This window comes from Chenopodium album, chromosome 10, assembly GCF_948465745.1.
Source record: "Chenopodium album chromosome 10, dcCheAlbu1.1, whole genome shotgun sequence".
In the NCBI taxonomy this organism is placed as follows: domain Eukaryota; kingdom Viridiplantae; phylum Streptophyta; class Magnoliopsida; order Caryophyllales; family Amaranthaceae; genus Chenopodium; species Chenopodium album.
In genome coordinates this window covers 42,493,292-42,565,380 of record NC_137843.1, presented here as the reverse complement: position 1 = coordinate 42,565,380, position 72,089 = coordinate 42,493,292, and the positions used below count along the sequence as shown (strand labels likewise).

At 36.0% G+C, this 72,089-nt stretch overlaps 1 protein-coding gene across 2 annotated transcripts; it reads right to left on the bottom strand.

The window, feature by feature from the left end:
- Positions 1-36,409: 36,409 nt before the first annotated feature.
- On the bottom strand, positions 36,410-65,930 carry LOC145562446 (nuclear pore complex protein NUP160-like). Of its 2 annotated transcripts, none has more exons than XM_081622730.1 (28): positions 65,761-65,930; positions 65,306-65,508; positions 64,308-64,440; positions 63,907-64,171; positions 63,736-63,796; positions 63,372-63,520; positions 61,054-61,139; positions 60,818-60,922; positions 60,457-60,554; positions 59,266-59,386; positions 55,096-55,278; positions 54,754-54,946; positions 54,032-54,600; positions 50,657-50,819; positions 48,775-49,052; positions 48,470-48,657; positions 46,764-46,840; positions 46,332-46,678; positions 45,758-45,826; positions 45,355-45,670; positions 44,886-45,014; positions 43,428-43,536; positions 43,258-43,329; positions 42,963-43,083; positions 40,701-40,808; positions 39,924-40,061; positions 37,595-37,768; positions 36,410-37,493 (listed from the first exon to the last, which is right to left on the bottom strand). In XM_081622730.1, the coding sequence occupies exons 2-28, from the start codon at positions 65,494-65,496 to the stop codon at positions 37,452-37,454; spliced, it is 4,485 nt and encodes a 1,494-aa protein (XP_081478856.1). In that variant the 5' UTR covers positions 65,497-65,508; positions 65,761-65,930; the 3' UTR covers positions 36,410-37,451. The 2 variants fall into 2 exon arrangements, with proteins under 2 accessions (XP_081478856.1, XP_081478857.1); XM_081622731.1 differs by having other exon boundaries at positions 44,886-45,011.
- Positions 65,931-72,089: the final 6,159 nt, after the last annotated feature.

Genomic DNA, 72,089 nt, shown 5'->3' with positions numbered 1-72,089 from the left:
CCAATATCAACCAAATCACAATTTCCAATCATAATCTAGCGTGATACTATTTGGAATTAATTAATCAAGCCTAGCATGTTACTACATCATCAAAAATATGCTAAGTATGCGAACATACCTTGAATACGATCTTAAAATCGCCATGACTAAAAGAAATCACTCACTTCAAAGTCTCCTATAAACCAAAATCATAATAGGGCATTAAAATCCACTCTACATAAATTTCCAGCAATATATACTCTTATTAAACCACTCATAATTTAATTAAAACAAGCTGAAATTTTATTTAAAACCTCATACTTTAATCCTAATTAATGGGTAATTAAAATTCTTTCAAGAAACTTGATTTTTAGCATACTACCAAAAATTACAGAGATATATATTAATAAAAACTTGCTGTAATTATGCTTTAAAACCCTTAAATTAAAGGTTTAAACTACCCTAAATCATATTCCTTTAATAATCAATTATTTATGAATCTAAGGGTTCAAAATTGGGGCTTTTTAATTAGAATTAAAATCTAAAAATTAATTTGCACCATACTTAATATCAATCATCATAAAATTAACACAAAACTCATAATTTATAATTAGATCTAGGATTTAAATAAAAGAAAAATAAAAAGATTAATTTTTTTTTCGAAAAGAAGGTGGCCGGACAGCAGGCCGGCACCACAGCCGGCTGCAGCCAGGCTGGTGGTGGCGCTATTGCTACCGGCTGGTGCTGGTGGTGGTTGGCGGCCCATCGGTCGTGGTGGTGGCCAACGGTGGTGAACCGAAAAGGGGAAGGGGAAAAAGAAAGAAAAAGAAAGAAAAATAAAGGAGAAGGGTGAGAAAGTTTACCTTGGGTATTCTCCACTCTGGGTAAAGTTTAATTTGCTCAAGTGTTTGAATATTTATACCCCTTTCTCTAGAAACCCTTCTTACCTAAACTTTCCCTTTTTACTCTTTCCTAATCCCTTTCCTAATTAAACTTTACTAAAATAAAACTTTCCTAAATTAAATTCCAACTTAATAAAATAATTAATTAAATAAAACTTTCCTTTTATAAAATATTTCCAAACTTATTTAAAATAAATAATTAAAATATCATAAATAATTCATTTTAAATTATTTAAATACCCCACAAAATACTTATTTAAAATAAAATATATACAAAAATGCGAGGTGTTACAAGCCTAAACATCATTCTCATCTCTCGAATCTCGAATCAATATTGCATAACTCATACAATTAAACTATGCCTAATCTAATTGCATAGCATTAAATCAATCAATAGGAAATTAATCAAGCATTGATAATCAACAATGATAAATTACCCCTTCATATTATTTATGGATCCCCACAATCCTAGAAAATAAACTACTCACACATAATTAAAATTTAGCTAATCAAAGTACTTAAACTAAGCATATTTAAAAGCAAGAATAAGAATTTATAGAAAACAAGTAAATAAAGAAGAAATCCAAATTATGCCGTAAAAAAACTAAATTAGAGACAAAAGCTAATAATTAATGGAAGTCAAAGGAGTAACATCAAAGTAACGAAAGGCTTAAACAAGAATAATAATAAACCTCTTCAACTTATAATCATAAAACAAATAGTCAACTACTCTAATGAACAAAAACAAATTTGACAAAGGAAACAAACAAGTTAAATCGGCGAAAAGCGAAAATCTTATAAAGCTGCTACTAACACCCAGCTAAAACTAATTATCAAAGCTAAAAAACTAAAACTACTGCCAATCCCCTTTTTATAACTGAACCCCTAAGCTGAACAAAGTCCACCAACTTAATGAACAACTTGCATCACACTCGCCCGATCGGGCTATTAGTTCGCCCAATCAGGCCCGGCCAAATATCACGCCCAGCAGTACTTGTGGGCTGCTTGGTTCTTTGTTTGGGCCAACAAACTTGGGCCAATAATTTAAGTGTTATTTTATAATTCGTGGCCTCATTACTTGGTCCGTAATTCCTTCTTAATATATCTTAGACTTGTAATAATACGAAGTATTATAACTCCAAATGAAGTGAGCCCTTAATCACCGAACCAAATATAATAAGCTTGACCTTGGGCTTCAAATATACGGTCATGAAATAAGATCAAACTCCAATGTCTTTATAGTGGTTTAAATAGCTCAGGAATTGTCATAATCTGTAAATTCCTACAAAATAATACCAACTCTACAAAAACACTAAAAAAACGTATATTAGTAATAAAAAATAGCTCCATAGAGCTCAAATAAGTACAAATATGAACATGGGATGGCAAATAAAAATATATACAAAATAGACTCACCAAACTTCCCCAAGCCAAACCTTTGCTTATCCCTAAGCAAAGCAATGAATAAATAAATCAATACTTCACCCCAAATACGATTTAAATCAATAAATATAATTCATGGTAAATCTGACAAATATGTATCAAAGTCAACCAATCAAATCCATCCAATTACCAATCTTCCCTAACAATTGTCAAATAGAGCAAACCACAAGAGCATATAGAATTCAAGACTAGTGCTCACACACTCAACTCACATTTATGTGGAGAGTAAAAGATGTACTCGATCGCTCTCAAACCACCCCTTTATATGTGAACAATACCCTCCCAAACTCACAACACTCGTGTGTTTAAAAAGACAAACACTCAACCTACTAGTAGACTCGCAATATGTCAAATCATTCTTTGCATTGATAACCAACTAACTTCACATTCACACAACTCTATGCACAAAGGTTGGAAGGTCTTCAAAGCTTATAATGTAAGGCTACGGTAAAAGGGTAGGAAATATTTAGGAAAATGTGAGAGTAAAGCCATACTTAAAGGAGCCAAATCCTAATAAAACCAAGGTAAAAAATAATAATGACCAAATAAATCATCTCCAACTCTACAAAAATTCGCCAATCAACCAATTCAATATCTTCACAAATTCTCCAACGCTTATAATTAATTACTCATAAATATAATCGTTAAAGAACTTGAGTAATGTAACCAAACTTTGAATTCTTTTTTTTTTCTTTCCTGAAACTCTTTTTTGAAACTTTTTTTTTCTTTCTTGAAACATTTTTTTCTTGAGCAACCTTCAATTAGAACACTTGAACATTGAAATAATTTTTTCTTTAGTTCTTTTTTTTTTCTTTTATCTCACATTGGAATTTTTTTCAACTTTTGAACAACAGTTCAATTTATTTTCTCAATCCACAAAAATAAGAACAAATAAATAACTTCTCAAATTCATCTAAATTGTGCAAATGAATAAGCACACTACAAACTCCCTCAACTCACTAACTATTAGCTCCCCCAAGCCAAGCTTGGGACTAGTAACCAATGGGGCTTAAAAAGGCTTGTAATGTGGTTAATAAACAATAAAGAGGGCGCAAGCAACAACTTGGGTAGCAAGAAGGGAATAAATGAATCTAAATTTGAAGGCCACCTAAAAGAACAAATGCCTTCGTCCTCCTCAATGTGCATAATAATGAGTCATACAAACATTACTCAAAGTTAAAAATCAATACTCAACTTCATTGACATACCAGGAACTAACGCACATTCCTTACCAAATCAACTAGTCAAGCACTATATTCACAAGTAGTTGGGCAAAATTAACGCATGCTAAGGTTTCAAGGCAATCAAACATCAAACCATGACCAACTAATCCACAATATTTATCATCATATACCAAGAATCAAAACAATTTCGAAAAATTTTCATCTAGGGGCACAGGGAAGCATGATTCATAATCATTGGAACGTATTTTTGGTTTTACTTTTTATTTTTTTGAAAGCAATAAATCTAACCTAATAAAGCAATAAAATCTATACTATGAAAGCAATAAAACTAAATTAAGCACACCAAATAAAATAAAAAGAAAAGGGAAAGAAAGAGTACCTATATATACAAGAAATCCCCCCAAGCTAAATCAGACAATGTCCTCATTGGCTTAAAGGGAAGTAAGTAACCCAAGTGACTACCCCTCATCATCAAACTTGTATCAACCACCATCCCAAACATTACAATGAATCACCTTGGTACAATTTTGGACAAAAAAGAAACAAAGTGTTAGTAAGAGAAGAGGCAAAAACGAGTCAAGTTCACTCTTTTGCTCATTACTTCTTTTATACAAATGATAATGCAGTGATTCTAATTTCATTAGAAAGTAGACTTGAAAATCTTTCCAATGATAGGTCACACGTAAAATTTCGTTAAGAAATGCAAAAGTTATGGCATTTTGAAGTTGGCCACTTTTGCTGTCGCGGTCTTGTGCCCGACCTGGCGAGCGTGGCCCGACCGGGCCCGTCTCCCAAGTCCGACCAGGTAGTTTCTCGTGACTTGCTGTATGATACTTCTTCTTGGCCTTAATTTTCTTTGTATTTTTCCTTGTTTGAGCAAATGTCACACGATCGGGTGGCACTTTCTCTACGGGCTTAATTTCTGCAATTTGCTTCTCTTTTTCCACTTGTTCATCATCAAACCCGAGCCCTACACAATTTAGAGCTCTCTCTATAGCATTCACATCATTTTTCCGAGTATTAGATTTTCCTGCGGAAGATGCAACACAAAATACTGCCTCCAAGGGATCTCTAACGAGAGCTTGGGGCTTATTAGAAAAATTATTTACATCAACCACACCAACACTATAACACTTTTCCTCTAATATGGGACTTTTAAGGACATTATTTAGATTAAAAGTAATATTATCATCCCCTACACATAGACCTGGCAATCCTGACCCAAACCCGATGACCCGACCCGAATGACCTGACCCATGACCCGAAAATGACCCAAAAACATTGACCCGAAAATGACCCGAAACCTGAAATTGACCCGACCCGACCCATACCCCACTCGAAAATGGAGTTGACCCGATCCTGACCCGACACCCGAACTGACCAGACCCGAAGTTGACCCGACCCGAAATTGACCCGAATTGTTTGACCCGAACAGACGTGATACCTAGAAATTGACCGGAACAAACCTGATACCCGAAATGTCCTGAACTAAAATTACTTTATAATTGAAATTAAAATGTCTTGTACCAAAAATAAATCAAATTGTTCATCTTTAATCGTAGATAAGCTCATAAACTAAATTGGTAGTGTTTGTTGTAACAATAACAAAATAAATACTGCGCATTAAATTATTGATTTGAGCTTGATTTACAAATGAAACAACCCGAAAATGACACAACCATATTTTGACCTGACCCGAATATGACCCGAACATACCCGACACGAAATTGACTCGATTCTTGACCCGAAGTTGACCCGAAACCCGAAACGACCCGACCCGACCCATACCCGACCCGAATGTTAGTTGACCCGAAAGTGACCGACCCGAATGACCCATTTGCCAGGTCTACCTACACATAATGTAAGTTTACCGCTTTTTACATCTATTATCGCTCTTGTAGTATGAAGGAATGGTCTACCCAAAATAATCGGAATTTGCAAATCTTCCTCAATATCAAGAACAACAAAGTCAACAGGTATATAAAATTTACCTACTCTAACAGGAACATCCTCTAAAACAACCTAAAGGGTATTTAACAGAACGATCGGGCCTTTGCAGAGTAATATTGGTAGCTTTTAATTTACCCATATTTAATTTAGAGCTCACAGATAATGGCATAACACTTACACTAGCACCCAAATCACATAAAGCTTTATCGATCGACAGATTACTAATATGACATGGAATAGAAAAACTATCCGCATCTTTTAGTTTAGGCGGAGATTTATTCTGTAATATAGCACTACAATCTGCAGTAAAAGCAACCGTCTCTACCTCACTAATAGATCTTTTTCTAGTCAAAATTTCTTTCATAAATTTAGAATATGGAGGAACTTGAGTAATTAATTCTGTGAAAGGAATGGTTACCTGCAAATTCTTCACAACCTCCAGAAACTTACCAAATTGCTTATCCAACTTACTCTTTAAATGTCTATTAGGGAATGGAAGTTTGATAGCAGGACCCTGCACATCTCCACTCTTATCTTGGGGTTTACCTAGGAAACAATTATCAAAAGAGTTAAATTTACCCTAGAGCCCTGCAAGGCTAGTAACAACATTGTTTGGTTTAACAGAATCAAGATTAGCAATTTTTGTTGTAATTGGTTCATCATTTTGGGCATAGGAGGCCCATCATAGTATGAACCACTCCTTAGGGTAATTGCATTCGCGTATTCTGTTGGTTGTACTAGCTGTGATGGTAGGGCTCCCTGCTGGAGGGTTTGCAGAGTAGAGGAAAATTGTGCAATTTGATTATCTATGATTTTATTATGTGCTAGGATCGAGTCAATTTGCGCATCTCTACTCCGCATCTGCTTCTGCATATTGGCTAACATCGTTTTGATTTCTGATAGGCCAGAATCAGATGGAGGAGTAACAACCTATTGTGGTCTCTGATGTGGAGGTTGGTAGTACCTCTACTGTGGTTGTTGTACCCGTGGTGGGGGGTTAAGCACATTCGTACTATTGTACGACATATATTTGGTTATTTTTCAACCCTGCATTCTAGGTGTTAGAGTATGGACTAATTTGCTTATAAGTCTGAAAAGCATTAATCTTCTCAAGTGAACTCCTACAGTCCTGCGCCCAATGACCTACAAGACCACAATTTTCACAAAATATTGCCGAGTTAGTACCAATAGCAGAAATATTAGCAACGGAAGATGAATTAGAATTATTAATATTGTCTAGTTTCTAGCTAATAGAAGTCAATTGTGCTTGCAAAGAGGATATAGAATCGACTTGGTGTTTTCCCTTGTTTGTAATTCCTCTTGGATTCCCATATTGGGAATTCTGAATAGCGATCTCTTCGACAACATTGCTCAATATATTCTCATCTAAATTCATAAATCTCCCGTTAGCTGCAGAGTCCTTTTCCTCCTCCTGGATTTGGATTTTCTTAATTTGAGGGCCTGAACCTTTCACTAAGGTACTACACTACCTTATCTAGAATTTCCGAGTCTACTGTGACAAATCTGGGAAAAATACCTACATTTTCCAACTTGTCCTTTTCCATGTGTAGAGGTTTTAAGTTGTTTCCCCCCTTATGCTTTAGAATCTTAAGCATTGTTTTTTGTAAAGTCAACCAACTGATTCTGTTCACAAAAGATTCAAACTCATTGTATATATCCTAAACTTCCTTAATCAACTCAAACAAATTAGTTAGAGATTTCTTATATTGAAGTGATTGAATTGACCTAAGTAGACCAAAATTTAACACATTGATCAGGGGATTAGGCTGGTTGATATACCATTTAAATTTTAGGCCATTTTGGGTTGTTACTGCTAACATCTGTGGTACTTTGTATGGAATGACATTGTCCCATTGAATGTACACATTCCTCCCTAATTGTCTTGGGCATTTCTCAGGAATAGCTGGAATAAACATGCTCAAAAGCATGTCCCTGATAATCTCTTTTGTGACACTTTGATGTGCTTTTGTTTCCAATGTTCCTGCTTGCTTGTTCTTGCTAATTTTTTTAGCTACTTGCTGGTACACAAATGGGAAAATCCAATACTTCCCATCATGAATTATTCTGCCTTGTTGATCTTGAAGTACTCTTCTAATGAGTCCCATGAACATTCCTTTCACTTTGAACCTTTTACTTTGTTGACATTTGTATGGATCTTCAATTTTTTGGACAAAAGTAAAACTTCCTTGTCTTTAGGTTTAAATAAAACCATTTTTCATCAATATGAATCACATTATTTCATAGCAACAAATCTGGGATCTATTGTGGGTGTTCCAGGGATGATATAGTATAAAACCCAATTCATCCTTGCAATCTTGTGATTAATCTGCAGTGAAAGCTGGATGATTGTTGATTGTATGTAGCCTTAATTTTCCCTATTCAATCAACATATGCAGTGTGACATGAGAAATTCCCAAAGTAGCCGCGTATTTTCTTTTAGTGTCCTCAACCTTAGTGAGACTGACTGTAGGTGCCACGACGTAAGTTGTCATCATCCTTTAGCATTGCTAAAAGATGATCAACAATTTTTCTCCTTTGCTCAAGAGTTAATTGTTTCCTGTTTATCATATGTTGCCCGTGTTGTATTTCTTCTTTATTTGTTTCCATATCATCATATGTAATACCCTGGAAATTTCCTTCTTTTAAAATACACTTTCACTCTAATTAAAACCCTTTTTAGGAAATATCCACAATATTACCACCATTGTGATAATGGCTAAGGCTATTTTTCAAAGTCACACAGCGGAAGACTAAAATAAAAACCAACTTTCAAAATAAAAATTGAGTTCACAACCTCAAAGCAAAGGTAGAATTGAATTGTTCACAAGTTCGAACCAATTCAAACATGGCCCTTTTTAAAACCAACTTAAAAATAAACATAGTAATGTTAATCCATACTCAATAAATCAATAATTCAGAATATAAACTAAGAGAACATAGCAGTAACTCTCTGCAATCATTCCTATTTAGGGTAAAAATACCTCAAAAACGTGGTCCAATCCTATAGAGACATGTGGCCCAAATTTAAAGGCAACACGTGTCTCTATAGGAAGATGACACGTGTAAATCCTAAAAAGAGCCCTTGAATAAAGAGAGTAGAAGGCCTCCTTACATCAGGAGGCTCAATTACCTAGACAGCCAAAAAACGGCGCCCTCATATGACATGTGCCGTCACTTGATTGCTCATCCAATCAGAGCACGAAAATATAGGGTACTAACTGATAGGAATGGTGTCCTTCCAACAAGTTTATTATTCTGATAGAGGGTTCGAAAATATTAGAAAGCTAATTATTCAGTGAGATCAAGTGATCGGAATGCCTAGCTGGAGGCCGCTTTCGATCAGTAATATTAATGTATACTTAATATTACAGCTTAATCTTGATTGAACCTTATGGGTCACACCCAATTAAGTAACCGATCTGTGACGACGAATTAATCTGAAAGGAATTAATGACTCATTAGAGTATTATGAGCATAGACGTCGGATATCAAGCTAGGAGCATCGAAACCGAGCGTCACAAGTCGAGTCAGATTTATGAATCGACGAGACTGTAAAATCAAGCAATCAACAAAGTAATAAATACCCCTAGCATCGGAATGCCCCGAGCAAATCGAATGCTAGGGGCATGGAAGCTAGCACAGCAGCTAGCATGGCAGCCGTACCAAGCCGAGGCTGCTAGCAACGCTGGCTGGTGCGGAGCATCGCATGATAGCCATGCGCATTTTAGCAATGCTAGCAGCGCTAGCAAGGCCAACAGCTAGCAAAGCTCACTGGGCCTCGCTAGCTGCTGCTAGCAACTCTTACCCAGCAGCCCGCAAGCACGCAAAGCGTGCTGGGCCGAGGATTCCAGTGATGTGCGCATGGTAGCCCGCATTGGCCAGTTGGGGCCGCGCGACCTTGCTTCCAGCCAGCAGGGCCAGCCAAGGGCCATGCTCCAGCATGGCAGCCTTGGCACCCAAGGCTGGCTGCGACCAGCTGGCGCGCCACGATTGACGCCTAGTGTGAGGGGCGGTTCGTGAGGATCCTTGGAGAGGAAGGAAATGGTCCCCTCCACTTGTTTAATTGTTGATTGCTTTGCCTTTTTCTTTTGATTTTTTATTTAAATTAAAATAGAAATAAGGGATTTTACCAACTGTCCCACATTGATGGGAGAGAGGAATGTTCATGGGATTTTCTCTATAAATACCAAGCTTTGGGATTTGAGAAAATCCACTTTGAGTTGTGAGCTTGAAACGATCACCAAAGGTATGAACACTTTCACTCGTAATACTCAAAGATCTTTTGGTCTAGCCCCGACTAAACTCCAGGATTGGGGCTGTACAGGTCGAGCTTGAGGGTGTTAGCCGTAGGAGGCTCTCGTATTTGCGAAGCTAGGGTAGATTTAAAGTAAGAGCTCATTCGGAGTGAAGCACGCATCGAGGGTAATTTCGTCTTTCCCTTTTTTATTTATTAATTATGTTATTAATTATGTCGTTAATTAATATGCTTGTTTAGTTGCATTTATTTATGTGCGGGTCTTGGGGTCGGGTTTTGATTCCGCATGGTGTTGGATATCACGAAACCGAACACTAACCCTAAGGGGCACAAATCTCCACCTCTATAAATACCTCAATCATTTATGATGGGAGGCGTGGATTGTGACATAACATTTAAGAGCACAACAAGCTCCAACTTCTCTCTAGCCTTTTCGTTTTTCGATTACTAACTTGACCGTTGGAGGCGAATATTCCAGCGACGAGATATTCATTATTTTGCAGGTGTTTGAGCCCATCTGTCCGACGAGCGTGACCAGTACCCCAAGGGAAATCCAAAAAATCCTCGAAACATTTGGTGCCGTCTGTAGGGATACTCGTCCGTTATGGCATTAGATGGTCATACACCCAACACTAGTTCGGGTCCTGTTCAGGACGGGCATGTAGTGATCCTAGTGATCCAGGTCACAACGATCAATTCTAGTGATCCTCTAACGGCCTCATTCCATGAGGCCGAGGATCCTCCGGTGACTGCTGGTTCTCTCCAACTCGCCTTGAGCAAGCTCCGAAGAGAGCTTGAGAGTTAGATGCCTTTTTCTTCTAGGTCGCCGCCTAGGAGAGGAAGAGAGGGCACTCAAAAGAAAGCTCAGGGCAAGGCAACCAACGCTGAAGATGCTGGAAATACCCTTTTTTGCCGGCACGAACGTTCACCGAGGGTGCCACATACGAACCTGTCTATGCTCCTCGAGAAAACGCAGTTGGCTGGGGGGTAGACCAAACAACCTCAGAAGAAAGTAACTGAGCCATCTCGGCATTGGAAGGATGCAAGGGAGTACATTCGGCATAAGCAGCGTGAACGAATAGCCTATTCAGACACCGCCTCCACTTCAACTATGCCAGATGATTTCTTAAACCACACCCTCCCCAAGCATACCATCTCGGCCAGGACTAGCAAAAGTTAAGCTCACCATACTTCAACTCCAATCCCAATTGTTCAGTTGTTTCAGTATCCCCCTGTCTTCGAACAATATGGGAATTATGGCTAACCGTTCGACCAGGCAGCTTACTTGGCCGGACCGGCCGCACAACCTCAGCGTATTGATTGGAAAATGCGCTTGTTAAATCTTGGTGACAATCCGCCTCCGTTTTCTCAAGAAATTCTCAACTCTCCTCAACCAGCGAAGGTGAAGAGTGTACTTGTGGACGCCTATGATGGTACGGGTAACCTAGAAGAGCATGTCACCTCGTACAAAAATTTGATGTGTTTACAAAGTGTGGATGATGCCACATGGTGCAGATGCTTCCCGGCTACCCTTAAAGGCGTGGCACAAGATTGGTTTAATAGCCTTCCAGCCAGGTGCATCAACTACTTCACTACCCTCAGTCTTTTATTTGTTGGAAACTTCTCCTACAACATATCTCCTCGGAAGACCAGTCGTAACTTGGCAACAATCGTCCAAGGAAAGAACGAAGGGTTGCGTTCGTACGTCCAGAGGTTCAATCAAGAAAAAGCTCAAATTCCTAACCTACCGAATGAAATGGCCTACTCGGAATTTCTCCGGTGATTAAAGCATAGTGGTTTTAAGTTTGACTTGGTAAAAAAAAAGGTTTGGACATACATAGGCATTGTGCGGGAAGCCGAATCCTATATTGAGGCATCTGATTTCTGTTCGCTAACAAAAGCAGAAGTACCACCCAAGGGGGTTAAGAAGAAACAACCTACTTAGCAAGACTCGGCCGGGTAAAAGAAAGAAGGAAACAACAAGAGAAAAGAGGTCTGGGTGGTTGACTGCCGAGAGACCAAGTCATAGAAAGCCAAGACGTACGAACCCAAGTATGAATTCAACAAGAATTGTTATTCAATTTGATGGTCCCCAATATGAATCCAACTATCAAACCTGTCCGGCAAAAGAAGAGGAATCATGGAGAAAAAAGGAATCAGGCGGCTGCAGCAGAAGTAAAAAAGCCGTTGAACACTGGTTTCATTTGACAATGTTACTACCCCGACTGGGTAGCAAATGTAGTCCTTGTGAAAAAGCCGAATGGAACATGGAAAATGTGCATAGATTATATCGACCTCAATAAGGCGTGTCCTAAGGATAGCTTCCCCTTACCTAAAATCGACCGACTTGTTGACTCAACGGCCGGACATGCCCTTTTGAGTTTTATAGACGCATACTCCGGATACCACCAGATCCCTTTATGGGAGGAAGATCAAGAAAAAACAACATTTGTGACCGAGCAGGGGCTATATTGTTACAAAGATATGCCATCCGGCCTGAAGAATGCCTGTGCTACTTTTCAGAGACTTCGGAATACGGTTTTTAGAGACCGATCGACCGCAACATGGAAGCCTACATTAATGACATGATTGTTAAGTCAAAACTGCCGACCGACCATTTAAATGATCTCCGAGAAACGTTTACCGAACTCAGGCGGCATAAGATGATTTTTAATCCAAAGAAATGTGTCTTTGGTGTCGAGTCCGGCAAATTTCTCAGATTTTTTATCGATCAGCGTGGAATTGAGGCCAACCATGAAAAGATCCAAGCGGTCTTAGACATGAAATCGCCGAGAAATATCAAAGAGGTTCAAAGATTGACCGGCTGTCTAGCTGCACTCGGCCGATTTCTGTCAAGGTCAGTGCATAAGTACTGATATTTCTTCCAGATAATCAAGAAAAAAGCCATGTTCGAGTGGACAGAGGAGGCCGAGAAAGCCTTCATACAATTGAAAAACCATCTGCACACACTTCCTCGGCTCGGTAGTCCACTCAAGGACGAAAAGCTATCAAGGGGCAAGCCTACGCTGATTTTTTGGCTGAAATGACACGGCTAAGTTTGCAACCGGTAGGGAATCAAATATGGAAAGTTTTTATGGATGAAAGTGCAACAGCGACCGGATATTTCAGTCTCTCGAAGGAAGTGCAACAGCGACTATTGGATGGAAGTGCAACAGTGCAGTGCTGGTATCATTTGTCAGTCTCCCGAAGGAGATAAGTTTGAATATGCATTGATATTTCAGTTTCAAGCCTCTAACAATGAGGCCGAGCATGAAGCCCTTTTGGCCGGCCTTAGAATGTATAAGGCGGCCGGGGCAACAAAAATTGATGGTAGTTTGAACTCCCAGCTGATAGTCAGCCAAGTTAATGGTGACTATGAGGCCAGGGAACCGACCATGATGAAATATCTTCAGATGGTGAAAGATGAGCTCGGGGGCCTAGAACATTTCACCCTTCAACAAGTTCCCCGCTCTAAAAATCATCAAGCGGACGCGCTCTCTAAGCTAGCTTACTCGGCATCATGTGATACTCCTAGATCAGTGTTTTAGGAAGTAAAAGAGAAGACGAGTATTGATGCCGATCCCGTGCAAATCATAGACAGAAGCTCAACCTGGATTGGCGGGGTGATCTCCAATTTAAAGGATGGCACATTCCCGGACGATCCGAAAGAAAGTTGGCTGATGAAGAAGAAGGCAGTCTGGTTCGAGCTGAAGAACGGGGAACTATTCAAAAAATCCTTTGTTAAGCCATACTTGAAGTGCATCACGCCGAAAAGAGGGCACGATGTGTTGGATGACTTGTATCAAGGATAGTGTGGATCGCACATTGGAGAACGAGCCTTAGCAGAAAAAGTTACCCACCTAGGGTACTAATGGTCGAGCATTAATTCAGACGCCATGGAAATGGTGAAAAAATGTGACAAATGCCAGATATTTGCAACCCTTATTCATCGCCTGACAAATAGCTTGTCGGCCATAAGCAGTTCGCTTCCCTTTGCAAAATGGGGCATGGACATCTTGGGGCCGTATACTCCAGCAATAGGGCAGAGGCGGTACGTTTTAGTAGCTGTGGACTACTTCACGAAATGGGTTGAACCAGAGGCTGTCCGAGGAATCAAATGAACGGATGTATCATTCTTTATCTGGAAAAATATTATCACTCGTTATGGTGTGCCACAGTCAGTAGTGTTCAATAATGGACCCCAATTTGAAACAGGTCAACTTAAAGGATGGCTAAGTGACTAGGGCATCACTCCTGTTTTGCCTCGGTCGGACGCCCACAGGTCAATGGCTAAGTTGAAACTTATAACAAATTGATTTTCAATGGCATCAAGCGCAAGCTTGAAAAAGCAGGCGGCCTATGGGCAGATGAGTTAGTCGATGTATTATGGTCCATTTGTACGACAACCAAAAGTTCAACAGGAGAAACCCCATTCTTTCTAGTCTTCGGCGCCGAAGCCGTGCTCCCAATTGAGATGTACGAGAGTACTCTCCGAGTAATGTTATGTAATACCCCGTATTTTTAAAACGTATTTTCTAATATATTAATATTTTCTAAAAAGGGTATTTTAAGTAATTTATTTTTCCAATTTGAATTTTGGAGCCAAACTGATATTTGAATTTTGGCGCCAAAAGTATTTTAAAACTCAATTATTATTTTGGATTTTGGATAAGATTTATTATCCAGATTATTTATATATATTTCGGATATTTTAATTAAATAAAATTATATTTTATTATTTATTTAAGATGGTCGAAAATTCCTAATTTAATGACTATGATTTTTGAATTTTCTATGTATAGAAAATCTGATTTTCTTATTTAGTGAATAATTGGAATTTTATTAATTAATTATTTTATACAATAATTATTATTTACACAATTATTTTTAATTCCTTAAAACTAGCAAATTAATTCCCTAAATATCTAAAGGGCGGTCTGAAAATATGAGCTATGGAAAGCTCAAATTTTCGGCCACCATGATGGATTTTTGGGTGACTTATTTTAGTAAATTATATTTTTAATTATCTTGTTAAAATCTCTTATTTTTCTTCATTTTATTTCTCCATCTCCTAAATATTTTATCATCTTATTTTCCTACCTTATTTCATCTTTGATTATTCCCCAAGTAATCTCTTCTGCCATATTATTTTCATGAAAAACACACTTTCCTAAATTCTATTATTCTTAATCACCTTAATATCAAAAGTTTCCATATTTCTTTATTCACTTCTCCAAGTAATTTCCTTAATAATTTTTACCATAATTCTTCCTACGTTCTCCTACTTCAATTCCCTCATTCATAAGAGTATAAATACCCCATAATACCTCTCATATTCTTCACACCAAAACTCAATTCTCTTCTTCTCTCTTATTCTTCTTCTTTTCCCTAAACCTTTTCATACTTTTCTTCTCTTCTTTTCATACAAATATTATCCCGTATACCTTTGAAACTAGTTTTCGTGCACTTCTGGTCATTTTTTGGGGTATAGATGTTTTACAAAAGATTGTTCCTCTCGAAAAATCCTTGAGGTTATGCTTAAGAATCACCCAATTCGGAGTTATATTGAAGGAGTTATGGCCTCTGCAAGTTCTGCCTATTCTTTCCAACGAAAATTCAATTCTCTTTATTCCTATTCTTTTATTTTCTTCATGGTTAGTTTTCTAAAATACAAATACCTATTCAAAGCAATAATTTTATATTAAAGTACTATTTTAAAAGAGTTTTATAGTCCATGCACATTAGATTTGTGTTTATGTTGTGATAACCTAATGGTTATGTTATTTGCAAGGTGTATTCGTGATTGAACTTTGAAAGTGTGAAGTGTTGATTGATATTCGGAATCAAGGTTCTTGAGGTTCTCTTTGTGTGGTTTTTCTAGCAAGGATCAAGTGTTGACTAATTTCAGGTGGAGTCAATAATTGAACATATGGAGTCCCGAGAATGGTTTCACCTAGATTAAGAAGTGTTGGTCTTGTGGTTTTTTTTTAGTACTCATGACAATGGTTACTATTTATAGTCTATTATTAATAAAACAAGAGTATTGAAGTTTTCCACTGCAAAGTATTGGTTTTGTTTAGTAAGTTTGAGTAGCCTTGCATAATCACGCGACGGTAACACGCCTAAGTCTATCTCTACGGTATAATTATATGTATTATACTAGTATTTCCGTAGAGGGAGATTTGGGGGTGTTACATGTTATATGATGAATCGGCCAATTGGGAGGCAATGAAAACCGCCCTGGACTTTTTTCCAGAGGCTAGGGGCAATGCGGCTCTTAGGCACGAAATTTATCGTTTAAGAATGACAAAGGCATACAACCGCAAAGTGTCCAAGCGGTCGTTGAAGATGGTGGATCTAGTCTTAAGAAAGATGGAAGCGGTAGGCTGAGCCAACGAAGATGGAAAGCTAACCCCAAACTGGGAAGGGCCCTACCGAATCAGGGAAGAAGTACGGGATGGTACTTACCGTCTCGAAGCCTTAGATGGCCGTCCTATTCCTCGTACTTGGAATACGGACAACCTGAAAAAATATTATGTTTAAAGTCTAAGCCAAAAGTTGTATGTTCAACTAGGCCTGAACGGCCGAACAATGTAATTAAGCCTTAATGCCCGAGCAATGTAATTAAGCCTCAATGGCCGAGCAATGTATTTAAGTCGTACGACCACAAACAATGTAAAAGAATTTTGACAATTATTAATGAAAAGTCAAGCATTATTATTAAATTTTTTGCTATTTACCATTAAGTACGTCTACATTGTTAAGCTGAAAAGCCGAATGCAAATTATTACAAGGTGGCTTGCAGCAATGTTGATCGGCCACCATAGATAAACATAGCGGCCGCCTAAAAGGAGAAACTAGTGCTGCTTGCAACATAGCAGCTCGGTTGTCTCCAAAACAAGGGGCATAAGGTTTTGGCCGAGTACTAACTCTCCAAGAACATCCCAAAATAAAATTGTTCGGCCAACCCTATCCGAACGACAAAATCCCATAGATTGTCCGAGTAAACTGTTAAGTTAGAGCACCCCTAGCAAAACTACTCGAACACCAAGCCTAAGCAGACAATGAAATCATCCGGCCCAATGCTGGACGGACGATTCATGATTTAAAAAAAAAAAAAAAAAAAAAAAAAAAAAACCTAAAAATGCCGACTAAAAAGTTTGGCAAGGGAATCCTCATTTCATCCACTCGGCCATATAGCCTCAATGGCCAATCTTACGATTCGGCCGCACAAGGTCAGAGGAAAGAAGAACATAAAGTCTAAAATTTGCCTAAGGCACTTGTTACCTAATTAGGGCAAGGACTTCTCTAGGCGTACGAGCCCAGTAAACAGAGATTTCCAAGTTGAGATAATTCTTGAAATTTCTTGAGTGCGTCCGAGCGACAGTTTCAACTGATAACTCAAACAAAGCCAATAAAATGGCCATATGTATAATGTTGATTCGGCATTCACCTAGTCCAAGGGTAATCATTATTATGTTTGATTAACTTAATAGTCGTCCTACCCTTCAAGGTATATAAAACCTACTAAGTTAATCAAACCACCTGGAATATGGACTACGCGAATGCCGAACTAAGGGGCATACCCCATGTACTCGTACAAACAAGCATGTATAAAGCATAAAAATTGCTAAAAAGGCTAAGTATGAAAAACATAAAAATTCCATGAATAAAAAAAAAAACCACTCAGCAGGCGACAAATTTAAGAAGTTGTACAAACACCGCTCAAACAGACGATAAAATGAAAATTGTTCAACAAAACGGAAGAAAAAACAAACAAAAACAGAAGACATAAAAGCTGCAGAAAAGGAGAGCTCCTTAGGAGGGCGCATTATTGCCATCGGCCGACTTGACAGCGGTCGCATCCCCATCCTTGGCCAGCTCCTCATCCTTGGTCGGCTCCTCATCCTTGGCTGTCTCCTCATCCTTGGTCGGCTCCTCATCCTTGGCTGTCTCCTCATCCTCGGCCACCTCCTCCTCCTCTCCGTCCGATCCATCTGACTTGCTCGGGGCAGGAGTCTCGACAAATTGTGAGACCGGCAGACCAACGGTTTGGCACTCGTCCCTCATAGTGACAAAGTCCAGCCTCCTGGTAAAGCGCTCTAAGTAGTAGCCGATCTCGCTACTATCCACTAGCATGGAGAAGGCCTTGTTGAAGCGGTTCTTGAGCCTGGTGACGACCGACTGCTTAATCTTTACCACCTCGGCTGGGAAGACTTTCCTTGGAGCTTTGAGCTATTTTTTCAGCTCCTCCACCTCCTTCCTGAGACGCTCGACCTCTTGGTACCGTTTGTCCGCGGCCTTCAATGCCATTTTCAAGGCCTCCCTATTGGACTCAAGCTCAGCCTTGAGCTGGTCAGAAGCCTCAGCCGCATCCTTCCAAGTGGCCGCATGGGAGGTCGCCTCATCCCTTTCCCGCATGAGAGCCTCATTGGCCTACCTTTCCTTCTTAAAAGCAACTACCAGTTTGACAATGTCCTCAGTTTGTATGGTCGTCTTCTCGGTAACTGCATTAAGAGCAGTCTCGTGCCGGATCCTCTTCAAGGCCAGCATGCCTTTATTCTCGTCCAGCAGCTTTTGGACGTTTTTCCAGCCCGCTTGAAGTTCACGCCTCTACTGCGAACGCCAGTCTTGGAAGGCAAAGAGCCTAAGGAGGAGCTGAGGACAAATGGAGGGAAATTAGTCTAAGAAAGACGAAAAATAAGCTAAGTGTTGAAATTGGGAAAGATGTCAATACCTCAACGCAACTGTTAATTATAGGGCCGAGGTGCCCATCATGGATACCCCGGTATTTGTCCTGAGCTTCGGCCGGGATAACCCTCTTTATGGCGTCCCCAATAGCTTTCCGCTCGGCCCCTATAAGAGAAGATCCGGGGAATCGAGCTTTCGATTCCTCGAAAATTTCTACAAAAAGAAAATACAAGTTATAAGGAGAAAACATGAAAGCCAAATTCATGAAAGTTACGAAGAATAAAGGTTGTACGAGTACCTTTTGAGAAAGGGGGTGGTTCTTTCAGACGCCTCTCTAGAGTCGGAGTAGGTGTAGGCTGCTGCTCGTCCGCCTTGGGTGGAGACAGCTGCCCTTCCTCAGCTTGGGAACCCGGTGGCTGAGTCCCCAAGAACTCAACATGCGGAGTTGAGTTATCACCGACCGTTTGGTCTAGAGATGACTTTCCCTCTTCGTCCTTTCAGAAGGTCTCGTCTCGAGCCACTTTGGACGGCTGTGGCTCCGAGGGTTTGGAGCCCCCACTAGGTGTCAGCTGGGGTTATTCTCCTTAAGGTTGCTCGTTGACAGCCCGCGACCTTACCCTCACCGTCTGCGCCCCTAAGGGGGTCTTGGACGCAGAAACTTTGCGAGACTTAGACGACTCCTCGTCCTTTGAAGCCGGCACCAACTACTTCCTCGCTGGCTTCGAGGTAGCTGACTGAGAAAAGAAAAATAAATAAACTTTAGTCTCACTGGCCGAGTAAGAAATCATTGAACCACTCTGCAATTCAACTTTGTTCTGCCATTAGAATTTGGCCTACCATGTCCGAGAGGAAGTGAAGGGAAAGCCCCTCCAAGGTATATCCACTCGGCCAGGTTGAAGAACATAAGGTTGTCCGAATGAAAATGAAAAGTACTCCATCCAGAGTGTAGCAGGTTAGACGCACAAAATAAAAATAAAAAGAAAAAAATAAGAAAAAGAAAAAAAAAGAAAGTAAAGGGAATAATTGAAAAACGTATTTGTACCCCCTTAGCCGCCTCGTACTCTTACCTCAAGAGTCGATAACGCTCCAAGTTGAACTTGTTCATGTCAACATCTCCATTTTGTGCCGGGTCGAGTTGAGATATGGCTTGTTTTGTCAAAAATAAAAAGCAAAGTGTTCGAAAATATTCCGAGTCTAAATACGTTCGAGTAGGCATGACACGAAGTTCCACCTGGAGTGTAGTTTCGGAGCAGGCTGAATGAGGACATGAATGCCGGATCCCTCAGCCAATCTACTAAGGGAATCCATTTGGGAAGGACGGATACTCGCTGACCCCCTTAGTACACCTTCTTGACCTTCAAATAGTTAAGTTGATGCGCATGGTCCGGATGCACCAGGGGGCGGCTCGGTCGATGGTCCCCTCGTCTAAGATGAACATGAGAAGAATTGAAGTTGTTCATCTTCCTGTTAAAATTTTGGTCCTTGCACAGGATAAGGTAGAATCGTTGCTTCCAGTCCCGCCACTTGGAAGGCTTGTGTAGGACGACCATGTATTCTGGTCGAGTGTTCAAAATGAACCACCCGTCCACCTCCGCCTTCAGCTTCACCATATTGTGCATCGTGTAGAAGACTGGGAAGTTAGGGGTGAAGCCTTTCCTAAGGCAAGTCATTAAGTATCCGAAAATTTTTGTCCGGCTGTTCGGCACCAGCTTGAACAAGGAAATTTGATATTCGTCCAGTAGCTCTTGGACGAATGGATGAAGAGGAAAACGAAGGCCTATCTCCAAGGCAACCATGTAAACATTGAAACCTTGACGAATAACGGTCGAGTCATCCGAGGAAACCACCAAACTTGAAGTTCTTGGTGGCCAAATCCTAAATCTTCCCCCAGCATGAGGAGTCTCTCAAACTCCTCAAATCCATCATTGAGGAAACCCAGAGTTGTTTCCCCCATCTCACAACCATACGGGCTATCAAAGGCAACCTCCTCCTCCGCAACCAGGGCATTAGGGTTTTCATCTCCATGTTCGGCCGGTTGTGGTTCGGGTGCCCTCACCGAACCAAAGTCAGCAGACAGCACTCTGTCCAGCTCAGCCGCCTCGGTCGAGCTTACCCTTACCGAGCCTTACCCTGGCTCGCCCACTACCACTCCTTCAAGCACTAACAGGGCCTTACCCTTGTCTTTTTCTCCCCTCTTAGACCTGTGACTTCCAGATGGAACGTTACGGGGGCGATTGGTCGGCTCAGCAATGTGAATGTCAGTTGTAGACATCTACTTTTGGCCTCATATCCCGACCGGAAGTGCTATGACGATAAATAAAACCATCTTTGTGTTGAATCAACGTAAAGGATGCTTATGGACAACTGATTAAGCCATAAGAATACAAAACAACTAGCCAAACCCAAAACAAAATGAATTAAAACTCAATCAACTAAGCCCGATCAGTAATTAGGCTTAAACCCGAAGTCTAAACCTAATTTTGACGGACTTAAAGGCGCCTAGATTAAAAATTAAAGCTCCCGTAAAAAATCCGCGCTCATCTCAATGAGTCGCGCTGGTCTAGCGCGCGCAACTCATAAGGTTGCGCGTGACACCCAGCGTAACCTCTAGTGATGTGCTTGCGGTAGATTCAGAATTTTCATAAAAATATAAAATCAAATCTTACCATAATACCATGCGTAAGACATTTAGTTGCGCTGACCGTAGCAGCGCATCTAAATCACTTGCGCTGAGCAGGCGCACGCAGCCCATTCAGATGCGCGCGACACTTGCTGCGGCAGAACACTCGCAACCCTAAACGCACCCATTCCTTATAAATTGGGGCTTAATACGAGGCTTAAGCACACAGAAATTAACCCAAAATTATGGCAGAAACTTTGTGAACTTGTGTACTATCAACCCTCTTGTCCTAAACACTCACCGAGAAAAATACCAAGAACACACTTAAACAAACAAATGCTCATACAAGGTTTAATACTCAACCATTTTTCATGAAATTTGTTGCAAAACACTCATTAAACATAGCATAACAACATGGAACAAACAATTTCAAGAATGACTGACCGAATCAAAAACCCCCAAATTCGAAATTTGGGGTTTTATGGTTCGATTTTCCCCAAATTCAGCCAAAAAACGAAGTAAAAAAATCAAAAACTTACATTAGATTTTAGCACATATGAACAGGGGATTCCTTTAGCCTCAAAAAACAAAGAAAATCGAGTTTTGTAGAGAGAGAAAGGGATGAAAATGGCGAAAGAAAGAGAGGAGAGAGAGAGGACTGAAATCGCGCTCTTCGATCTTCTTTTACTAACTCAAGTGTCGCGCACAACTGAATTTGTTTCGCGTGACAGCCCAGCCAGCGCGACCCACTGAGTTGCGCGCGGATATTGGTCACTTAAAAGACCCGTATTTTGATTTCGATCCATTTTGATTTATTTCTAACGGTTTTTGCTCGTTATTAGACGTAATGGCGCGCAAATTATCGAAATCTTTTAATTTGCTTTGCATCTTGTAGATTATTTTCTTCTTTGATAGTTTTTTGCATCATCCTGCATGCACACCGTGCTTTGTGCCTGACCCAAGCAAATTTTTTGGACGTTTTTCGTGAGCGTGTCTTAAAACGTTCCGTAGTGGTGCTTTGCGTAAAAGCTCCCATAGACAAGTTTGTCATTTTATTGTACTGACTTTAGAAATGTCACGTTCTTTTCATTTTTTTGGCGTCCACAACAATAAGAATGGCGTATCGTCAGCGTAAAATCGTATGGTGTATCGTACAGTGTAAAATTGTATAGCGTAGGTGCTGCGTAAAATTGCATCCTCTTCCCCAGCAACGTGATCTACCTCCCGTAATGAAAACGGTAGAACTTCTTTTCAACTTTAGGCATTAGTTTTACAAGTCGAATGGCACGTCGAACCATTGTGAACAGACACATTCTCGATTGGAAGCAAATACGGTAGTTATTAGTGAGCTTACTAGCTTACCAGACAATTAGGGTGTCTGTCCACCCCCTGTATAAAGAGTGACATGCCGAAATCGCACCTATTTAGACACGTGCCCCCAGTCCTGAGACACGTGTTTTCATCTTGTGGACAAAGCTGCTAAGAGAGTCGTCGATTTTCTTCTCTCACTGGATTTGGATATATGCCTCCAGTCTTGAGACATGTATTTCTATCTTGTGGACCCCAAATACTTTTTTTGGCAAACGAGTGTCAAAACCTCTATTCACGTGTTAGGCTCCGAACACCGAAACACCTTTCTTTTTATCATCTTTTAACTTGTTAAAATCATGGACTAAAGTTTCAATGACATATCGAGGGACTTCAGATCAACGATGCCATAATTGAGAGGATATCATCCTCTTTACTCTTTTTTAAACCGATATTTTCTCATGACATGACATCACTTAAGACAGCCTTTACTTGTAAAAGTGTTCTACATTTGCAAAGGATCAATCTAGATTCTTTAGCGCGTTAAGACTAGAAAATACTTTTTTCTAGCCTTAATATCTACTTGTCTCAAACAATTAGCGAATCAAGGATAGTTTTGACATCCTTAAACACTACTGAAAGATTCTCTGTTCTTAGAGAACTTCGCAGAATGAGTCTCAGATTTATTTCCTTGGCTACTTTGATCCTCGTCTATTTTAGACTCGATCAAAGTGGGGGCTAACTGTAGACATCTATTTTTGGCCTTCTATCCCGACCGGAAGTGCTATGACGATAAATAAAACCATCTTTGTGTTGGATCAACTTGAAGAATGCTTATGGACAACTGATTAAGCCACAAGAATACAAAACAACTAGCCTAACCCAAACAAAATGAATTAAAACCCAATCAACTAAGCCCGATTAGTAATTATCTTAAACCCGAAGTCTAAACCTAATTTTGACGGACTTAGAGGCGCCTAGGTTAAAAATTAAAGTTGCCGCAGAAAAATCCGCGCACATCTCAATGAGTCGCGCTGCTCTGGCGAGCGCAACTCATAAGGTTGCGCGTGACACCCAACGCAACCTCTAGTGATGCGCTCGCGGAAGATTCAGAATTTCATAAAAATATAAAATCGAATCTTACCATAATACCACGCGTAAGTAGTTGCACTGACCATAGCAACGCATCTAAATCACTTGCGCTGAGTAGACACACGCAGGCCATTCAGATGCGCGCGACACCTGCTGCGGCAGAACACTCGAAACCCTAAACGCACCCATTCCTTATAAATTGGGGCTTAATACGAGGCTTAAGCACACAGAAATTAACCCAAAATTCTGGCAGAAACTTTGTGAACTTGTGTACTATCAACCCTCTTGTCCTAAACACTCAACCCCCTTTACGGTGTAGGTTCCCGAACAAGAAGAAGTCCATAAGTGTTCTAAATGAAGATCTAGCAAGGAAAAGTGGTAAATTCCCGAGCACTTAGATCAATCACCTTTTCTTTTCTTATTTAAATCACCTTGAATCAATTAATTAGTGTTGCTTGGTCATTTAAAATAAACTTTTAATTAATTAATTTCACATAGTATTCTTTCGTTAATCAAAGAGTAGGAATTGAATAATTAATTGTTGATTGATCACCTAAGCCAAGGCGAATCTTGTTTATTTATTGTTCTTTTCACAAATATTAATTAAATAAAGAATAACGACTTTTGCAATGTAATTCCTACGTGATTAATGCTTGTAAATAAAATCAACTAACTTAGTATTAGGTATCACGTTGCATATTATTTGGTGATGAAATTGTGAAAAAGGAAGAGCCAGTAGAGGCCGCACTGGGGCTAGAATAGTGATTCCCCCTAAAAGGAATGCTATTTTAGTACCCTCCCTCCAGAACTCATTTCTAGTATAAGTAGACTAATTTGGGAATGGGTAAACTTATGATTCATGCTAAATATCCCTTGAACCCTACTTGGGAGAAAGGCATGGACGAGGTTTATGAGTTTTCCTAAAACTCATTGGCGACTCCTTACTAGTTTTTTTACAAAAAAGCATGATGATATGATCAACTCTAATTCAAAGGTCTCCCAAACAGTCAAGAATTCAAATCCTAAAACACCCTAAAAATTATAAAATCCTAGGCTTTTAAAGGGCCATGGGCATTGAGGAGAAGGATCCCCTACGATGGGCCCACCCTCCTTACACTAGTATGAGGCCTGGCCGACCCGGAATAATGGGAGGGGTGGAGGTAAAATTTGTTCGGACGCCACACGAGACTGTGGCCGATTTTGGACAAATAGAGCAGTGTCCGATTGAGTTGAAGAACAAGGCCTCCTAGAAGAATGTCGCTCGGACGACCTTACGTCCGAGCTAGTATGTTGTGGTGGGGGATGATTTGGGTTTCACCCAGACGCTAACCCAGAAGAAACAGTGTTTAGCTGATTTGCAGCCGGGGTTCGTCTAAATGTAGAAGTGCCTCGCTGATTTTGGAGCTCCTCAAAAGAAGTGGTCACCTCGATCACCGAACATGCACTACCACCAGCAGTGGTGGACGTGTTTGTGTTTGTGTTTGTGTTAGAGGTCTCCCCGTCCATATTACTTGGATCATGGGAGGCCAAGGGCTGTATTATGCTACTGTCCAGATTCCGAGCAGCATATCGGTCATACGTCTGTCTCGTACGCGCCATGTTTGACTGCAGGGACATAGAAGAATAGGTGGAGGTGAATTGGTACGCACTAGAAATGGATCCACTCCATAAAGACGAAGACTCGTCCTCGTCCACTCTAGATTCCTCAGTCCCCAGGTGAACAGACGGCCTCATGAGGAGAAACGGACGAGGCCAAGTGTTGAGCCAGAGTGTAATTGGAAATAAAAACAAGTATAAAAAGGGAAAAAGGAAAGAGAAAAGGAAAGTATTCGGTTATCTCTGTTTGAGTAGAAAACTTGAAGACTTTGAAGATCTTGATGAAGATTGACCTGAAAACACAACCTTTTGACCGAAAAACTCCAAATGCACAGTGAAATTCTTGAAAATTCGAAGAAAAATCAACTTTCTCTCTCTAGAAGCTCTAACTTCTCTCTAGAAATTAAAATAAACCAAAGTAACAAAATGAAGTCAAAACCTTGCTATTTATAGGTGAAAATTTACGAGGGCAAGATGGTAAAATCACCTTTCCTGCCTAAAGAAGTCCAACAATTAAACTTTCAAAAAGTTTGACCTAGAAGATAAACAGTTAAAAACCGCTCCGTCATTAAAGACGGGAATTCGGAGTGGCGTCATAAAGACACGTCAACGTTAACGTTCCTCTTGGAACTTGAACCATCTTTCCAGAAAATTCGGAAGGAGACAGATCATTTCCCAAAGGTCATTTGGCCCACAGCGTCCGCCTGACTATCAGATAAAGTCCACCATAGAAATCAGGCGAACCGGATGAGGCATTCAGCCAAAAAACTCTCAGATGAACGGAGGAATCTGTCCGACCTCTATTAGAACTCTGAATGCATAAAAATCCTAAGTACTCAGACGAGTTAAAGATCAGAGGAGACGACCCGTAGCGTACGAGCCATCCCCTATGAGGGGCAAATGTTTAGGGTAAAAATACCCCAAAAATGTGGTCCAATCCTATAGAGACATGTGACCCAAATTTAAAGGCAACACGTGTCCCTATAGAAAGATGACACGTGTAAACCCTAAAAAGAGCACCTGAATAAAGAGAGTAGAAGGCCTCCTTACATCAGGAGGTCCAATTCCCTAGACAACCACAAAACGGCGCCCCCATCTGACATGTGTCGTCGCCTAATTTTTCAGCCAATCAGAGCTCGAAAATATATGGTACAAACCCTAAGGGGCACAAATCTCCACCCCTATAAATACCCCAATCATTTATGATGGGAGAGGTGGATTGTGACATAACATTTAAGAGCACAACAAGATCCAACTTCTCTCTACATTCTCTCTCTAGCCTTTCCATTTTCCGGTTACTAACTTGACCGTCGGAGGCAAATATTTAGGCAACGGGATATTCGTTATTTTGCATGAGTCCGAGCCCATATGTTTGAAGAGCATGACCAGTATCTCAAGGGAAATCCAGAAAATCCCCGAAACAATTCCTTTCATGCTCTTCATGCTTCAAGTACCTACCACTTTCCCTTTATTTCAACCCTCTACTCACCATATGAATGGGTCATAGTAGGGTCAACCAAAGGAAAGTCAAACACAAACACAACAATACAATCAGAAAAAGCTGAGTACATATGCACCACACTAACATGAATATCCTATCATCAATAAATTAATAAAAACAATCTCGCCATACAATCACAAGTCAACTTACCTTTGACTCATAACTAACAATATTAATTATTATTATTATTAGTAGTAGTAGTAGCTTTGGATTAAACATCGAACAGGTTTCCTTGCCTTAACTATCCCTAACTTGGGAGCTAACCAAGCGAGTACCAACTAGTGTCACCTTGTGATGGAATTCCAGCGCATAATAATAAATAAAGAAAGTATAGCGTCATGTTCCCCTGTAGAAACTATGGTTAAATATAAAACCCCATAACTCCTCCCATATGTTCATACTCAAATAAGGCTATTCACATTAGGTTAACATTGTAATACCTCGTATTTTTATACGTATTTTAATTAAAATAAGTACTTTGAGAAGTATTTAATTAAATTGAAATGTTTTATTTAAAGTATTTTAATTATTTATTTCAATAAGTTTGGAAATATTTTATAAAAGGAAAGTTTATTTAATTAATTATTTTAATTAAGTTGGGGTTTAATTTAGGAAAGTTTTATTAGGTAAGGGATTAGGAAAATTAAAAGAGGAAATTTTTGGGAGAAGGGTTTCTAGAGAAGGGGTATAAATATCCCACATATGAGGCAAATTAACTTTGCCCAGAGTGGAGAAAACCCAAGGTAAACTTCTCTCCCTTTTCTCTTTATTTTTCTTTTTTTTTCTTTCTCTTTTCCCCTTCCCCTTTTCGGCCTCCCCCTTACTGCCGGCCACCACCACCACCGGTGGGCCGTCGGCGCCAGCCACCGGCAGCAGCAGCAGCTGGCAGTGGTGGCCGGCCAGCCACCCTTTTCGAACAAAAGAAAAAATAAATTAATTAATTAAATCTTTGTTTTAAAAACCAATTTAATCCTAGATCTAAATATTAATTATGGGTTTTGTGATTTGATTTTTGATGTTTGTTTGTGAGTATTATGTTAATTAATTTCCAGATTATGTTTTAAATTAAAAAGCCCTAATTTTTAAAACCCTAGGTTCTTAATTTATAAATTATTGAAGGGTTATGATGTATAATGGGTTAAACCTTTGATTAAAGTGTTTTAAGGCTTAATTACAGCAAGTTTTAATTAAAATATAGTGCTGGAATTTTTAGTAGAGCATTTAAAATCAAGTTTCTATAAGGAATTTTAATTACCCATTAATTGGGATTAAAGTATGATGTTTTAAATATAATGTCAGCTTATTTTATTTAAATTATGATGGGTTTTATAATAGTATGTATTGCTGGAAATTTGTGTAGAGAGGATTTTAATACTCTTCTATGATTTTAAATTGTTGGAGACTTTAAAGTGAGCGATTTTTAGTAATTGTGGCGATTTTAAGATCGTATACATGGTACGTTCGCGTACTTAGCATAATTATATTGATGTAGTAGCATGCTAAAGGTGTTTAATTGATTTCAAGTAGTATCATGCTAGGTTTGGATTGGAAATTATGAATTGGATGTTGTTGGTGATTGGATTATGAATCATGATTTAATTGTGATGGATTATTGGATGGAAATTTATAGTTTGGAATATTGTTTATGAACCACATATTTATTTGTGGCATGTTAGAGAGCATGTTTAATTAAACTAAATGTTTAATTTGGTTTGAGATATTGAAAAGAAATTTTATTATGGTTCATATAATTTTATTGATGCTTTAAGCATGAGGAAGGAGCTATATAAGTGTCTATGTACACGAGGAATAAATTGTATGTTGGTGCCTTAGTGCACTTAAGGTGTTTTTTAACACCGAGGGATAGGATTTGTGGCGCTTTATGCGTTTAAGGTGTCATTGGCAATGAGGTAGAATTAAAAAGGGTTCAACATTAAATATTATGTGGTCACTAATTATTCAACAATTAAATTGGTATATTTGATTGTTTGATTAATTATTGTTGATTGAATGGTTATGGTTTGAGGGTCATCACCAAGTTTAATAATCTGTAAATAATGTAAAGTGAAAGAAATTACGCACCAAAACTCTTGGAACGTATATACCTTAAGTATGAATATATGGGGTGGGGAGTTATGGGGTTTTATATTTAACCATAAATTCTACTAGAGTACAGGACGGTGTACATTCCTTTTATTATTATTATGCGCAGGAATTCCGCCACTTACGAGTGGTTTTTGATGCTGGCACGGTTAGCTCCCGTATCAATAACCTCAATTTATTGGGGGAGGTTAGTGGGAAACTCGTTCGATGCGTAATCAACGCTAAATAAATTATTTAGTGTCTAGTGAGAACTTTTATTGAATGTTGTATGCTTGAATAAGACAGGTGCAACAAAGTAAGTCGTGTGTTGATAGGTAATTGTATGCTAGTATGTTAACTACGCTTATGTACTCAGCTTTGCTGATTGTGTGTTTGTGTGTTTGTTGGCCTTGTCTTTATCTTGGCCCTATGATGACCCATTTTTAATGGAGAGTAGTGGAAATAGGTAGAGATAAGCTTTTCAGGTAATGAAGCATATTCATGAATGGGCATGAGTGAAGAGCGAATTATGCTAGTTTCTATAAGTATATGATGTGTTTATTGCTTTAATTATTTATGATATTGATATTATGCATGACTAACGAAAAGGTTTTGAATTTGGTTTGGTTTTAATAAGGGCCTATAATGGTTCCAAGTTGTAGGTTGATTTTATTTTACTTCGTTTGACTTTGGTTTGACTTTACTTTCGTTAATTGACTTTTCAAGTTGACTTGTTTTGAATGGTTTTGAAATTAGTCTTCCGTTGTGTGTCTTTGATAGTTGCCTTAGCCGTTTTCACGGTGGCGGTAATATCTTAAATATTCCTATTTAAAGTTTTAAACAAGGCAAAACAGGTATTTTAAAAAGGAAGGAATTTCTAGGGTGTTACAAACTGTGTCGTTAAGCCTTAACGGTACGGTTAACTGCTAGAGCGGTTACTTAAAAACACGAACCGTAACCGTACAATTAAGGAATGGTTAACCATTTTTTAGTGGTACGATTACCGGTTAACCACTAAAAAATAAATAAATTATAAATCAATACTTTTTGCCTTTCCAAGAGTTTCAACTGTAATACAAATTTTGATATAAACAAGAATAAGCTCCAATTAGTTGATTACAGATCATTAAAGATTATTTTAGGGTTAACTTAATTATACTACTCTTTTCCTAAAAAAAAAACTTATAAAAATATATATTTTTATTTTAACGGTAAACTATCGGTTAACCGTTTACTCAAAAGTGTAACCCGTAACCATAACCGTTAACCTCTATATTTAACAGTTTGGTTAACCGTAACCGTTTATTTTTAATGGTACGGTTAATTAACCTATAAAATGAGTCGGTTATACCGGTTAACGGTTACAGTTTTTTTTTTGCACACCCCTATACTCAAGGTATATACGTTCCAAGAGTTTTGGTGCGTATCCCCTTACACTTTACATGAGTTACCAATTTAACTTGTGATGACTCCAACCAATCAATCAAGAATAAACATAACATTCAATACATTCTTCTAATTCATTCTTGAATTAATTAGTGAGCACATACTATATATTTTAATTAAGGTTCCTTGCCTAATTTTATGCACAAAATTGCACGATTACTACCTTGGTGCATAGAATGCACTAATAAACTTCCTTGACTCAATCTCCACTTATTTGAGCGAGTAAATAAATAAACTAACTTCTTAACTCAATACCAATAATAAATGGGTGAGAATTAAATTCATGAATCATGCTCAATGATTCTAATTATAGCTCTTTTAAATATACATAAGTCTTGCTTATTAATTTCATGCTTTCTTGATACTTAAAAATAAAACATACTTCCATGATTCATACATATTCAACTTGAATCATGCTTCAAATAACATGTTCACATGTTTGCATAATAATTTATGCTCAACAACCATCAATTCCAAGCATATAACCAACCAAACATGCTACTAATAATTATGTAATTCATCACTTAAATCATACTTTACAATCCTAGAGTGATACTATGCATACACAAATATTCTTGTGCACATACGTACCTTGAATGTTGCCTAAACATGCTACTAACTAGAAAGAGAAAAGAGTTTTTTTTTATAGTCTACCAAAACCGAAAAGGAGAAAGGAGAAGAGAGGGCACAGTGGCCGGCTGGTGGTCGTCGTCTACTGCTGCTGGCCGCCAGTGGTTGGTGGTGGCGCCGGTGGTCCTCCAGTGGCGCCGGTGGGAGAGAAAAGGAGAGAGAGTGGCGTGGGAAAGAAAGAGAAAAAGAGAGAAAAAATAAGGAGAGAACTTTTTGGGGTTTTTTTTTCTGAAATCTGACAATAATGATTCTTGAGTGTAAAATCTTGAGGTTTGAAAGTATTTATACTACCCTTTTAAAACAAAAACTCATAATTACAAAACTGTTTGACATTACTAAATTCTACTCCCTTAACTTTTTCCTTTGGGGTCAACTTATTGGGATCTTAAGTGTCCTTAATTTCCCAACAAGTTAGTCCAGTAAATATGACCTAATTCAAAATACTTTTATTGCCTCAATTAATGACTCATTTAATTTTTATACACACTTACATATTATTTAAATAATTAATTCCTTTTAAAATGAAATGGATCATTTTAATTTATAAATAAATAGAATAAATAATTTATATATATATATAAATATTATAAAAAAATACGGAGTATTACATCATACTCTTAATTTTCTTCATCGATTAACATTTGTTCAATAACCCAATATTCATCATCACCGACCTCTTCCATTCGTGTTGTCTTTTTTTTTTCTTTTTTTTTCAAATTTGTTCGACAAAGCAGAAGGAATATAATCTGAAGTTGTTTTTTGATGCTGATGAAGCTGAGCTTGAATGCTGCTGTAGGTTTTTGTTTTTGTTTTTTTTTTTATGTTTATTTTGGGGAACTTGGTCTGTAATGGAGTCGAACTCATGCTCACTAATGTTCTGTAATGGAACAATGAACAATGAATAAGGGAAGGGGATGCCTCTTTATAAAGGGGCCGGGTTGCCTTTTGGGAAAAAAAGGGAATGAATTTTAAACTTTTCAAATTCAATTTGAAATTTTGGTGAAAAGTGGGGCGGAAAAACTTTTCCCCCAAATTTTTTTGGCAGACTACTTATAAGTAAACCAAAAAAAACAGGCTCCATTTTCCTCTCTCCTCAACCTAATCACTTGCACTTATCTTATTTAATGACCCTTTTCATTTTTTTTTCTTGGGAAATGTGCACACCCCTTTGTTGCACTTAACATGTAACGGAGGTAGTATATAAAATAGACTTGTTATTGACCATTTGATATTCCACAATCTCTTCATCAATCCATTCAAAATACTTACATCCACGTCTACCGGTAAAGGCATTATAAAACTTACAGGCAACGAACCTTCTTCCTGGATTGCTGCTGATGGTCAAAGAAGTCTCCGCACTTAAGGGGATTCCACAATAGATTTGGGAGGAAAAGGACGAGTTGATTCATATGATAAATTGGACATGGTTCAATTCAATTCGCAGCAGCACTGTGGATACATGGAAAACAACCAATTAATTAACCCTAATTTGAATAATTCCATTCAATTTTCCCAAATCATAAACCTAATTTCCCCAATTTCTACTCACCAAGAACCCTAATTTACATATTATATTCTCAAATTAAATCATATGAAAATACAATTACCTTAAGTAATTTCCCAGAAATGCTTGTCGTTGCTCAATTATTGTAAAAAGGAAGAAATTTGCTGAAGATTTTTTTTAAGAACTTCGTAGTTGAAAATAGTAGTTATATAGAGAGAAACATATGTAAATTGGAGGTAAAGGTAAAAAGGGGATCCACATGCCAGAGATTCTAGCCGGAATCGTTAGAGTGGTAGTGCTAGTTAAACTTTTTACAACTTTGTGGCAATTTTTTTTCTTTTTTTTTTTGTAAAAAAAGTTAATAGGTAGTTGTTTTCAAAACACGTGCTTTAATTGGTAGTTCTTGTCAAAATTTCCATAAGAAAATAACATCTTTCCACACCTTTTATTATTTATTTATTTATTTTTTTTGATAAGGTAAGGTACACGGATTATTAACCCCCCCCCCCCCCACCCCTAATCATAGGGAAGGATTATTAAGATCTAGAAGTCTCCCTATCACATGACAAACTAGTAGATTAGAATAAAAAGAAAAAGTAAAAACTACAGAGAGACTAAAAAAAAAAAAAAAAAAAAAAAAAAAAAAAAAAAAAAAAAAAAAAAGCTACTTCAGGAGGTTAATAAAAGGCTTGAGAAAGAATCTCACCCATAACTGGAATCTAAACCACCAAATTTGACCGCTGGTGACCGAGGCAACCACAACCAAGTTCGGCGGCAAGGCGAGAATCAAGCTTCAAGATACTAGAAGCAGATGCATGCAGCAAACGATAAGTGTCGCACCCAACTTAAAATTGGAATTAAATCAAGGGCGGTGACCATCGAGATGTTGTCGGCACGACGTAAACACTAGTGGTGATGATGAGAACTGAAGCGAGATTATGAAATTTCATGGATTTAATCCCATAAAAGCAAAATATATTAAAAAAACTTTTGGCTAAACCCTTATAAGGGAAAGGGAGAAAGAACAAGGAAAGGCTACGCGGGGAAGAGGCCAGTAGCTACCATGGCGACAGAGGCGAGAAAAATTGTAAATCTATTTCCATGAGAAGGAAAGAATGAAAGAAAGAAGAAAGAGGCAGAAGGTCGGCGGTGGAAAAGGACATGAAAATTCTAGAGAGAAGCTAAGGCAGAGCCTCTCTCTCTAGAAATTCCATATATCTCACATCCTCCATAGAATTAAGAACATAAACACTAAAATTACCCTAGTACTCCGTCTCGCATGTTCCATAAGCACATCACTATGACCCTTTACCTTCCGCACCAATGGAAGATCCATAGTCCTCTTACAAACAATACAACTTTAAATTTAAATTGCCAAATATTTAACAAAGATATGAAAATTTAAATAGTCAAGTGGAAGAAGCCATCAAGTCTTATTTGTTCATCATCAACTTTTTTTTTATTAAATTAAATTGCCAAATATTTCAATTGGAAAAATTAAACATTGAAGGAATTATTATAGCCACCAAGGACAACAGGGGAATATATAATTGTTTTTGGGAGATACATGGAGATTTTTTAATGGAAAAACACATTAAAACTTAGTTATATTTAGATACCAAATCACGTTTCCCAGAAAAATATTTGATGAGTATGTACAACCCATCTAATTTTGGTTTGAATTTGAAGATTAAGTTGAGAAATGTTAATGAACCTTTAAAATTCAACCCAAATTGTTTAAAATTTATATCAAAGTTCATTCCAAGCCTATATAATTCCCCTAGGCCTAATTTCCTAGCCATTATTCATAAGACCTAGTCCTAACCTAATTTTCTTTTACTCAATTTCATTACATTAGCTAAAAACTAGGCTAATTTTATTCACAATTTTTTTTTTCATTTTTTATTGAATAAATATGAATGGACATTTCTTTAAAAAAAACTTTAAAATGATACATCATAAAGCCCTTTGAATTTAAATAAATTAAAATATCATATCATATCACTAATAAATAAAACCGAATCGCACAGTCAGGCCACGAGACAACGACACTTGACATTCTAGTTTTTCACCAAGTGTCGCGCCATAAAGGCGATGAATAGGTATCATTGTGACACATATAATGTTAAGTAAGTGAATTTTGGATAGATTTTTAAAGATAAAATTGTTGTATAGAGTTCTATTATCAATATACTTCTTATATTTTATATATGCAAAATTAATCATAACTTTTAATTAATTTCCTATAACTCGGTTCTATTTCAATCATAAAATTCGTTTTAAAAATCTCTATATATAAGATCCATTTATAATATATTTAATTTATTTCAAAAAATTATAGAGAATTAGTAAAAATAAGTTTTAATTAATGAAAATACTTTTAGTTTGGTAAAAATACTTTTAGTTCAGTAAAAATAATTTAAATTCAATGAAAATAATTTCAATTCAATATTAACATGGATATCTATTTATTTAACAAAACTACAAAAATTACGTTGTTATACTCCCTTCGTTTTTTTATAAGCTAGAGTTGAAATTTTATACTATTCATATGTCATCATTGACTTAATTTTTTTACCAATATTTAATATATAAATATGATCATATAATATATTGTGGATTTTTCATAATGTCTACTTTTATAAATTAGTTTTTTTTCATAATTTAGACTAATCTCTAATTAAAGATCTTGATAGTCAAAGTTGTGTCTCGGCAACTGTGCAAATCCAACTCTAGCTTATAAAAAAAATGGAGGGAGTATAAATTAGCGGTATGATATCGTGTGTCTAAATATCTTGCATTATCAAAAGGAATCAGATGATTGTATATTCGTATTAAACATTCAAGCCAAAAAATTTAACCGCGGCCTCGCCCAAGCACAAAATATATATATATATAAAGGGGAGTTTTTTCTGAGTTTTTAAAGAGCCACGTAGGATTAACTTTTCTTAACACGCATGTAGGATTATTAATTTAGTTATTGCTAATTAAATAAGAGATTTGTAATTTCTTATGGGATTAAATGATTCAAATGCCACATAAATAATATTGGCAAATGAGATTTTTAAATTTAAATCAAGTGTAAAATAATATCTTTTTAGATTAGGAATTTTATTTAAGGAGCCATGTAGAATTACTACCTCCGTTTCTTATTACTCCCAACAAAGAGGAGTTTTGCGGACTCCTAGGCAAAAGTTCTTGAACATAGTTATTGAAAAATAAGGGCATAAACTTAACTATTAATTCAACCCCCAAAAAAAAAACAAATTTAATAAAAATTAAACTAAATAACCCACCACCACTAGCAACACCGAAACCACTCACCACCACAACCACTGAAACCACCCACCACCACCAACACCAGCACCGTAACCACCCACCATTCAGCTACACCAACCACCAAACCAACCACCGCCGCCCACCACCCACCACCAAGCACAAAACACATAACCAACCACTACTAAGCCGCACAAAACACCGACCCGACCACCACCAGCCGCACAAAACACTGGACAAACCCACGAACCCATGAACCCATGAACCCAATAACCCATGAAAACCCACAGATTTGGAAAACCCTTGAACCCACCAACCAATCAACGAACCCACCAACCTAGTGAACCCACAAAAAACCACAAATGTGGAAAACCATGAGAATGGGGTTGGAGAAGGAGAGAGAAAAATAATGAGGATGAGAGAGAAGATGAAGAAATTTGATGATGTAGGAAGAGAGAAAAATAATGGGAATGAGAAAGAAGATGAAGAAATTTAATGCTAAACGTGGTTGGGATGATGATGAATTTAGATTAAAGGGGAATGATTTTGGTGGAAATGGTTAAGTTAACCAATGTTAAGGTTTAAGTTAATAAGATAATAGCAATAGTTTAATTAAGATGTTAAAACAAAAGTAAGGTAATTTTGTAAAATCATAAAAAAAAAAATAAAAAATAAAAAAAAAAAAAACCCTTACAAAAAAAGGAAAGAAATCACTTTGTTGCGAAGCAGCCATTTTTGGTAAGTATTACGAGTAGTATAAATTTTAGTTAGTCAATTAAATACTACATCCGTTTCATATTATTTGCAACAATTTGACATAAAGTAGAGAGAAAAATGTCTAATCGTTGTAAATTATATGAAACGGATGTAGTAAAAGATTTATAATTTCTTTCAAAATTAAATAATTCAAATGCTACATAAGCAAAAAATATCAAATGAGATTTTAAATTTAAATTAATTAAATATAAAATAATATCTTTTGAGATTATGAATTTTATCTAAATATACAACAAATAAAATAACAAATTTTATCAAATAAATACAACAAATATTTGTTTCAAAAAATACAAACCATGTATTACACGAGCTTCATCTCATATAGTCATATGTATATATAAGGGAATTTCTAAAGCAGACTCAAAACGGACACTCATGAACAAGCCATCGTTAAACGTAGGTTTCCTAGCGAATGAAGCTGAAATTCTTCCATAAAACAGCTTATTCCACCCTATTTTCCCCACAAATAATGTACCATTTCTGCCCAATTAAAAACAATATTGAACCAATCTGATTGCTATGTCTAGGCATATACTGACCCTCTGGCCTCTATTTAACAGCTTTTCATGTCCACACCTATTATTGATCAATGGAAACAAAAGGCAAGGCAGAAACAATCAGCAAAAGCACATTTTTTAGCTGGCTATTGATGAATGCTAATTAGTAGTAATGCACTTCTAACCAGGAATAATTAACATTAACATATACCTTCTGATCTCTACTAACAGAATATACATTTGAGCCGCGATGGAAAAAAAAAAAATCTCAGCAGAGGTCAGCAGTGAACATATATGAAATCTCCTAATGACTGCACATGCTGGCAGTTGCTATATGCTAATTGCATTTACACAGCTAATTTCTCCAGGCAATCTAGCTGCTAAACCATGCTTCTAATGACTGCTAAGACACAGGATGCATGCCATGCTTGCAATCAGGCTAGGTCCACAAGTCTTTCCCTACTGAGGCTTCAGGAACGCACTTTCTCCAAGATTACACCGGCTTGCTATTGCTTCTTTTGTGCTCAGCTCCTTGTGATTGCCCATATTCTACATTGATAATGTATATGCTGCAGAGTGCTTTCTTAATGCGACCAAAAAAAGGCACCTTTTCTCATCGGAATAATTGTTAAATGATGCCCAACTCTGGACACGATGTCATATCATGCCATATCAAGTCAAATGCAAATGATATTTCTCAAAGAACAGAAGAAATAGCATCCTCCGAGTCGGTTTTCAACTAAACAAACACAGCCAAAAAAAAAAAAAAAAAAAAAATTAATACACACTAGAAAAGCAACTAGACCAGTAAAATCAGTGGGAATGAAATAATAAGAATACCAGTATGAGATGGCTCCGTAAGGCTCCAAGCAAAAGAACTTTTAATTTCTCACACTGATCAGTCATGTGACCTACACGTATTGACTCTTCAAGGTGACACCACAGGCGTTCGATTGCTGTGTAAGGGAACCAAGTTGCAAAGGGTCTTTTCCTATATACTATGCCAGCTGGTCGCTGCAGTTAAAAATAGAATTCTTCAGTATGAGTATAAACATTTAAGTATATACAACAGACCACATGTTAGGGAATAGGAGCAGAAATGGAAGGAAATCTATCAACTAGTCAAAATAGCACAAAGAAGGGCGTGAAATATCATCACATCAGAGGCTCAAAGATTGTAGGTAGTTGGCATAAGCTGCATAAAAATGGAGTATTTGTCCGACATTCTAATTTGATATTCAAGCCCTTGCAAGCAAAACATTACACATAACACCAGACATTTTACCCAAACTCAACGGTTATTTAGAATATGTGAATTTACCAAACACTGAAATAAGTTTGGACCATGATTAATATAAATCTCTATCCAATAAAAATATTACTAGAGCATTTTATTATTTTACAAGCACCACCGTAGGAGAGAGAATCACCCTACTGTATCCCCTTGGGCCCCACCATTAACCCCAAACCCGAACATTAATTAAGAAGGCAAAGCAAGAAAATGACACACTCCTATTTACTTCATCTAATAGCAAAAGCCAAGACCTTTACACTCCATTGCCTTGTCCTAAAATTCTGAGTTTGGTCCGGGCATTACTAGACCCTCCTACCCATTGCCATTCCTATATATGAGTCAACAATCTCATAGCCCATTTACAGGATGTAAGTGGTGTAATCTGAATAGACCATTGTCCCTTATTTGTAATTGCCTTCGGTATGTCACATATTCATTAGATCCATTAACAGTTTATAAGTTTTCATAGCTAATTGGTGACTCCTTACAATCCCTGAATTTTGCCCCATTCGATCAAAGTTAAATCAAATACCATACGGCATGTGCCTTTCACGATCACACGTGTCACATTCTGTATAAATAATCCAACCCCAACACTCAACTATCTCAGTCAAGCACCATCTTTCCTATCACCAACATCAATATCCCTAATAGCCTCATTTTAATTCTCATGGAAGCATTGTTATGACACTGTAAGTACCAGATAGCTCACAGCACACACCAACCAGTTAGGATATGTTTATATTATCTAGAAACAATGCAACAATGGATTATCATGCCTGAAGCTTATAATTTAGTCAATGCAAGTATAAAGCAATAAGGCCAATAACCAGTAATATTCAGCTTCGAAAAGCTCTTTGACAAGAATGCAATTGTTTTCTAACAGGCGTATTTAGTACTCCCCTTGATCCTATATGTTCTTCACTTCTTCCTATTATGACTATGCACATTTTGACAATGCATTACTTTGACAAAACTAAGTGATAAACTATATATTTAAGCTAAACTTCATGGTAATTGTTGGCTTCCACCACAAAACAATAATTATCACTAAATTTCACAAATTTTAGTTGTGATGATGAGAAGTATTCTCAGAAGACAGTCATGTCCGTCATGTGTATCCCTATATTTACGGAATACTTTAAAAGGATGATAGTAAAGTAATCAATCAAAATCAACCCAATGTCCCAACTGAAAATCCTCCTTAGGGAAAGGAAAGGTCAAATACTCAAATGCTCAGTCAAACTTCCTATCAGATAGAGTTTATTTCCATTACTGTTTATTTAAATGAATACAATTAGCTACTATGCCATTGCAAAACATGTTTCTTTCCTAACGTGCACATCATTTAGAAATTTGCAATTTCACGTTGGTTTTAGAATTTAAAAATAAAATAATATCATATGCTATCACCTATGTTACTCGGTTATTGGTGTCAGACCGACTCAACAATTTAACTAAATAGCATTGATGACTTCATTGACAAAAAATTATAAAACAAAAATTGGTCAACCAGTGAGATGAATCAGACTGAGCTTCAAGTTAAGCTCTCCGCTTATAGATATACTTCTTCTGTTTCTTTTTATTTAAAACACTTCACATTTCACGTTTGCCAATGCATTATTTCAATCGCATATATCTTTAATTACCAATATGTAAAAAATTATAAAAATTGTGTATTATGAAAGCATAAACTGAGACGGATCTAACAAGATCCCATATGTCTGTTTTTCTTTAGGTAAGAACAAAACCATAATATAAATATTTGAAAATAGACAACTGAATAGACGCAGAAAGCACATGATGACACAAAAACTTCAAATGCAATCAGGATCTAAGTACGTAAACATAATGCCTAACAAGAAGAAAACCTACCACTGAAGCATAGGCCTCTATGTATTCAATCAAAAGTTCTGTGGCCTCCGGATATCGTCCATAATCAACATATAACCTGAAAAGAGTTGCAGGATTTGATTCTTGGCCAGTCATGCCCCTACTTTCTCTATGTGCACCCTGCATAAATTCAATGATAATTACACATCAGAGTACTATCTTCCATTTGGAGTTTAGAAGCTCATCTCTTCATAACCAGCAACTTGACTTCCATCTCGGCATAACACGGGGAAACACTCACCAAATCTTTTCATATTCAGAATCAACATTTTTAATATAATTTAGTAGCCTGCTACTGGCCCTCAATATTTCTCTGTAGCTGATTTTGTCAGCTTGAAAGAAAACTCTGCATATAGGTAATTTTCCAGTCCCTAGTTCCCTCAAAAAGACAAGGGAAGAACTGTTTAAGAAGAGATCCTCTTTACATCAAGAGACAGGGAAAGGATAACCCCGGGCTATTGGTTGGTGGTGGTGGGAGGAGGAAGACTAGAATCCAGAAAACTTTAGCTTATATGCAATATAAAGCATCCTGTAAGTGATTCAGTGGTATAGCAAGACATATATGGTAATATAAAGGACCAGCAGTTAACTATTTTCCTGCTCCCTGAAGGCAGGGGAGTGGGTGTAGAAAAAGTGCATAACCTGACTTCTAATGAAAAACTAATCAAAAGATAAAAGAAATATAAGACTTTCAGATTATAACTTATCAAAAGTCTGAAAGTCAAACAGTATAGTGTATTCAGTGGCCTGTAAGATTACCTTGAACATGTTAACTAACCAAAGAGGCAGTTCAATCTGAGAATCAGAGCGGAGGATAGTTTCTGCAACTACTACAGGTAGTCTTCCATGAAATTCTTTGTATTTCTCCTGTAAAACCCCACCAAAAAAGAAGAAAAAGAAATGTATTGTAAGTGATATTGTAAGGCTTTTTGAGCAAGAAAGAAGTAAACATCACTATTTCCATAGACTAAGATTTTGTCCCAAATACTTAACTAAATGTGAGAAGTATGTAGAAGTATAATAATAACTTAGAGATATCCTATGTGTATTATAACAATATACACCAATATTTTTTCATACAAAAAATTAGTATGATTTTAAGTGCAAAATAAAATAGTATTTACAATCACTAATCGTATTATACATTGATCGACTACATCAAACCCAATTAAAGAGTATTTTATGGTGACCTGAATCAGTTGTTTAATCTACAGCTGCAACTGTTTAAATGTATGTAGTTACTACCTCCGCTCTTGTTTGTTTGTTACGTTTTCTACTTTAGTATGTTCTTTTTAAATGGTTACGCTCTTTCTCTTTTCATACTTAATCCCATTTACAATGCTCCCTTTCTAGCTTATTCTAATACTTCCTCCGTTTCTTTATACTTGTAACACTTCCTTAAAATAGAAATGTAACAATAGTTGCAACACACTATAAAAGGAAGGTTTTATGGTGAAAATTGTCTATTACCTTCATAGCACATGGCCCACTTGAATATACTCCTAACAACCTCTTAACCCCATTTTAAGTGTATTAAATCATGTGAGGTCCACTTTTCTTAAATACCGTGATAAAGTGTGTGTTGCAACTATAAAGAAAAAGAGGAAGTATAAACCTACTAACAAACCCTCTCTCCTGTTTTTACTTACAAATGCCCTGCTTTCTACACTCTTTTTCACTCTCACTGGTTTAAGTTGCTACTCTAACCATCATTTAAGAACAAAGGTCGTACATTATACTACAGAGGTTGGATTTGAAGTATAATAATTAGCATTTCTGATTAGTATCTATTTAAGTTAACTGCCATGCAGGACATTGATTGATAATTACTATTACCAGGAAGCAATAATCAACACATAGTGACAGGAGAAGTGCTGCGTTATTGACTTGTGCATAAGTCTGAAAAGATGAGGATTAACAAGTTAACAACATTTTGCAAGGGAATAAAAACTCTGTTTGGCAATACTCATCTGACTAAAACCGCTCAATTGGCATACTCATGTACTGTGAATCTGAATTTTAGTTAGTTTCCCTTGGTATCTTTATCTGATTATCTCTATTACATGCTAGGGAAAAAATTAAGCCCCCAAAAAAAATTCAAAATCTTATTAGCCTAGTGACAGCTATATAATCTTCATTAAAAACAGAGCTTTAATTCACAGAATAGACAAACTCAAAACAAAACTTCCACATACAAACTCATAGCAATCGTATACATCATACACTGAGAAGCATCCAATAGCTAACCTTAGTTTTAAAGGGCACAAGACACCAAGGCGCAAAAGTCTTTGGAGCGTAGGTAACTAGGTGCATAGCACAAAGCGCGCACCCTTTGGTAGGTGAGGCACACTATATTTGTATAGAAAAAACAAATAAATAAATAATTTATAAGTCTAAATAATGGAATTTTGAGAAAAGATGAAAAGACCATGTGATCAATAGCCAGGGTTCTTCAAATTGAATTGGGGGATATGGGATTTCTCTCTAGAATGTCCATCACAAAGTCTCATGATGCTTTACAAATAAGGTGCAAGAAGAGCCTAGAAAAAAGCGCATAGGCGCATGCCTTTTGTAGGCCTTTGAGCCTCACAGAGTTAAGGCGCAAGCTCTCGCAGCTCAGTGTGCCTTGTGCCTAAGGCACGCTTTTTAAAACTATATAGCTAACAGTTCCATCCTTGTTCCAGGTGAAGCAAAGTTTGAAATTTCCACCAATATACATCTTCCTGCAGGATGTATACCATGGCTAGAGCTGTGTTTCTACTACATTTAGCCAAAAAATTTACTCTCACTTGCATGTACTTCTTTTTATTCATGTATAAGGAGTGAAAAGGTGTTACCGTGTTAGATAAATCCAGAACTTATTAACAATAAAAATTAAAACTCTGCAGCAAATACTTAATAATTAGGCTGCTTTTCCATAATATTTGATCACCGCCATAATTCAACTTAAACAAACAGAGAGATCAACAACTTTAATGTCTTCAAAGGAATGCCAATAGTCAAAGAAGAGAAAACACTCACAAGATACTGCTCAAGCGCTTCCCACTGATTTCTCTTTGTTAGTACCGATTGAGAGCCCACATTAAATGGTTCTTCCATCATCAATTCATCCTTTGTATATGTTAATAACAGCCCAGGTGATCTACATTCATGAGTAAAGTATAGTTATACAAAATAGTGACAAATAAAGCAAAGACTTAGAAAGAACAAAAATATACAGGGTAAGAGATCTTGTTTTGAAGTTCTGATATTCTTTTAAAAATATTAAAAATAAAATAAAAAGAGGTTAACGGTGCAAACATGAGAGACATCTTACCCAACCATTGGAGAACTGGCTTTATTTGGGCAGCATTTCAGGGACATAGCAGAGAAGACTCTTTCAAGTTCCCTGAACCAGTGCAAAAGTAAGCATAAAGACCTAATCAGAAAGAACAGCCCCACCAAAAAAGGCCAAAAAATATTTGAGAGAATCAGGAGGAGATATACCTCTTCAATCCAGAATCCTTCCAAAACCGTGTCACTACTGTGAATGCCATATCATACAAATTTGACTCAACTAAGAGGTCCGTGAGATCTGATGGATATTTTTCATTTCCTAGATAAAACAATAATATTGTAGTTATTACCTCATGTAAAAAAAATAAAAATAAATAAATCAAAGAAAGAAAGCACATTAAATTTGCAACGAAATGCAAGGATAAGACAAACACAATAAAGACACAAATAGAACAAAATTTGAAATTTCATTTGCAAGAAATCATACGCCATCCAAATTATCAATTAGCACTGTTAAAATCCAGGAGTAGTCCCTCTGTAACAGAGATAAAGACTCATGGGAAAACAACCAGGTTTTACCAAAAAGCATAAAAAATGTGTCATAATGTCATATGACTAAAATATAGGTCAACATTTAAAAAATCATATATTGGCCAAGTGAAAATTGGCAATTGTAATAAACGTCCCTCCTTAATTATTACAGTATAAGCCACCTTTAAGATATCTTCAAGGATCAAGTTAAAGTTATTTTTGACTCATACACCTGCCGACTCTATTATTAATATCAGTTCCATTCAGTAATAATCAGTAGCTTTAAAGAAAAAAAAAATGAAGCAGCTTCAGTGAAAAGGTGAAGGAAACAGGGCCTAATTTTTTTAGGAAGAGGTTATTAAGAATTATGGGGAAATAGTGCCTGCATCAAGAAGCGTTTTGTTATAAGTTGTATACCCCTACAGTGTCATAAGGTCTTTCTTTTGATAATTTAATGAATTATATGCATGCACAGCTTACCCATTATAATCTGAACAGGCCCCTTTGCCTTAACTAATGTAATATTCTCTTGTGCATTTTATTTAATGTAGTTAATCCAAAAAGAAAGAATCAATTTCTTGAATCATCATAGTAGAAGACATGAAATGAACAGAGTAAAGTGGCTTGTTAATCAGCCAAATTCCTTCCACACCTAAGGTTTAGGGTAGAACACCCCCCCCCCCCCCCACCCCAAAAAAAAAAAAAAAAAAAAAAAAAAAAAAAAAAAAAGTCACGTGTAAGTGTAGGCCTATAATACTAAATAAAAAAAACAGAAACCAATGAAACATCTCCTTGATGATAAAGATTCTCCCCAAACATCTCAATTCCCCTGATTCCAAAAATTGTAAAATTCCTTTTCCCCAGCTCTCTGCTTCTAAGCAAATTGCTCAACCTCAAATTTACAAAAACAGACTTCACAAGTTTGCAGCAACCTAACAAACTACATAAGTATAGATGAAAATAAAGACACAAATAAGTTAGACTAAGGTTACAAACATACTCATTTGATCAGAAACTGCATGGATATAAACTTACCCCCATTCAAGTAAGATAGGTAACAGAGCACATGGACATAGAGACAAGCACAGATTTTCACACCAGCACACAGATTTCAGAGATAAACAACAAGGCTCTTACTAGTATGCGTCCATTTAACATTTGCAAGGGAAAGCAAATATTCTGCAGATGCCACCACAAACTCGTCTTCAAGTTTTTCAATACTAATATACAACTCCTGTCTTTGAGCCGAGTCATCAACTCCACCTGCTATATTAAAGTGAAAGAAGTAAATATCGCCATTTTATTACACTTCCATAATAGTCAAAATTAATTACATTCATAATATACCCCAACCTTTCCAAAGTAATAGTCCTAATTCACTTTCCACTAAAAATAAGAAAAGTTAAAACCAGAAACAGGAAAGGAACAGAACTATGCATCATTGAGTAGATGGTCCATTAAAAAACATCAACAAGACAAAGAATAGAAAACAATTGAAATTAGGAGAGATAAAACAAGATGCAAGATCAACATTAGACTAATAAGACATTCTTTAATATATGAGCGGCTAAGAATTATAAATCAGAAGGGCAAATGTGATGGTTACATTGTTCTTCCATAGTTCTAGCCTTTTTAGTTGGATGAGACACACTGTGCAAATGACATCCACCCATCCGAGAGTCAATCCAGGCATACATAGGGTGAACAAGGTGAAGGCAATTGATAGCAGCAGAAATTCCGTTCAGCCTTTCTTGAAGAGCAAGAGAAGTATTCTGGTGACTTCTCAGAGTTAGTTCTTTTTTCAGCTGAACTGAATACATATATATGTATGTTGCTGCTTTTCGCCAATTTTGCTGATGCATCTCAAAGGCATACAGTAATTTGTAAGGGTTTGGCCTTGCTGAAATATCTGAACATGCTGCCTGCATAAATGATAATACTTACAGTCAAAGACATGCCATAAACCAGATTTAAGCTCTCAGTTCTGACATTCTGCAGTATAAAAATACCTTCCAAGCTAACTCCTGCTCAGCCTTGTCATTTAATCCAACAAAGGGAAGATGGCTGTCACAAAGAATCTGCCAAAAACATTCATGTACACATCAAATTTCTTTCTATTTGATGAAAGTAAGTGGCCTCAATATAAATTTTATCATAAGCAAGAATCACACATTATATACAGGCATAGAGATAGTGATAAATGCCATAATTAACTTGGAATTGTCTGCCTTAAAAGCAAAAGCAAATTAATGAATGTGGATCTGACTGCTATTTTAATTGCTACAAGCTCACAGTCAACAAGATAGAATTATATTATAAAAAATTAAAAAAAAGTAAAAAAAAATAAAAAATAAAAAATTAAACTGTTATTCGAGGAAAACCTGTGGGCCTTAAATGGGGCTATTTAATGTAGATAAACAATTATTCTTGACTAACAAAAAAAAAAAAAAAAAAAAAAAAAAAAAAATAATAATAATAATATATATATATATATATATATATATATATATATATATATATATATATATATATATATATATATATATATATATATATATATATATATATATATAGACTACCAACCTTTGTTGCACCACGTTCATAAAGAACTATTATGAACCGCCTTAAGCAAATAAATCTGTTCTCATCATCTGGATTTGAAACTAGTGCACAATATGCATCATAGTATTGATTAAGGTCCAAAGCAAACTTGAAAACATTTGCCCAGAGCCTCCCCTTTATAGAAGTTGCTGATTCGTCAGAAAAAGAGACCTTAGAAGTATTACCATCAGTTGCAACAGCTTCATCTACCTGCTCAAGGGCGGCCAAAGCAAACTGAGAAGCAACATCACTGATGTTATATTGCTCAAATTTCTGCATAACCCATTGATAATAATGAAGCTTCCATGCTGCAGCAGAGGCACATTTGGCTGTATATAAGAAAATGCATCAATGATCAGCAAAAAAACAATAAAAGATCCATCACTAAAGCTGGAAAGGATCTTAATTACATACAAATTTCCAAATGTGACAGTCCAGCCTCAGCTGACAGTTTCTGCAGTGCTTGGGCAGCCCCTTCTCCAGATGAAGCCCTGAAAGTAGAGCAGCATCAGCAAATGTCTATCAGACAATGGATAATGAGGTCTTACCAGAAAACTTCATCCTTCAAAGTGCCAAATATTGTCTTTTTATATATATAGGGATCCGGTGAGAATAGGTCTCTGTGAGAACACTACATATGTATGAGAACAAATCTAGGCCATATGATCAAACAATATCAACGGCTCACATCAAATGCGCCCCATTAATGGCAAGATTGTAAAAAAGAAAAACTTTTTCCTTTCATTAGGACACCAGATATACTATCCTCTTGTTCAATGCCAACAGATTAAAAGTTAATAAAAAAAAATCAGCACTTACTCTCTCCTCTGGTTCAATACAGGCACAAATTTCTCCCAAATTTGTTCAAAATTCGGTAGAGAACTAGAGATCTACTAGCTTCTCACTAATTTCTTCACAAATTCTTCATATAATCTTCTATGTTTCTAATTTTTGGTTAAAAAAAAAAAAAAAAAAAAAAAAAAAAAAAAAAAAAAGAAGTTCGATTACAAAATATAAAACCCAGTTTTTTAAAGTTTACAAAGATGATCAACAAACTTCAATGATAATCAATGAACAATTCAGCAGTAATTTATTTTCGAATTTATAGTTATTAATTTTGGATTTTCCGTCAATTATTTTTTCGAAGATGTTCTTAATTTTGAATTTGCTTTTCTGAACATTAATAATTGATATGGTTTTAAAAATTGTAGTGGTTGAAATATGTAGTACTCCGTATATTTTTTTTGCTCATCTGAATTTGTGTAAATTTGCTAATCTAATTTAAGATTTGAACATGTGATTAAGATTTAGAATGAGGTAAAATTTAGAAATTGTGAGTATAAAAAACTAAAAAATAAAAAAAAAAAAAAAAACATATGATTGAAAATTTAGAATATATGAGTTAAAATTCAAAACATGTGGTTATAAATTTACAATCATGAGTAACGAATTTAGAATGTATGAATAAATATGTAGGTCATATGAGTACAAATTTTGAACATTTAAGTAAACAATTCAAATATATTAGAAACAATTTAGAACATATGAAGAAAAAAAAAGAGGGTATCAATTTAGAACATAGGAGTAAAAATTTAAAACATTTGAGTAACAATCTAGAACATATGAGTAAATAACTTAAACGAGTTGACCATTTAGAACATACGAGTAAAATTTTAGAGCACATGGATAAAAATTTTGAAAAATGAGGGGTTCTCGCATATAATGGGTTCTCACGTAAGGAGGGGACGAGGGGTTCTCACAAGGGCTCCCCCCCCCCCCCAACACACACACACAGTCGCACACCCCACTTTCAACAAAATTATTGACTAGGAACCCCAAATAACAACACGACATACACACATACAAGCAAGTCTAATTTGAAGTTATTTTTTATGAAAAAGCTAACAAAAAACTTCACCTTCTTCATAAGATTGAATGGCAATAGTAAGTTAAGGTAGGGATAAATGAGTCTCAAAGAAATTTCGCAAGTTTTTAGGAGTCATAAAAATAGCCACTGAACTATAAATCCATGAACCCTTCCCAATCCCACTCAACTGATGGAAAAAACAATAATGAATATAGATAAATACAGATAAACTCATATACGGATAATATCTTACCTAAAGAAGCATCTCATAGCTTCTCTAACTTTTTTCTCCTTTGAAGGTCCACATGATACCCTTTGAGCCTGAGCAAGAAGTGAACATCCTCGAAGATGATGAAGTACACACCACTGACCATCACTATTTTGAATGCTTCCAGACAACTTCTCATTTCTCAAATGTGCGTCCACAATCTTAAGCAAATTCTATTACCAGAATAATACAGGTAATAAATGGATTTAGCCAAATAATTAAAAAGACTGCCTGACTATAATGAACAAATAACAAAAAGAATACGTAGTAAAAAAATAAAATATATGAACCTGAACAGCATTATATTGGCCATGTCTCAGTAGGCTAAGAGCAATCTCAGTTGAATGCCCAAAAATATATAAAGGAGATTCGCTAGATATGCCCCAAACTAGCCAACCACTGAAGTGTTTAACTAAATTAATGAAGCTTCCTGGATTAGGAAGACAACTTAAAGACTGATAACTCCACCCTTCGGATGAACCCTGTCCATCCAATACCAGAATAAAAGCCAAGGTGAAGTCAATTGAACCAAGCTTTGCAACCCATGATCCTTTACCATTGTCACTATCTGTAAAGAAATAAACAAAAGGACCCTGAATCAATAAAGATAACATTATGTAATAGTATACGAAATCCTCCACTAAACCCCAACAAGTATACATGGTTCCATATAGTTAATAATTTAATATCCATCATCTGCTAACATCGTACATGTCAGCGTACATATGAACAAACAGTGCATCTCTAATTTTTATCCGCCGCAATGCCTCTACTTCCACATAAGAGCCAAAGCATTAAGATAGACAATGATGATCATAAAGCAATAAGCTGACAACATTATATAGGAAATACACCAAGGGGTTGTCACACGTAGACAAAAGGAAAGCTATAGACAAATAAAGCCCATGCTCTTGACTCACAATCTTTAGAAAAGCAATCTATCTACAGCATAAATATATAAAACACTGATAAGGAAATACTGGACTCGAGATATACAAAATTCTCATATTTTAAACTTGAAGCCTAGATAAGAAAGAATTTACAACCTTAAAAACAATAAACAATGAAACTCTTTCTTTTGCAGTAGGCCTCCAAATAGCCAACATAAGTACATAACCATCTTCCATGCTTTAACAAGCCAACTTTCAATCTCCTTAAATTTCTCTAGACAGCAAATTCATCCTTCACAGGAAGTTGCAAAAGCCATAAGCCATACCAAAGTAAGAGCCACTCTTGCCAATTTTCCATGCTACTAAATATCTAATCATTCCTCTCCAAAAGACCACAAGACCAATTTATCTTCAAATTCATTTGGAAGTTTCAAAAAGGTAACATTCTAACACTTCTGGTTACTATTCCATGATAAAACTTCCAAGAGCTCCATAAATAAATAAAACCCAAATCTGGTCCTCTGTCCTCCATTTTCCCCTTCCAACATCTCACCCTTCTTCAAAGTCTCAAACCCTCCTCCTTCCTCTTATTCCCTTTTTACGCCAAGACATCCACCATTGCTCATGGTAAAGAGCTCAATACCACTAACCCCGCAGCTATTACAAACAAAAATAATCCCCTTCCTCCACCTAAGACGGATTTGCAACTTCAGAAAAAGATAAGCAAACATCACCAGTCATCGAAATATTTGAAACGGTATTTGGTTGTTAAACGTAAGGATATTTCTTCAGGTCTCTTTTCGTCACCACATGGCAGTCCTTGGTAGAGAATCGGTCATATTTCAGAGATGATTTTTTCAGGAGACAGAAGGACTCATGAACTTAAGGGCTGCCATGGCAGTGAGAGCCAGAGTATTATGATGTCTGTGTTGGTGGTTTTTAATTTGAAGGGGGAGGGGGCAGTGTTTATGCTGTTGGCAATGGTGGGGATGGAGGTGGGGTGGTATTAGAGTGTAAATTAACCTTCATTTATTTTTTATTTGATTATACGGGTGGGGAGTGTGACAGAAGCATAGCTCCCCTCTCCCCCAAATAAACCGATCGTTTTCAGAGCTGGACCCCACTGGTATTAAATTTGCAAGTTGTATAAACCTAACATATTATTTGGGTTTTAATTGTTTAAGTACTCACAAACACACACCATCAACTAAACGCACGTTGGCTTACTAATTTACAAATTAAAAGGCCAATGTAGTGATACAGTCATAAAAAATTACCATACCTATATTTAATGATGATAACTGAGAGCTGAAATCTTCTGCTGAATGAGATTCTGATGGCGTAGTAGCCAGAAAATGGATGATAAGCCACTCAGCTATTATTTCATGAATCATAGGTATCAGTTCAAGCTGGATTTTAGAAATATCATCAGGTTTCATATGAACCTAAAAGAAGCACAAACAGGATTTATCAGAATAATTGATAAGTTGCCAATAGTAGTTTCTTGTTCAAAATTTTTCCCCTTTTAATTTTTTTTTAGGGGGGGGGGGAGGGGGGAGGAGGGGAGGGGACGACAAATTTAAGGCATAGTAAGCCATAAAAAACCAAATTTCCTCACATAAGCTAAAAGCTGAGCAAGAGGAAGAAACTTTCAAACTCAGAAGATGAATCTTTAAAAAAAATTCGAACTTAAATGATTAAGCAGGAGTAATTTCTTAACACGTATAAAAAAAAAGACAGAAATTAGTATTGCACATTTAATTCTCAAACAAGTGGCTATAGGCTGAATTTACCAATCAATTGGTACTAATTTCTGTCTATCAAATAAGAGATCTTGTTTAAGGCTAGGGGCTGACCCAAAACCCAAATACTAAGGAAAATCAGCACTCTAAAGATCATGTTTTGCACATTAAGAATTTAGCACAATGTAGCAAGCTTGCAACTTTTCATTGTATTAATATCAAACCTTTTAACCTTTTTTGGAGAAAAATAGCTCAAGGGTGGGTGGGGGAGAGGAAGGAGGGGAGGGCAGGTAGAACATCATTTTATGAGAGGATAGTTAGCCAAATTGGTTTACTGGTTGAGTTAGCCGACCCCACTTATATGATTAAGGCTTTGATTGATTGATTGATAGATAGTTAGCCAAATTGGTTGAAATAACCTCCAACCAGACTAAAAATGCAACATATGACTTTAACAACTAAATTGCTTAAGATTTAAGGTACTTTTGCCAATGCATGATTTTAAATTTAATGTTTATATCTTCAATTATCAATAAGAAAAAATAGAATCTAAAAAGTTTATATTTGGAAAATATAAATTGCGACAAATCTAACAAGAACCCACGAGACTATGTTTTTTCTTGAGTATAAATCACGAAAGGGAAGTTAAACTAACTTATGTGAATAGTGCCTAAAGTCAAAATGTGTCAAACTATTATAAATGAAGTAAGATGGTTGTGATCTGAAATTATCTCAGCTAATATTAATTCAAATAATGATAAAAACTTAAATATTGCAGACAAAATTAAATCCAACCTATCTTACAAACAGATGGAAATGCAATGGTATTAAGAATTTATATTCATGGCAGCCTGAGTCAAAGAGCGCAGATTAACTACAATAACAAATGAACAATGATAATCCCATTTCATAAGCAAAAACCTACACATTAATTTTACAGATCAAAAAATACATAAGGAAATATGATTTTTAACACCAGGAAAAAGACTGAAATTGGTTTTTAACACCTCCAAATAACAAAAAAAAAAATGTATTTTAAGTTTTTAACACCACCAAAAATTTTAAAAAATTGGATTTTACCAACGTTTAACGGTTTCTGTCCCCAAAAATCCGTTAAGTGGGGTCCACAGTGAAATGTGTTGCCATTTTATTGGTTTTAAAAAAAAAAAAACAAAACAAAAATTTTAAAATGAAATAAAATTCCTAAAACTACCCGGACACACCACCGCTACCCTCTTCTCCACCCTTAACCAACGCAGCCGCCGCCCCCCACCGGTGCATCCCCTCCCTTAGCCTAAACCTAACCCGCCTTAACCCTCCCCCTCCATTTCCCTAGCCCTAAACAGCCCCAACACCACCAAACCACAGCCCTCCTTCCCCAAAAACAGCCACAAATTCGGCCACTAATGGCTGAAATCGGCCGGTTTTGGGGCTGAGCGGCCTAAACCGGCCGAATTCAAGGGTGGGGGAATTCGTGGCCGTTTTTGGGGAAGGAGGGCTCTGGTTTGGCAGTTTTGGGGGGGTTTAGGGTTGGGGGAAAGGGAGGGGTAGGGTTCGGGTGGGTCGGGTTTAGGTTAGGGGAGGGAATGTGACAGCGATAGGGCGAAAGGCGGCGGCTGCGCTTTGCAAGGGCGGAGAAGAGGGTGGTAGTGGTGGGTGGGTAGTTTTAGGGTTTTTTTTTTCCTTTTTTGGCAAATAACAAAGCGACACGTGGCTTTATGGCCCCACGCCCCCACTTAACGGATTCTTAGACGAAATCAATTAAGTGGTGGTAAAATTCAATTTTTAAGATTTTGGTGGTGTTAAAATAATTTTTTTAGAGGTGTTAAAAACGAATTTCAGTCTTTTTTTTTGTGTTAAAAATCAAAATTTCTTATATATAATGATCAATAAATAAAAAGGTACAATACAACACTTAAAAGTATCCACAATGAACTTCCTCAAAGTTTTATGCTCCGAAGAGAAGATATTATAAGCTATGTTACATGGACTCGGGTACGTGTGTCGGACACGAACACGTGTCTGAGTGTCCGATTCGTCAATTTCTAAAATTTTAGGACACAGAGACTATGTCCTATATTTGGACACGGGTGCGGGGACACGACACTTTTATTTTGTGCAAAAAAATATTATAAGTAAAAAACAGTGAAAAAAGTAAAAAAGGTTAAAAGTGAAGAGGTTGAGTGGTTAAAAAACTAATAAATGTCGTCAGTAACTACAACTTTCTACCAAATCAAAATATTGTGGTTGAGTGGTTAAAAAATAAAATATAACCAAAATGAAGAGCATCACACAGTTGTCCACCCTTTTTCTTTATCAATACAGCTGTCCCACACTCCCATTTACCACAAAACCTCGTTCTTATCACTTTATCAGCCCTCACTCCTCAGTCTTTCACTCTCTATTTCTTTATCATGCATTCATGTGGTTGCTACACGTCGGCAACAATGGAGTCCACCACAAAACTCCAACCAACAATAGAGTCTCAGCCTCTCTCTGAAGTGTCCGAGTGCACACTGCCGAATCTGACACGAATTTCGTGTCCGTATCCGCGTCGTGTCGTGTCGACACGGACACTTCGGGATTTCGGCCGTCCGGTGAACATAGATTATAAGTATACAAGTCATGTTCAAAATTTTGGCTGCACCAATAGAGGTCTACTCTTATTATGCAATTGAGATTTGGTCGCATGATAGAGTTAAAATGTATCTCCTTATTTTCAAAATTTAAAATAATGCAAACATATTGGATCAGAAGAGTACATAGGATGCATATTATAAAGCAACCCTATGAAACAATTTCATGAGTTACAAGACTAGTACAATTATTAATGAAATCAAATTCAAATGCATCAGATCATATAGGTATTTGTGGTTTGAACAAATGGAGTAATAAATATGTATAGCTTATTTTACCTGGGCACTGATGTCCAAAATATAGCTTAAAAATAAAAGCACATTCAATGCAGACTCAAACATCATTTCAGCAACTTGTGAGGTGGCCTGAATCAAGATGGATATGTTGGCACTCAACATAATATCTGAATTCAGACTATCTGTGGGCTTTCGAGGTACGAGAAGATTCAAATAGCTCTCAATGACATTCAATACTCCACCCCATCCATTAGCTTTCTTGCACAAACCGTGCATGGATATTAAAGTATCCATGGTGAATTTCCTCAAAGTTTTATGCTCCAAAAGTTCCTCTTTCCAAATAAAATCAGCTCCAAGATCTGATACTGATGCCACAACAGATGCGCTATAACCACATTTCACAGTATTCAGCAAGCGAGTCACTACATCCTCAGAAGAGGACATTGATTCGCCAACAACTGATTCATAAACAATAGGTGAGATGATTGGGCCTAATCTTCGGCCTATACGCCTAGAGCTGCGAAGTACTTCAAATAGTATCTCACGCTCAAGACCATAGTTAGACGAATCAACCCCAAACTTAGGAAAATCTTCGAGCTCTTCAAAAGTCCCTAGCAAAACAAAAACATTTAAAGTAAATTATGATCAAAAAGGGTATACAAGAATGTTAGAAAAATGTTAGATAATGTAGAAATTGCACAGTAAATAATTTTAACAGATAATGCTAGGAAAAATTAACTAGGAAATGAGGGCAGAATACCAACCATATACAAGCAACTCAATATCCTCTAAGGAACGAAATAGAGATACAGTGTTTTCTCTTATCAATCCAACAGCTCCACTTATTGAATCAACAAGCAAATTGAATGGTGTATTGCTTTTGCACCAGCAATCAAAGTACCGTAAACAAAATTCTTTCCAGCATTTGAAGGCTGAAAATGAACTTCCATTGATGGCCTAGTACATAACAAAATTCATTAGAAAAACTAAAACTTTGACCCCTCCAACCTCAGAAATTAAATGAGATAGACAATGGTGAATACTTTCTCCAACTTAATATTCCTTTTGTGAAATTATTTAATTAGACATACAGTTAGTATAAGAACCTCATGTTCAATAAGCAACAGGATTTCCCTGCTCAATTCATCAATGGTCAACGCCTGAAATTCATAATCTGTCCAGCGCTTATCATAATCTTCTAATGTTAAACGCAAAACATTACTACTATACACTCCTGGATGTAGCAGCCTGCGTAATATTATGGATGAAACAAATCCAATGATTTGTGTCTGCATATAGTACAAAAGGAAATCAGTGAACAGAAAATCATAAAGCAAAAAAGAAAATAAAAAAATAAAAGAAAAAAAAAAGGCTCAAATTTGAAAAGTGAAACAAACTTGCTTTACTACATCCAATAGTTCACAAGCATTGCTCTGACTATATATATTAGCAAATGCATTCATGATTCTAACCTATGTTAATCGGACACGGCTAAAATCGCGAAGTGTGCGTGTTGACACGACACGGACACGGGACACATGTCTAACCCTTCACTGTGCACTCGGACACTTCCATTAAGAGTGGAGAGGAAAAAAGAGGAGAAACATGAAAGAAAAACACATCTAGCTTAAAGACCACCATTGATATAGAGAAGATGGAGAGAAGAAGATTGCCATTTATTGGGAGAATTTACCGGCGGAAGAATTAAAACAAAAATAAAAAATAAAATAGGGGTGGACATAATGAAAAATTTAAAGCTTTTGTAATATATCATTTATACATATTAATTACTCCATTTGTATTGATGTGTCCCCGTACCCGTGTCCAAATATTGGACAGAGTCCCCATGTCCTAAAATTATGGAACTTGGCGGATCTCGTTCTCGAGTCCATGTAACATAGAATCTAACAATTATTTAGCTGTCTTCTGCAAGAATTACAATTCTTTATTTTATTTTTTTTTCTTTTTGTTCAGCACAAGGATGTAAAAATTGTTTACTCCGTTTACAAATAATCATTCTTTAGAAGTACAAAGTAGTACCCACATACCTGTAACTTACAATGGTGCCCTATGCATTTTGGCTTAAGCACTATTCACTCACTCCCCTTTGATCGTGTTTTGTGCTTTATACGTAATGAAAAATATGATCAAGTGAAATCTTGTTAGCTTCGTCACATTATATATTTTCAAAATATCAACTTTTCATAATTTTTTGTTTATCGGTAATTAAAGATATTAATAGTTGAAATTGTGCATTGGCAAACATGACTAAAGAAACATGTCAACTAAAAGGAAACAGAGGAAGTATATTGTAAGAAAAAACACTCTGAACTTTGACCATAAATCCACAAATATCAATACCAACCTGAGTCCAGCTAGCATAGGTTAAATGTAAAATGTCAACGTGAGATAACACTTATTAAAACATGACTCTTAACAAAAGGCAACTAAAAATTCTTCACATAATCTTATTCCACATCATGTGTTAACATGTTTAAACTCTGTTTGTTTCAAATTATATTGTCTGACCTAATATTAACTTAGGTGAGCTTAAATTACTCATTTACCCCATCAACTTTTGACAAAGTCCTATTTGGAATTTTTAAAGATTCCAATTAAAATAAAATCTAATACTCTTGATAAATCTATGAGAATATGATAGATCTTGCATTCTTGTAAGATTTGACTCACTGTGCAATTTGGACTTGTTACAATTCTGTATAATGTGCATGTTAAATTATTACATTGGAAACTGTGCATAAAGTGAAACAAGAATATCTTTTAGAAACAGAGCGAATATCTTTAACTTACTTTCAGGGTATAGCAAATCTTATATTCCCTGTAGCAAAACTTATACTTCCTACGTTTCTATTTAGGTGAGCTATAACCCTTGGCACGATTTTTAAGAAAGATGAGAGAGAAAGAGAGAGTAGTGGGTCTTAATTAGTTTCTGCATAAAAAGTAATCAATTAATTAATCTATCAGTCCTCTAACAACCCCACAAAGGCACAAATTGATACTTCACCATTAGCCCAGCCGCCAAACAGTCGGCCGACCACTCCCACCACCACCACTGTCTCCCTTGACCTCCTTTTCCACCGCCTCATTCTCTACCGTTGATTAAATCTTCATCTTCAACACTCATTTTGGCCTTCCGCTTCTTCATCTTCAACCCTCATATTTTTTTACCTCTCTCTCATCCTTTTCCTCTAGATTTGAATTCTTTAATTCCCAAGTTCTCACTCTTACTTCTTCATCTTTCTTTCTTTCTCTCCAAAACATCAACATAAGTTATTTTTGAAGGGTGAGAGTAGTTGTGGATATAGATCTGGTGAAGGACATATATAGAAGAAAGAAAAGATAGCGTTAACTAATTGAGGGTGTTGGCGTTGGTTTTTAGATCAGGCTAATTGGTTTTATTAGGTAAGAGGTGAGGGTTTGGTGAAGAAGGTAGTGTTTTGGTCAGGTGGCAAAGTCTTGGTGAGCGTGTCGGTGGAGTATCAGTGGTTGTGGGCATGAGGTTAAGTTGACAATACAATTAGGATACTGCGTTAGATGAATTAAGCGTAGGAGAAGAGTGCTTAATTATTAAAATTGCATTGGTTGAATAAGGGCTAGTATGTACTTTTGTACTAAAAACATTCCATCTATAGTATAAGTCAAGTAATATGACATTTCCATTTAAGGAATGTTAGTTAAATAAAAAAAACGGAGGAAGTATAGGAATGTGTTTAGATTTTAGAACTATAACATAGTGAATGTGTCAAAACTTATATTCTTTAGTGTATCAAAACTTATTGTACTACCTCCGTTTCATATTTTTTGCAACTTTGGGGTATTATTTGTGAGATATAAAATATTGCAAAGTAACAAAAATATGAAACGAAGGTCATATTTGAAATAAGAAAGTATAAATTTTAAGCTTCTACATATAGATCTTTAGTTGTCTAAGTTTTCACCTAAGTTGCACGAAAATGGATACAAGTACAAAATCGGGTACAGGGACAGAAAACGTAAAATCAAAATTCCAAAAAAAGGGTATGGCATGGATACGGCAATAAAAATTGAGCTAAATCAAAATTCTTACAATGTTTCAAATAACAAAAAATATCAGTACAATTCACACTACCACAAATGAAAAGAAAAACCGCTTAATGTAATATCTTAAACAACCGAAAATCACATAACTCACATCATAATATTAAAAAATAAAAAATAATAAAATAAATAAAATATAATAATAATAATAATAAAAATAATAATAATAATAATAATAATAATAATAATAATAATAATAATAATAATAATAATAATAAAACCTAGAATAAAATCAGAGCTAGGAATCGAAACAAAAAAGAAAGAAAAAAAAAAAAAAAAACCACAGACCTGTTTCTGCCGAGAGAAAAAAGAAAAAAAAAATTAACTAATCACAAGTCAAAGCAGTAGCAGGAATCAAATGAAAAAAGAAAAAAAAATATTAAATTTAAATTAAAATCAGAGCAAGCAATCTATCTCCAACAGCAAGATTGAAGTAGAGAAAAAGAGAAGAGAGAGATTGAAGGTTCTCTGGTGCCGATTCGGTTCGCTGGTCACCGGTGGTCAGGTGCTCGCTTGTCTTCAAGGAATTGTGAGAGAGAAGTTATATCCAGGGTTCATCGATTTCCAACAGGTAAGTAATTTGGTTTTGATTATTTAAAAAAAAAAATGGGCTGAGGTCAAATGGAGCCTTTGTATCCGAGACGTCCACAATTTGAACTTGAGTCGTACCCAAAGCGGATGCCGTCCCCACTTTCATGGATACACCCAGAGGACGTACCCGTACCGTACTCGTCCCTGGTATGGGATACAGCTCAAAGATCGAGTGCCCGTGCTTCCTTGGTTTTCGCATTGACTTCATAATATGGCATTAAGTTGCTAGTTAAGGCTTTGGCTTTGAACAAAAATGATATTAGATAATATCTTTTTTACCATCACTCATTTTCAATCTTTAATAATTTACTAGAACCTTTTTTTTTTTTTTTATGAAACTAAAAGTCACTATGTATTAACTTGTTTTTTAGTTAGTTAGCAACCTACTTCGGTGATTAGGCAATATTTTACCAGATTAAGGTTTTTCATCAATATATATATATTAGATGACCAAATTAAATACATGTGCCAAAAAATGGCAAAGTGAACAGAAATGAACAAAGAGTCAAATGGAAACTAACAAAGACCAGCACAGAATAGTTGATATATGATATAGCATCCATAATATCATGTAAATTACGTAATACCTTTGACGATGAAAACATTGAGCAAGTGGTTTGGTAAAGATAGTCTAGAGAACGCTCACAACTCTGGAACAATTGCTCTGCAATGAAAGCTTCCTGCAGGGAGTAACATTGTCCTTTTTCCCTACCAGAAGACAAACATATAAGAGAATGTAATGTTCATGAGATCTATATACACATCATAACACATTAACGCATCTCATAGTAGTTGTCAACCCTCCAGAACACCTAAGTTAACCTTAATAAATCAAAGGTTTAGGGATACAGTACACATCAAATCATGGGAATTTCCGCATTTAAAGTGAAAATAATTTAAGATTACTACCAAACCTTTTGGAGCTTTTGGGTGTGCATTCTGCAGGTACTATAAATGCTCCCTCCCATACTAAATATGTATCTCTTTAAGGTCTTGCACATAAACTAAGGAGGCATATGAAGAAAAAATATTATATAGCACCTTAGTTTAGTATAACTGGAAAGATAAATTTTGAGAGAATGAGAGTAGGGGAGAAAAAACATGCAGCATCAACATTACCTCAATGCCTGTATACGTGAGTAAGGGATAGATTTACATTTAGTGGGTAAATTATAAATGTTGCAATCAGTCTTACTTTGTTTTCAAATTATTGACGAACAAAAGTTCAAGGAGTGCATGCCAGCTAATTTACATTAGCAATTTGAATAGAAAAAAAAATTAGCTACCATTGATCACTGACAGATAAGTGATTACAATAAATTTGTTCTCACATTCTCAAATGTAAACTATGATTTTACATTAGAGCACCTATTTATCATAATGAGATTTAAATTTGAGTGTTCCATTTATTATATGTTCTAATCTATGCTGCTGCAACATAAATCAGAAGCGATACATAAATTCAACTCCAAAAAATTGTCATGGGTATATTTTTGTTTTTATTCTAATGAAGATCAAAAGATTTTCATCTTCCTCAATCAAAAACAAAAAAACTTAAAGAGTTTTTACTGCTTCAGCCATTTCTCTGTTTTATGGTACTTCTCTAATTTGATAATTCAAAGTTTGTGCATGAAAGGGAAGAGAGGGCAGTTTGCAGTTATAAAGCATGCATGTGCAAAGAAATAGCTATAAGAAATCAGAAATGAAGGATAAAGGAAAGAAATTTAAAGAACAAGTTTTCTCAGATAAATTGAGAAATATACTCAAGTACAACTTACGTATCAACATTTAGAGAAACAAAGTCATGTTGCAGCAGTGCATCTTCCATTAGAACCCATATCTTGCTCAGTGAAAATTTTACATCAAACGCCTTCCCCTAAACATGATAAAGTTTTCATTAGACAAAGAGAGCATTTCATTAAAGAAACCTGAAAAGAAAGAAATCTTATAGCAGAGGATACCAAGAATTTTCTTTGGAGGAAGGAAAGGGATAAGTAAAAAAAAAAAAAGCAACAAATTAGAAAGGCACTAAGGAAATGCAGCCCTTTACATAAGGAGGACCAAGAACAGCACAAGATAAATGCAAAGATCAGCACTAGATTGATATTCCTTGAGTCAAGAAAAGATGATAATCAATACCTGAGCCAAAGGGATATACTGCATTGATGAACCAATCGACAAATTGTACTTTTCTCCAGGAAGAAAATTGAGATTACAAATTCCAAGTCCCTGAGTGTTCACTCCCTTCACAGTAGAGATAGCAATATATTATAAGAAAGTAACCAAATGCATGGAGTAAACTGTAAAAGAATAACAGACAGAGAAAAAAAAAAAAGAAGGAAAATTAACAATCTACTGATAATATTATGGCTTACAATGGATTGTGTGTACATGATTGCCAGAGGAATTGCATTTGCATCAACATCTACAGGTCCAACCCATAGCCGAGAGAAAACAGTTCCTGTAAACACCATAAACTATGATAGCATACCACAATTATACAAAAAAAACCTGCTGCAGTCCTCACTAACACTATCACCTAAAATTAAAAAGGGGGGGGGGGGGGGGGGGGGGGGGGGGGGGGGGGGGGGGGGGTGTAAGGCGTGGTATTCTCAACATAACATCAAACTAAAAAGAATAATATACATGGACACAGTGTAGCTTTTATGCTAAGAAGAATACAGATTATTGTAAGTGTTAATCAACCAATGGCAGCTGTCAAAATGATAAATTACACCTAACCTAAGATTATTTATACATGTCTACTGCAGTATTGGCGTGATATTCAACGTGAACATCAGCCTTTTACGATTCGTCTATTAGGATGGTACCTTTCAAGGAGACCGTGTCGCCTTAGTGGTGAATTTTGGATTAATAGTCAGAAGCAATTAAAGATAATATTATGTACAACACTAATGTTAAAAGGAGGTGCCAATATAAATATTGTTTGCATGATAGCAGCACATATTCCTGTCTAGAGCCTTAAAGACCAAACTCTCTGAACTTCGTTGTCAGGCTACATGAAGGTTTACAGGCATACAACTCTGACTTCTGTAACTCAAGGTGCAAGTATGAGAGGTCTAGACAAAATGTGGAGCAAAATATCAACTGTGACATCGATTCTCAAAGAAGATATAAGCAAAGTAACATAACTGGTTGACTAAAGGAAAATTGTGGAAATGTAATCTCTACCAGATAATAAAACGCCTACTCATTGGTAATAGAATACGCATTTTTGACTGGAAGGGAGTACCTAGACGTAAAGTGATTAAATAAGTAACAAAGTTGATCACCCTATTTGAGTGTATTTGAAGTCGAAATGTAGTTGGGTAAAGGTCTCATTAAGAAGATAGCTTTTGTGGGGATACAGTGTCAAAGCAGGACTATTATTTAGGAAGCAGAGAGCATCATAATTTGTAATCTACCAAGAGCTTGCTAGTTTTGATTAATCAGTTACCTAGAAAAACATCCGTACGTAAGATTTTTCTACATACAAAAGTTTAGCACAACAACGTGACGAAGAATCCTTTTTCTGTTCATATCAGATCACCCTAGTGTGCAACTTTGTGAATTTCTAAGTTGTTGGCTTCACATCAAATCAATCATAGATATTAGCAAAGGACACAGTATTCTTTTGAAAGGAAGGAAAGGGGCAGAACTATCAGAGGGGTGGCAAACACACAAATGAAAAGATAGTGTCACAAATTTTAGTACTTAACTGCTTATTTTGTTATCTACTTGGAGCAAAATGTTTCACTATACACTAGTCATCTTTTAGAACCTTAATGATAGCAAGATAATAAAATAAAATTTAAGGAGTAACCAGCTCCGTTATTATTACTTTTTTTTTGTCCATGATTCTGTAATATTATGACCCCCTTAGGATGCTCCACTTATTATCTTTTACTACTTGCATTGTCAAGAGAGGGCCGCATTCACATAAAGTCTTACTCTCTTTAGTATAGAATAACTATACATGTTCAACTTTTGAGTTTACAAATCATGAGCTATTATAATATGTTTTTTCTAAACCGAACAACATAAAATTAGAAAGGCACTAAAAAATCTCTGATTGAGATGTACTATGTATCTAACTAAATTTTATTTGCATAAATCTAAATTTTTTTACGCAATAATGACCCAACTTAGAATCTTGGCCAGATAAAGTCAAATGTGGAAATAATTGAGGAGGAAAAAGTCAGTTATACTTGGTTAATTGTTAAAGTGCTATGATTTATTCTTAAAAAAAATATTAGCATGAGAAAGATCTTAAACACCAAAGAGATCAATGGCACTAATTTATCAGAGTTCATTAACATAAATAAAATAAAAGTTCAGCTATTGAATGCATATATATCAGCCGTTTTGCTCCTAATGTTTTACAAAAGCATCAAAAGCAAAATACCACAATGTAAACTACAAAAGCCTCAGAAGTTGGGAGAAAATTACTCTACCAGCTATGAAATTTCGCTAAAATATCAACTTTGACACATTTTTCTCTCCAGCCATAACGATTCCATACATAATGTGCAAATTAAAGAGATCACAAGTAACCATCACTTAATATTTATAACAGATTTAGTTTTTTTTTTCACAAGTCACTATTCTTCCTACATTCAAAGGAGGAACCATTAGGAAGGAGGGGGGGGCCGTTGTTCAACTGATTACAAAATTGTAAAATTTAATAGCATACCTGGACTACTTAAAGATTGACTAAAAAGCTTGCTATGGCGGAGAAGATCCCAAACTTGTAGACTTCCATCAGAATGGAGCACAAAAACAACCTTTCTGCCATGAATATCTGAGACCACCAGATCCTTCACAGACCCAGCTAATCTGCTTCTGCAACATCGTTCAGGAAAGCCACATGAATTTCATTTTTCACAGTCCATACAAGCCATAGAAGGAAAATTTTATATAACATCATTGGACCATCGTTAAAGATTTTACTATAAGGCTTAGGGGGGTAGCTTGAATAGTAATTCTTAGGTACTCCATCAGTTCGATAGTGCAACTTTCAATAATAATCAGATGAGTAGAATATGCAGAAAGATAACCTAGACATTAGACCCCACAAGCGACTTAAAGCTGCCTCATCACGCAACTCATACATGAAACCTGGGCATTAAAACATGCACATTATGAGTGGGTAAAAAAGAAGAATTTATGTTAAACAAAGTTGTATCAAAACATAGCATGAAATTAAAAAGAAAAAAAAGGACATCTACCTGGAGCATTTTCGTCAAGTACACCAAGTTTGAAACAAATGACTGAACCATCATCTCTACCAATAATAAAACAACCAGTTGTAGCAGTGGCAGAAGCTATGGGTGAGCAATCAGGGGAGATATTTGTATCAAAGTGTAGAATCTCATTGGATGAGAAAATAAAAGAAGCAGCATAAGCAGAGACACTTTTGAGTTGGAGAGAATAAGCAATGCCCGAGACAGATAACACATACAGAAGATAAACATTGCCATAAGCCGAATTTATCTGTTCACATGCATATGAAAAACCAATCAGCAACATTTACCTTACAAATATAAGAACTTCTTAGCCTTTTTTTGGTACATACTATCACAAATGCAAAGTTGGACACAAAAAATCAGATAAAAAGAAAGTGATGAACCTCATTCTCGCAAATATAAGCAAACGGAGACAATGCCTCAGGGAACAATATGCGCAACCCAGCCCTTGGGATGTCTTTATCAGCATTAAGCTCTAATACTTCAATAGCATGTGGCAATCTCCGACAAATACGCCTAACCAAAAGTGTAAGCACATGTTACGAACCACGCAAAATTCAATATCATTCATCCATGTAAAGTCAACTAACATCATCATTCCAAACCCCATCTGACTGGCATTGAAACTCTGAACATATGTTGCTTTTGATGTCACTATTTAAAACCCCTTATTCTACCAGATAAGGAATACTTGTAAGAAAATGTTATTTAAAGCTGCCAATTTAGTAACTTTTAAGTTTTAACAGTCTCACTTTCGGTAATTGCTCGTCACAGGTATGCACATGTTCCTATAATACTTGCACTAAAATACTGTCTTTTTAAATTGCAAATTTTACACTATGTACATACACTACTTTGATCATCTTATTCGATTTATACATTTGGAAAAAATATATTCATGTGGAATGTGGGATCTTGTTTGATTCATCTTAATGTATACTTTCAAAATATCAGCTTTTTAGACTTTTTACTAAAATATAACTAAGGACATTAATGGTACATAATGTGCATTGGCAATCGTAAAATCTTCATTGCAATTAAAAAAGAACGGAGAAAGTATAAGATTTGAATAACTTGATTATGTTGAAACACGATAACTTGGTTATGTGAACCACATGCCAATAACTTAAGATGTTTGTACACTACTATGCTTTACAATGCCTAGATTTTCACCTATTAATCTAGGGGCAAAAATGAGCATAAAAAAAGACTTGCCATAACAACTAGAAGTCTAGAACTACCATGTTCGTAATATGTAACAATTAGATACTGGCACATCAAATTGGTAGCAGAAGAATATTTTAATTAACAATTCCCTACAACGTACTTGCACAAACTAGAGGAACACTACATAACAATGAAGAGGGGTTTGAGAAAATACCAAACGAGGTAAGTTGGAGGACTCCCAATAACAGAACATGAAGCACAATCTTCGGTAGGCGGAGCAATAGGCCGAGAACTCGAAGAAGAAGCATGACTATCGGGGACAGACGCCTCAACCCACTTGATCGAATCACTGTTAATAAAAGGAACCTCCATTCCAACTTTCGAATAGGCTCGTCCGTGAGCCATTTTAGCAAAATCCTGCAACACGTTGGGAACCAAATTTAACTTAATTATCAAATTAGGCTCCAAAAATCACACAAAAATTCTTCTTGCTTAAGAGTATTAACAAAATTGCTCGTTATAATCTTTCATAGTTTCAGCAATCATAAACAATAGTTCAATAATCCACCTTAGAAGAACCCTAAATTGACTATACTAGCAATTAATGATAAACCCTACATTGTGAAATAGATAATCGATGATTGAAAAATAAGAAAGAATATATCTTACCTCGGAAGCTGCTTCAATGGAGGAGAGAAAGCTCAGAAGCCGCTTCAATGGAGGTCTGGGAATACGCTTCAATGGAGGAGTGAGAGAGAGTGAGGTGCAGCGGAATAAAAGTAAAAAAGCTCCCAAGGGCCAAAAATATGAAAATATGGAAATTGGCGGAAAATCGTCTAATTGTGTACTCCCTCCTCCGACCGAAGGCGGTATCACTTTTGGGTGATTGGGTCGAGTTCCGCTAAGTGAAGGGTATGTTTTGATTTACTGAAATGAGCTGTATTGAACTGATTGAAGTTGAACTGGACTGAATAGAGCTGAAATGAGTTGTTTATGTGAGAAGGAAATTAGGAACTAAACTGATTGGAACTGAACTAAACTAAACTGAACTGATTGGAGCTGAACTAAATTAAACTGATTGGAGTTGAAATGAACCGAACTGATTGGAGCTGAACTGAACTTATTGGAGCTGAACTGAACAGGCCCTAAGTCGGGTCGAATTTAATTCAACTTTGAGTCAACCCCGCACTAAGGTCTTATTTACTTCACCTTATTTTTACTTATTTCAAAAAAAAACTTCAGATCTGAAAAAATAAGTTTAGATCATATCATCGTTTTATGTGTAATTTTTTATCGCTAAATATCTTTAATTTCGTAATGAGAAAAATTATGGAAAAATAGCATATTAATAAAATACATTGTATTACAAATCTAACAAGACCCTACTTGATATATATTTTTCCGTATATATTATTGTACATTTAAGATCAAAGTTTGGTCAAATTTGACATTCAGATCAGATCTGATCAGACCAGATTAGATCAGATCAGATCAGACCAGACTAGATTGTTGGAGATTATAGGTACTAATTGCGGAATAAACATGAATCATATTCATACAGTACCTAATCCCAAGATGTAATGCATAACACATAAAGAACATATAATTGTACCTTTGAAGAGTGATTCCACATGCGATCGAGCAAGAACAATGGGAGATAAAGAACCTTAAGTGTGATTCCTCTACTTGGTCCACGGGCACGGATTAAGACCACCACTAATACTAGTTAGTTGCAATTGAACCCTTCAATTGACCTTCTATGAAGAAGAGCGAGCAACGAACCACCATGAACCACCACGAACCACCACGAACCACCACACGCGCCATCAAGGGTGGCCGGCTGTACGGACGAGGGGAGGAGAGAGATAGCCGTGAGATAGAGAGAGGAATTAGGGTTTTTGGGTTTGGTTGCCTTGATGTCAAAATACACTATGTGTGAATTATGACTGCTTGCAAGCAACCCTAGGCATGGATCTTATTTATAGATCCCATCTCTAAATATGAGCCAATATCAAAAGCCCAAAACCTAATTCCAATCTAACTATTCTAGCCCAATCCATTTCATGATTAGTTAATTGCTCATGAGGCCCATTAATGGGTCTCTAACTTGCTTAACCCAATACCCTTGTGTGTGACCTCATAGGATCCATTCTAGCGGGCTTTAGACTATTTGACTAGCCCAAAGATCATTGATCATAGTCTAGCAACAGATAATGACGACTCAAAAGAACGAATTTATTATCTCCATAATAGTGATCCTTGATATATCTAGTAATTGCACTTATCAAAGACATAACTCCTTCAATCTCCCACTTGTCTGAGACAAGTGCGCAATATTCAAATTCCTTAAGTCAATGTGTGTCGATTTGATAATATGATTGCATCTCATGTCGTGATCATATTAATCTACAAATCTTTTCTTGAAAACTGAGTTAGAATTACAAAACAAATGATTACTGTGTAATCTATTTGAGCACGGCCATGCATTTTCTGAATTCTCCCTCCTCAAGGGGCCAAGACACATTCCTAATTAAATAGGTAGAATCAATCCAATCTTGTGGCAACCAAAGCTCCCACTTAAATCATGAGGTAACCAGGAAACACCCTTTATAATCTCCAGTTACGGGAAGACGTTTGAATGTACACAGTTACATCAATCATTGAATGGAATCAGTGTTCCACTCATGTCAAAGGAATCCACTCATATATCCGGAAGCTCTATACTTGAGCTTCAAAGTAGGTCTATAGTTCGATCATGCATCATTCATGCATATCCATGTGATTGACCGAGCTTCACTATGCTCCTATAGCCCATGAAACTGCGCTATCCAATCAATCTTACATGCTAGTCCATTTAAAGAAATCATTTATGTCCACTTTAATGATTTCGGACTAGGAACTTGAATAATATATGGATTTTGTTCACCTGTGGGGTTTCATTCACCAGGTCATCAACCTGATGAGCCCATCAATCCATAATTATTTTGGACATTTTATTTAATATCAAAAACCATAATTAAATAAGATTGAAACTTTGTTTCAATTAATAAACATAATTCTGCAAGTTGATGTATTACTTATGTAATATGCTTTCTCAAAACATATACAACTTAAATTACATAACTTGCTTCAATCCAAGAATCCTTAGTATGACTCTCATATCTTGATCATGAAAGGGGTTTATTAAGTAGAGTTCATGAGACATTCTCATAAACACGAATTTTGCAACTTCTAAATTTTATAATAATATTCATCTCCATACACTAAGAATTCTCCTTCGTCCTTTTGCAAGGAACTTAGAAATTTCTAATTTGTATTCCAACGTTACATTGGATTTTGATTTGAAATCTATCATCACTTGTATTTAAAACACGTGAATCAAATAGACAAGTATAGTCCATGATATGCATGATGCATCCTTCGCAAACTGCATAAGGAGCATCGCTCAAAACATTAATTTCATCAACCCTTCTCAAAGCATTGAATCTTTAATCAATGTGTCATGTTACATAGGATTGAAACTCCTTTCAAATTAATGTTGAACCTTATAAGAATCTTATCAATATAAGTTTCTTAACCAAGCTCAAACATACTTCAAAACCTATCTCTATAGATCTTAAATCCCAACTGTACTCATCTTCCTCTTCCAGGTTTTCATACAAAATGCATTAACCCTCACTTGACTCTTCAAGAAATGAATTATCACTCTTTATACTAGACCAAGAAGACTGTATAGCTCCCACTAAACATCTTGTACACACATGACCTTTTCTTCATTTTACTAGAACATTAAACGATTTGATTAACTCACAAAATTAATAACACTAACTCCATGATGCTATGCATCCCTAGGATTATTGGATCTTCAAACTTTTGATTGTATCATATACAAATCTTCTTTTATGAACAATTTCAAGAAAGCGTTTTGAAATCCATCTACCAAATCTTATAAGGTAGAAATCACTAAAATATCTTTAATAGATCTTTGCAACATGACTAATGTAAAGTTTTCATCGTAGTCATAGTCATACTATGAATTAGTTGAATCCTTTAACAAGTCTTTGCTTTAGTTAGAAAACATTTTTCTTTCTTGTTTGTTTTGCTTATAATGGGTCTCACCCAATTAGGCAAATTAATCAAGTGTCATACACTTGCTTACAGACTAAGAATCTATTTCAGATTTCCTGGTTTTTAAACCACTTAGAGTTGTAACTTGTCAAATCATCTTTGTTACTTGCATAATCATCATGTTCCAAAATGAATATTTTAGAACTCTTAATCAATATGAAATCATATTTCTTTGACTAAAGTTTTACATATGCTAGTCATCATTGTGGGTTTTTATGCAACAATTGAAACTCATACAACAACTTTGTTTAGCTTTCAATGAGAAACGACAATTTGAGGATGTGCACTTGGAATGTACTACCTTCAACACATGGTTATTATTTCCATTACACTCAATGAGACCACGCGTTGTCATTTGTAAAATGAGGTGAATTATGCTCATATTGTTGCTTTTATTCAAATACTTCTCGAATTTCTTCAAGATTTTCGAATTAGCTTTTCTTGAACTCTTTCAAGGCTCTTAAACTTTTCGAGATTCTTATACTCCCACTTTCCTTTTGAGGAGGCACATTTAGCATAGAGTGAACCAATCATGGTTTGAACCACGTTTGTTCATTGCTTTTCTCGAACTCTTTCGAGATTTATACTACTCCCACTTGACCTTTTGGAACAATTTCCATAAGGGCACCTGCTTGAGCAACAAACATTTTGTGCTAAGTATGATTTGTGTAGTAGTACCCCGTGCTCTGTATAGGAATTGATCGCGCATTAAACAATTTAATACAACTTTTATTCCTTGCTTTGTAGAAAGACTTTATAAGAACTCTTCTTATCCATATCATATATGGAGTCTTTGCTACATTTGATTTGACATATATAGTTTGTTTAGTTTTGTAGCTTATCTTAAAAGTATATCCCTTGAACAATGGTTGGAAGATAGGTAATTTTCATCCATTATCAAAATATATCTCATATAGATTGATAGCTCCCCTCATAATCACTTCACAAGGTTTTCTTTCGGAGTTTGTCGTAAAACGATTTCACAACTCTTGGATGTTCATCAAGGTCTTGGCTTAATTCTCATTATTACGATCATATCGCAATATTTTGAATGTGCTGCCAAGTAAATGTCTTGACTCAAACTTTCATCATTACAATCATATTGTAGTGCATTTATTATCTTGTCAAGTTGATCCTGAACTTCATACTGGACGTTTTGAACTTTTCAAAACTTTCACAGTTATGCTTCAACTAAGCACAAGTGATCATATCACAAATGAAGTTTCATTGTCCGTCTCTAGCCTTTGAACCTTTGGTTTTCTTACATCGATATGTATTCGACCTTGAGTTCTCATCATCATTTCTCTAAATGGTAACTTTGTCAAAATCTTCAAATTAGAATGATATTTACATATATCAATAGATTCATAATCTAATGATATTGAAAGTCCATCCCTTTGGATCTTCCTCATGCAATGTTCATTTTTCATTCGAATTAATTGACATATTAGAGACAATTTATATAGAAATGGTTTAATTATTTCTATCATATAGAATTTTAAACCTATTTAGCTATCCAAAACACATTTTGACTCAATGAAGCATAGAATAACATTTACTCCATGTTTTTGAATCTTCAATGCTTAGTCATTACTAACATTGATTAACATTTCGATAATGGCAAGAATACATAACATTTATTTAATTCTAGCCAATTACTAGGTAAGGTGAAATATAAGTTCAACTTGTAAAGTTGCAACTTTTGCTTCCAGACTTGTAGATTCTACTTGTGAAGTAGCAACATTTGTTTCTAAACTTGTAGATTTAAGTCTCCCTTAGCCATAACTTCTTTCTTTAGTTCAACCACATTATTTAATGAGTGAACTAAACAAGACATCGTTTGTCCAAGAAGTAGCAATATGCTAAATCAATTTCTATATTATACTTCTTAAATTGGAACATTTCCATTCTTTTACCTTCCAACTATATGAGGTAGTTTCTAATCAATTGGAATTGGTCCATTTAATTTGAAAGATTGTTGTTCATAACAACTTTTAGCATGTAAGTAGTTCTAGGTTTGAGAAGTAGCAACTTGTTTGCATTTCTTGGCCTATAACTTCTTAATGCAATCCTCATATATTCCTAAACATTTCCCATTTGAGCCACTTAGAACACTTCTCTTAGGTTCAAAATGATGCTTTGCTTAACTACTTTAAGCACTTTTCATGATTTTGCTAAGTCTTATTCAACCATAATTCATATTAGAGTTTAATCAACCATTTAACTCTATATGAAATGGATGAAGAATAATGTCATTTGATCAACTTTTGATCATAGAGATTTCCAATCACTTTCTTATATTCGATCATATTGAAGATAAGAGATTTTATTGGACTTCTATACTTGTCTTTTAGAGAGTTTGTACCTTCCATTTCATTATATCCCTTGAAACACTTTTCAAAATGAAGATGTGTTGGCATTTTACTCAAACATTTTGAATAAAACCAACCTTAGACATTTGACATGGGTTTAAAACTTGCCTTTTAGAACCATCTTAGCAAAATTGGAATATTGGTTTATGGATTATCTTTTAACCTTTTGAGAACGTTTCTCAACTTTATTTTCAATCGAGGAGATTACATATAATAAAATTAGAACAACATGTTACTTATAAGTAAACGCAAAATTCAATTATGTTTAATAAAATTTAAAGTACCATAAACGATTTAAATTGATAACTTTAAAACATTTATTCAATATTAAATTGATCCCTATTGAATTAAATGATTCCAAGACCTTTTATTCGTGTAATAGTTGACCGGATTGAGGCCCTACCATCAAGCATTACATTTTCAAGGTGAGTAAACTCTTTACTGATTACAACTCTTTGTAACTCTTGGTTGAATAATTAACCATCACATGTTTAATTA

Excerpts from the sequence above, each read along its gene's own strand:
- LOC145562446 (XM_081622730.1), bottom strand. The coding sequence starts at position 65,496 with ATGGCTCACGGACGAGCCTATTCGAAAGTTGGAATGGAGGTTCCTTTT. Across the intron at positions 37,769-39,923 it reads TAGAGGCCTATGCTTCAGTG|CGACCAGCTGGCATAGTATA; the intron begins GTAGGTTTTCTT and ends TTTTAACTGCAG. Across the intron at positions 37,494-37,594 it reads TACGGAGCCATCTCATACTG|TTGAAAACCGACTCGGAGGA; the intron begins GTATTCTTATTA and ends GTGTTTGTTTAG.